Here is a 72,089-nt window from a genome sequence, read left to right as displayed (position 1 = left end):
AATATGTGGCGGGTACTTTGAATTTGGATTTTTGGTACACTAAAGAAACCAACTCAAATTTGGTAGGGTTTAGTGATGCTGACTGGGCTGGGGATATAGATGAGAGAAAGAGCACTTCGGGAGGATGTTTTTACTTGGGGAATAACTTAGTGTCATGGTATAGTAAGAAACAAAATTGTGTCTCACTTTCTACTGCCGAGTCTAAGTATGTTAATGTAGGTAGTAGTTGCTCACAACTCCTATGGATGAATAAAATGCTGACTGATTATGGAATTAAGAGTGATACTTCTATTGTATATTGTGATAATTCTAGTGCCATTGATATATCCAAAAATCCAGTACAACACTCTCGAACCAAACACATTGACATTAGACATCACTTTATTCAATTTTTGGTCGAGAAAGTCATGATCTTAATTGAGTTTGTTGGAACTAATAACCAATTAGCTGACATATTCACAAAAGCTTTGTATTTTGAGAGATTCTCCAACCTAAGGAAGTCTCTCAGCATGTGTGCATTATATACAGAACATAGATGTTTTCTGGAGTGTTGCCAACACCTTGCGACAATAGTTTTTCATGCATGTGCATCATTAGGATCGTTAGGCATGTTGCATTCATGCATTCATTCTGTTTTATGAAGTGTTTGATACTTTGTAACCATTTACTAGTTTTCACTCATGATTCCTTGCAAAAATATTTTACAGTTTAATGAGGATTAATTGATGAAGAGTTTTGACTAAATCACAAAGTAGTGGAGGGATGCTCGTATATTCCATGATCTTGTCCCAAGTGAAAAGTAATTTCGAATATTCAGAAACTCAAATTAACAAAAAGGTTAACAATAATCAATTCAATCATCAAATTTGATGGAAAATCAGAAGCAAATGAAAAAAGCTACCTACAGGGGTCCTTAGAAGATCGTTCCTTTAGTGTGCAGGCTACCACTTCTGTAATGATAAATTGGATTACAAAATTTTTTGAATCCTGAGATGTTGCTGGAAGATGTTGCCAACATCGTGGAAAACACCTCACTTGTCAACATATATTATGCATGTGATCGCATTTTATTTTTATGTCACACTCTATTTTAGACATATTTAGGACATGCATATTTATTTTTTCGTGAATATATTTGGCTGAGAAGTTTGAAGTTTAAATTAAACAAAATTTTTGAATTTTTGCCCTATCCTCTGAAACCTTGATTTTGATTGTGATTAATTTTGTTTCAGTGGAGTTATACATCGATGAAGAGTTTTAAATTTGGAAATATTTGATGAAATATTTGGGCCTAGATTATTGCTGAAAATCGAAAGATTTGTTTCCTAATTAAAATGGGATTTTGTTGCCTTAATTAGATTTTGAATTTTTACCGTTAGGAACTTTGTTGCCGTTGGAGGCTACGGTCATTCCGAGTGAGAGTAGGAGAGATTGAGTGTTTTGTTATATATTAAGTGTTTACCTATTCTCAGAATATATCAATATCTTTTGGCTTCATGTTTCCTCTACTCACTCATCGACTTTGCATTCTTTTGCCCTAATTATTCCTCTCTTCTCACTCTCGCAAATTTAAATGGCAGGAAAGGGTTATGATTCTCATTATATTCGCTCAGAGATGGGGTATAAGGATGTTGCGGAGGATGTGCCAACACCCCCATCATCACACCCTCTGATCGAGCAATCCATTGTTCCTGTTGTTGAGGAACCTGTGCCTCTGTATGTTATAGCACCAGGAGAGCCTGGAAATGCTCTTGATGTGGAGAACTTTCTATACATGTCCGTGCTGAACAAGGTGTTTCCCGCAAAACCCTTGACTCGTCGTTCTAAACGCCAAGTCGGATACAATCCTTACTACACTGCCTCGAAGAAATTCCACGAGAAGGGTCAACCATCAAGACCTTCTTTGGTGGACATTCACATCAGGGGATGAAAGTAGTGATGAGGATTTTAAGCTTGTACGTCATAAGAGGGGGGAAATCAAGCTTACAGAAACCTGCTGGAGATGCCATTCCGTTTCCATTTGCTGTTGAAGGTGGATCAGAGGATAAGTTCACCTCTGATACTGAATCTACAGAGTCAGAGACTCATGTTGCACCAGTGGTTGAAAAAGATGTTTTCTCTTATGTTTTTGTCCAAGAACCATTGGCTTCTACTGCTCCTCTAGTATTTTCTGATGATGATGAAGCATCCATTGCCAAGTTCATGGCTGGGATGAAGAAATCAAAGAGTGTGAAGCCTGCTTACACTGCTCCTGCCTTAGAGGATGAACCGATGAGGAGATGATGCAGGAATACGCTGACAATCGTCCACATATCTCTGATAGTTCCAATTCTGAATTGAGTGAAGATTCAGATGCTGAGAAGGAGTTGGAATATAAGAGATTTGATGATGGCAGTAAGGAAGAAGAAGATGTTTCAGAGGGTACTGCCAACACCTCTGGAAATACCTTGGATGCTGCCCTGGATGAAGACTACAATATAATCAAATCCTACTCTTCTTCTTTCTATTCTAAGAAAGCTTCTAACAATTGGCAACACTATGCCAACCGTGACTTTTGTGCAGACCACAACATTGACCTGGCAGCTTATGAAGAACAAAAAATGGTAAACTTTTTAAAGCTTTGAAACATGCTTTCTGCTGTTATGTATGCTGTTCTTTATTGTAGACCATTGATTTTGGAGTTTTACTGCAATTTGAATGAAGCTGTCAAGGACCCAAGGTACGTTAAGTAAAAAAAGTGTATGTGAGAGGAAAAATTTTTTATTTTAGTCCTGTAACAATTAATGGGTTCTTCATTGCCTCAATGCTGATGATGTTGCTCTACCCACTTTGGACGTGATGTCATCTGTCATTACTGGTGGACTTATTACAAAATTCCCAGCTCATCCACTGAAGTTATCTGCCGCTAAGCTCACGTCTCTTTATTCTGTTCTGCACAAGACCGCAGTCAATACATAGACTCCATCTGGAAATTATACGATTTTTGCTAAGCACCAGGCTCCAGTCTTGTATGCAATTGGCACAGGTTCAGCGTTTAACTTTGGCCGTCTAGTATTCAACACTGTTCTGGATTTTGCTGACTGTGTCCAAGTAACTTTAAAGCTCCCCTATCCATCTTTGATCTATGATATATTGTTGAGCCAAGGCATTGAAAAGGATGATGATGAAGATCTAATTGAAGCGGGTGAAGTGTTGAAGATTGCACCGGCACTCCTTAGAGGAAACAGAAAGATAGACCTACCTTGGTCTGAATCAGGTGCTGCTGCAGATGTTGTGGCAGATGTTGCCAACACCTCATCTGCCACTGCCATATTTGTTCCACCCTCTGCGTCTCAGGAAATGGATACCACCTTCATCACAGCTCAACTACTGCATGCTGAACAGATGATCACACAAGCTAAGGCTGATCTAGCCTATTATGAAGGGTTGAAAGCTCATTGCGAGACTATGCTTGGTAGAGCTACCTCTTTTGGACAAAAAAGGAGAGATGGTCGTGAAGCTGATCGTGAAGCTGCTGATGAGAATGATGGCTTGTCTAAGAGCAATCAATTCTATATTGTTTAGTTGGTTTAGTTTTGTTTATTTGTTTCTGTTTTGGGTTTTAGTATTAGTTGATCCGTTGGTTTGCTCTGCTCCTAATCAAAACTGTTTTTTCTTATTTGTGCTTTAATGTGTTATTTGTTTTTTTGGCATATGATTGATGATTTGAAGTGTTGTAGCTAGATGTTGTCAACATCTTGTGACAACACCTCTACTTATACTTAGGGGGAGAATCTTTTCTCATATTCAGGGGAGTTTTGATATAGGGGGAGTTGAATTGTTTTGAATTATATGTGTTATTTTGATTATATGTGTTTTGTCTAGAAATGCAAAAATGAAAAGAATGAAAGCAATATTTATTCCTACGAAATTTCTTAAAGTTTTAAAAGATTTATTTAAGTCTTTTGTCTTTCTTGAACTTGAAGTTTCTTGGAGATAAAGTGTAATATTATTTATTTCTTTATTGAGTTTATCATAATATTTATTATCTCATATCTAATTGATTTATTTCTCAATCTTTGTAAATTTGATATGATCAAATCTAGAGAAATCTTACGTTTACAAAGAAACCATATGAAGAAGGATTCTTTGGACTTATTTATAAAATAGGCGTGAAGAGTTACAAAGAGAGAGGACCAAGAGAGACGACCGATAAGAGAGTTCTTGTGAGAGCTTATGAACATATAACTTTGAGAGAAATCTGAAGATTTTCTGAAGCTCGATTTATGGTTGTGTTCACCTATTTGCCTTGAAGGTTTGAGAGCATGTTGAAGACCAATTGAATATTGTAGCTCTCGTGTTTTGGCATCTAAGGCCAACTCCTTGCTTTTTTTTTTTTTATTCTATCTTGCATAGAATTTTAGGAGTTGTTTTTATTATTTATTTTCTCACATGTTTTTGAGAAAATTGATTTTACAATAATTCACTAGTTTAGGGTTTTGTAAACTCTTTGATTATTTTCTAGTGAAAGTTTTACCATGAGGCATCGCAAGAGTATTGGATATTCTTGCTTAAATATCTGAGTCTATTTAACTGGTTGCTAGTTTATTTTATTCACGCTTTTATTAATTTTCGTTGCATATCACTCAATGTGTTATTGAAGGTGTTGTCAATACCTGGTGACAACACCAAAATCTGTTTATGTGCAACCAACTTTCCCTTACATTTTAGAATTGATAAAAATTTGGATCGGGGCGATTAGAGGCGGAGTCGCACCCTACGCGGACGTCGCGACGACGCGGCCGCGCCACCAGTTTGAATTCCCACGCCAATGTTTTTTATGTTTTTGAGTCTTAAAAATCATGTTTATGATATCCTAAGGTATTTTAATTATTTTTAAGAATGTTTATGAAAAAGTTTTGAGTTTTCGATGTCCGGGACAAACGAAATGTCTCGCGTGGATCGGTTAATGAAAGTTAATTTTTCATGAAATGTTTTGAAGTATTTTGTACATGTTAACATCACGAGAAGTTTTATGAACATGATTTTATGATTTTACGAGATATATGGTAATGGCATGATACGATATATTATGATATGATGAAGGAAATGATACATGAAAAATATTTTGACGATTTATGCGTCTTGTGGTGATTATAAGAGGTATGCACTTCAGGATGAGCTCCGGAGTGGCTATCCAAACATGACTCACAGGATGGTTATACGGGGTATGCACTTTGGGATGATCTTCGGAGCAGCTATCCAAAAAAATAAAAGTTACTGGCATAATGCCATATGCTTGTTGTACAACAGAAAACTATGAGTGACTCATTATGATGGTTACCACAATACACATACTTCATCACCCCAAAATTTTTTATGTCATTCATGTTAAGTTTTGCATGAAAGTCTATGTTAATGCTCTTCTCACTTAAAGTTTTAGAAAAATATTTTTTTTTGCATTATTCTTGTTTAGTATTTAGATTCACTATACTTTAATGGTGCAAGTAACGAAGATATCGATACCTTCATCGACGATTATGTTGATGGATATGAAGAGGATGCAGGGGTCGGTCCAGCGGGCGATGCATAAGTGCGAGGCTTATGAATGAGAGTTGATCAAACAAACTTTTATGTTGATGAAGGGGAAACAAGTTTTGATTTTAAGTTGATGGCCATGTTTGGCAAAGTCTTTTTTATTATTTATTTCATTATTTTATGCACTTTAATGCTCTTATTTAATAAAAAAGACAATGCTTCAACAAAATTTTTAAATTTTCCAAATTCTTAAGTATGAATGTTTTGAGTAACGTTTCGATACAGATATTGGGACTTTACAGCTTGGTATCAGAGCAGTTCGCTCTAGGATTTATCGCATGCATGCATACTTGCCACGACTCTATGCTTTGTCTTAATGTCTGTAAGTTTTTATGTTATGGATTGTTTAAGATTCATGATAGTATATACAATTTATTAGTTACGCATGTTTCAAATATGATGTTTATGTTTAAAACATAATTGAGTATGTGGACTATGTTGGACATCAGAAACATGACAACCTGTAGGAACCCAAATAATGAGAGCGATCAGAACAACTAGTTTCTGACCGGGTTGACAAATCTGTTGCAAGAACGGAGTAGAGACCAAGGGGCACAATTTCAACAGCTAATCCTGGCGCAAGCAGGTGGCAGGAATAACAATAAACCTGGAATAACCAATCCGATCTTTAAACATTTTAAGGATCTAAGGCCACCGGAGTTCAAAGGAGGGGTTGATCTCATTGTAGCCGAGGAGTGGGTGCAGTCATTGGAGACCATTTTTTATTACATGCAGCTCAGCGATGCAGATCGTGTGAGGTGCGCTATCTTTATGTTCCGAGATGATGTCCAGGTTTGGTGATAGGGAGCTCGTTCTGCAATGGATATGGCTACTTTTACTTGGAACAAATTTATAGATGTGTTCTATGGTCAGTACTTTACTGTCAGCACCAGAACCGGACTTTCCAGGGAGTTTCTGGAGCTTCGCCAAGAAAGCATGTCCATTGTTGAGTATGTGAAAAAGTTTGAAAGGGGGCGATACTTTGTGCCCATGATATCTGGAAATACCGCAAAAGAGTTGAAGCATTTCATGGAGGGTTTGAACGCTTCCATTCACCGTGATGTCAGATTAAATGCATCAACCACTTACCGAGCAGCAGTTGACTAGGCTATGATATCTAAGAAAGACAGGAATGACATTATTAAATAATCACAAACGAAGAGAGTTTGCTATCAAGGGAGGGATCAACAGACCTAATAAGAAGAGGCCATACCAAGCTCCAGATCAGAGGATACCGCAACAACAGCAATGCCAGAACCCTAATCAGGCACAACCTCATGGGAAAAATCAGTTGACCGCCAATGCTCCAAAGCCGAAGAATGTACCTATCTATCAAAAATGTGGGAAGCCACACTAAAGCCAGTGAATGATGGGGACTAATCATTGTTTTAACTGCAAGAAGCCAGGACATTTTGCCAAGGATTGCCCGCAATCAAAGGAGCCTATTAAGGGAAGAGTTTTTGCTATGACTCATGATCAAGTCGATAAAAACTCTACTATTGTTACATGTATGATTGGTATTGCCACTTTACCTGCTAATGCGTTGTTAGATACTGGAGCCATACATTCCTTTATGTCTGTTAAATTCATGATGAAATTGGGAGTAGTACCGAATGAGTTCTTTTCGGGGTTCAAAGTTTCACTGCCTTCGAGGGAAGAGTTGAGTAGTGACAGGGTTGTAAGAAATTGCAGAATTTAGATGTAGGGTCATGAGTTATATTCTAACTTTATTGTTTTAGATATGGTTGATTTTGGTGTGATATTTAGGATGGATTAGTTTTCTCAGCATGAGACTACCATAGACTATAAACAGATAACAGAGTCCCTGAAAGTTCAGAATGGGGAACCGTTTTTGTTCTATGTTGCGTCTAAGAGAAGCATGTCGGGTGTGATTTTGGAATGTAAGGCATAGTAGTTATTGAATAAGGGTTGTATAGATTTTCTAGCAAGCATAACAGGTGATCAAGAGATGCAGTGACCGAAACTTGAAGAGGTGGAAGTGGTGAAGGATTTTTTGGAAGTTTTTCCTAAGGATGTTGTCGGATTGCCTCCAGTCCGAGAAGTTGAGTTTGAGATAAAGTTGTTACCTGGAACTAAGCCAGCTTCAAAAGCACAGTACAGGTTAGCAACGACTAAGATGAAAGAACTGAAAGATCAGTTGCAAGAGTTGTTGGATAAAGGGTTTGTCATACCGAGTGTATCGCCATGGGGTGCACCGGTGTTGTTTGTTAAGAAAAAGGATGGGGTTGTGCATTGACTACAGAGAGTTGAATCGAGTTACAGTGAAGAAAATACATCCCTTGCCACTGATAGATGATTTGTTTGACCAATTTCTGGGAGCGGTGGTGTTCTCTAAAATCAATCTACGATCAAGCTACCACCAACTAAAGGTAAAGGATGACGATGTGCAGAAGACATCATTCAAGACCTGATATGGCTACTACAAGTTCTTGGTAATGCCGTTTGGGTTGAACAATGCACCAGCAGTGTCATGGATTTGATGAACAGGGTGATTCAACCTTTCTTGGATCACTTTGTCATAGTCTTCATAGACGACATACTTATCTACTCCCGTAGTCTGAAGGAGCATCATCAGCACTTGTATACAGTGTTGCGAAGGAGAAGCAGTTGTATGTTAAGTTCAGTAAGTGTGAATTTTGGTTGAGCAAATTGCATTTTTGGGCCATATAGTTTCAACTAAGGGGATTGAGGTGGATCCGTCTAAGGTGGAAGCAGTTCGAAATTGGGTCCGAAGAATGCTATAGGGATACGAAGTTTTTTGGGTTTAGCAGGATACTACAGGCGGTTTATTCAGGATTTCTCCAAGATTGCTCTACTATTGACATCTCAAACCCGAAAAGGAGTGAAGTTCGTGTGGTCAGATCAGTGTGAGAAAAGTTTTGCAGAGTTGAAGGATAGATTAATGTCAGCACCAGTGTTAGCTATTCCAAAAGACACGGGTCGTTTTGTAGTTTACACTGATGATTCTAATAGTGTATTAGGGGTTGTTTTGATGCAGGATGATAAAGTGATAGCTTATGCATCATGACAGCTGAAGATTCATGAGGAGAATTATCCAACTCATGATCTTGAGTTAGCTGCAGTTGTATTTGATTTGAAGCTGTGGAGACACTATTTGTATGGTGAGAAGTGCCATATTTTTACCAACCATAAGAACCTAAAGTACTTCTTCACTCAGAAGGAGTTGAATATGAGGCAGAGGCGATGGCTGGAATTGGTGAAGGACTACGACTGTGACATTAGCTACCATCCAGGTAAGGCTAATGCAGTAGCAGATGCATTGATTTGAAAATCTGCAACATTGAACCAGTTGACAGTTCAACAGGAGTTAATTGCAAATTTTGAGAGAATGAAATTAAAGGTATCTAAACCAATGGTGGTAGGCACTCTATCAGCCTTAATAGTAGTTCCAAATTTGCTTGATAGAATTCGAGCAGGCCAAACTTCTGATGAACAGCTGATAGCGTGGAGGAATAAAGATGAGGATAAGGGTGGTACATTGTATACTGTTAAAGATGGAATTGTTGATCACAAAGGTAGAATGTGGGTTCCAGCAGTAGACTCACTGAGAGTAGAAGTGATGACTGAAGCCCATACTGTTCCGTATTCCCTTCATCCAAGGAGTACGAAGATGTATAAGGACCTGCAATCCTTATATTGGTGGTCAGGTATGAAGAAGGATATTGTAAGATTTGTGAATGATTGTTTGACATGTCAGCAGGTGAAGATTGAGCACTAGAGGCCAGCAGGACTTCTGAAACCATTGCCTATACCCACATGGAAGTGGGAAGACGTCACTATGGATTTCGTGGTAGGATTTACAGTTACACCGTGAAGTATGAACTCGATTGGGGTGATAGTTGACAGGTTAACGAAGTTAACTCATTTTCTTCCAGTCAGGAATAGTTTCTCGATGAATCAGTATGCAGAGCTGTACATCCGGAAAAAATGTAATTTTTTCTATCAAAATATTCAATTCTTTTAAACATTATTTGCTATATTGATAACCACTATAATAAATTGCCGACTCATTTGTGTGAAGAGTTAAATCCTGTTTGCTTTCAAATTTTTTTTAAAAAAATAAGTGCTTTTTAAAGTTGGTTTTTAGAAGCATTTTTTTAAGTAAAACTGTAATAATTTTGTATTTGGATAAATAGATTGAAAGAAATTTTTCTATGTTGAGTAATAAAAAAACCTTTGGAAATATAAACTTTTAAAAAGCACTTATTTTGGCTTAAATAAGTGTTTTTAAAAACACTGAAATTTAGCCAAAGACATTTAAAACAATAAAAGCACTTTTTTTTATATAAAAAAACATATTTTCTCTTTTGGCTTCTTAAACCAAACGCATTCACAGAGAGTATGATGAACTTTTTTTGGTGGGGAAGGTCAGGACAGATAGGGAATTGCATTCGATGGAAATAATGGACTAAATTGTGTAGGCGTAAAAATGAAGGGGGGTTGGGCTATCGGAAATTACATGAATTTTAATATCTCTCTCCTAGCGAAACAAAGTTGGAAGCTTGTAGCTGACCCAAATGCTTTAGTATCTCGAGTATTCAAAAATCGATACCAACCTCAGAGTAGTTTCTTTGATTCCAAGATTGGGAATAATCCAAGTTATGTTTGGAGGATCCTACTGTCCACCCAAGCATTGATTTGTAGTGGAACAAGGATACAGATTGGTTAGGGTCAAAAAACAAATATTTGGTATGATCCTTGGCTGCCAGACAAGTTAAATCCTTTTATCGAGACAAGGGATCATCCAGATTTGGCAATGACAATAGTAGATACTTTGGTACCGTTTGGTACATGAGAACAAAGTGGAATGAGACAGAAATTTTTACTCATCTCATGTTTCTTTTATTTTTTTGTTAACCCAATGATATCTCATGGTCCTGTATGACATTAGATGTAGGCTTGATGACAAATACCTCTCAACCCATGGTATTAGTGGAGGATGTGTGTCATATAAGTGAAATTGTGTGAAATTGACAATGATAATTAAGAGAATGAGCACAATAATCCTACAAAATCAAAAACATACAAAACAACATATTATTCATATCTATGTCTTTCTTATCCACATCTCATCATGTTTTTATTCATCTATCGTACATCTCATTCATGATATCAAACAATATCTTTGCATAATATCGAGGATGGAGGTTGGGATGTGGATATTTTAAAAGACTTATTCTCGTAGAGAGATCAACGATTAATTCTATCAATTCCATTGAGCAATATAATCATGAGTGTGCTGATAAATGGATGTGGCTGGGAGATGACCAGAAATGAGTTCATTATGTCAAGAGTGGATATCGATCAACTTTGATGCAGACTCAAAACTTGGATAGTGTTCCAGAACATATCAATTGGAAGCTTATTGGGAACTTGAAAGTGACGACAAAGGTTAGAAATTTTTTATGGAGACATTTATCCTCATGTTTGCAAACTATAAAAGCATTACCATCTCGGAGGATTGATGTATCTAACTCTGAGTGGTGCCTGATTTGTTGAAATGCGCCATAAAATGACTTTCATGCATTGGTTGCTTATCTTTTGAAAGGATAATTATTCCTTGATATCTTTCCATGTTTTGAAAAACTGTATTAATGTGTTTTGTCTTTCTAGGATTGATAGTTAAAATTGTGTTTCTTATCTATATGCTTGATATATTTTAAACTAGGAATAGTTTTGATTTGAATTGAGATAATATAATATTTCTAGATTTAAAATATGGTTTCTTGGACTTGAAGTTTAGATCATTTTAAATATCTTATTGTTTGAAATATTTTAAATTAGGAATTGTTTTGAATTGATATAATATAATTTTCCTATATTTAAGATAAGATTGATTTGTTTAATTATGATAGGAATTATCTTATATTAAATAACTAGATTTAGTCATTTGATATTTTTGGTAGGAGATATATTTGGACTTATCATAATATATATCTATATCCTAACTTATCTTTATTTCCTTATCATTGTAGATTCAAGTTTGAATTAAGGAAACAAGATCAAGACTCTTTTTGGAGATAAAATTTGTACACGCTTAAATAGAAGAAGAGGACGTAGAGATCTGTGGCTTGGTGAGAAACGATAGAGAGCGCAGAAAAGAGAGATCAAGCCATAGATGAGGATTTGAGCATACAAAATAAAAGACACGACCAAGTGAGATTTTCTAGAGAGCTTCTGAGCATACATCACGAGAATTCAGAATACATATTTGAAGATCGTTTCTACAACCATTGGTCGTTGTCTACTTGATTGCCGTTGAAGATTTGAGAGCATTGAAGATTAAAGAGTGTTGCTCTCGTGTGTTCGGCATCAAGGATTCATCTCCGTGTTTCTGTTTATTTATTCTATTTCGTATAGAATTTTAGGAGATGCTTTTATTTTTTTATTTTCTCACTCGTTCTTGAGAAAATTGAGTTTTGAAATAATTCACTAGTTTTAAGGTTTGTAAAACTCTTTGATTATTTTCTAGTGAAAGTTTTGCCCTGAGGCGCTGCAAGAGTATTCTATACTCTTGCTTAAATATTTGAGTCTGATTTATTTGGTTTCTTATCTATTTTATTCATGCTTTCTTAAATTCTGATGCATGTTAATCAAGGTGTTATTGAAGATGTTGTCAACACCTTGTGACAACATCTGAATCTGTTTGTATGTGAGACCTTTTATTACTTTAGTACTTGTGCATATTTACTCTTGAGTAGTTTTACTGTTGGTTTGCTGTTACTATTCACATTTTAATATTTCCGCTGCATGTTGTGTAGGATGTTGTCAACATCTAGTGACAACATCTGATTCTGATAATTTTTATGAGTCATGATATCCCTTACAAGTGGTATCAGAGCCTACTCTTGATACACTAAGAGCTGATTCTGGATTATTTTTTCAGGAATATTATGGATTCAACAACAGCAAACTCATTCTTCAAACCTCAAGAAGTCTTTGAATCGGATTTGGGAGATGACTCGTTGTCACTCATCATAAAGAAGTTTGGTGATTATCTGAAGAAGATGAGGGAGACATAGAAGATCGATCAGAAACTCAAAGCTCCACTTTTTCCGGCTGCTAACAAAACTTTGAAAATAGGCGGGCCTGATCAATCATCAAGGAAGTTTCCTGATCCTCAAAAGCCTCGACTTATGCTGGAAGGAAATAAAAAGCCTACTGCAAAGAAGATTGACACGGTGCAATGTCATGAATGTCAAGGCTATGGTTATTATGCCAATGAATGTGCAAATATGGTTCGGAAAGGGATGAATGCATCTTTGTGTGATGAAGAATCTGAAAAGGATGAAAAACAGAATGAAGAAGAAAGCCACACATCCCTGACATCTTTGATGGAAAGAAAGAAGCTGATGCAAGTCAATCCTTTAGGTGTTGCCGCAGGTGTTGCCACACCTGGCCGCAACATCTCCCAAAGGTCAGTATGTTTAAATTCTTTTACTACTGATAATGTGTGTAATACTGATGCAGATGATGAGACAATGTCTATAGAAGAATCTCGGATGATGTTTGAAGAGCTACATGCTGACTGGACTGAAAGAAACAAAATGAACACTATTCTTTCAAAGGAAAATACTGACTTGAAGGCTGCTGTGTCAAGACTTGAAGTTGTGCTAAGTAAAAAGGACCTGGAATTGTGTCAGGTAAAGGAAGAACTCGAGAAAGCTAAAGCTACATTGGCCAAGTTTAATTCAAACACAACCAAGCTTGATTATTTGCTCATGATGGGAAGAGATGGTAAGGCTGAACTAGGTTTTGAGAACAGTAAATTTGAGGTTGGTGAATGCACAAAAGGGCCTGTGTTTGTCAAGAAAAGTAACTGTTTAGAAAGCTCAACCAAAAAGGTCACATCAACCGATCCTCAAAAACCAGAGCCACAGCCTGCTGCACCTTTAAAGCCCAGAAGGAAAGGTAAGTATGTTTGTCATTACTGTCATAGACCTGGTCATATCAAACCATATTGTTTTAAGTTGCAGGAAGACTACAGACATAGATCTGCACCGAAGGTGTTGCCAAAACCTTTCCACAACATCTCCAGAAACAGATCTACTGCAAGACAGGTTTGGGTAGCAAAAGCTGATATTCACTGCTATATGATTTATACTGCTTCGAAAACTAATGTTTCAGGTGCTTGGTACTTTGATAGCAGTAGCTTACATCATATGACAGGTTCTAGAAAGTTTCTCACAGATTATGTTGAACAAAAGAGTGGGAAAGTGACTTATGAAGGAGGTTCAAAGGGAAATATTGCAGGAAAAGGCACACTGAAATTTGCTGGACTTCCTAAGCTTCGCAACGTGCTACATGTTGAAGAACTAACTGCAAATTTAATAAGCATTAGCCAACTTTGTGATGATAACTTTCATGTGCAGTTTGATAAGAAACTATGCAAAGTTTTTGATAGTTCTAACATGTATGTTATGACAGGTACGAGATCATCTGATAATCGCTACCAACTTGAAGAAGAGATGACTTGTACGCATACAAAGATGGATGAATATAACCTTTGGCATCGAAAGTTGGGACATGAAAACTTCAAGACTTTGAAGAACTTAAGTAAGTTTGATGATGTTAAAGGTATGTCTAATTCAAAATCTGGAATTTCATTTGTTTGTGAGGCATGTCAAAAAGAAGCAGACTAGGGTGTCACACCAGATGTTGCCAACATCTGAGACAACACTCTGTCTTCAGCTTGTATATATGGACTCAATGAGTTCAATGGATGTGAAAAGCTGTGGAGGTAAGAAATATTCTGTTGTTTGTGTAGATGATTTTTCACTATATATTTGGGTAAGCTTTGTGAGAGAAAAATCAGATATATTTGATGTTTTTAAAAATTTGCTCACAAGGATTGTGAATCTTCAGAACTTGAAGGTGACCAGAATTCTAATTGATTATGGTAAGGAGTTCGAAAATTCTTTTTTTGAGAATTTATGTGGTAAGAAAGGTATTTATCATGATTTTTTTTCTCTCAAAACCTCACAACAGAATGAATTTGTTGAAAAGAAGAATATAACTTTGCAAGAGATGGCTAGATTGATGTTAAGTTCTGAAAATATCTCAAAATATTTTTGGGCAGAAGCCTTAATCACATCACGTTACATTTCAAATAGAGTATATTTGAGGAATGGTTCTACTATGACTTCTTATGAAACTCTCATGGGAAAGAGGCCGAACCTTAAGTACTTTTATGTTTTTGGCTGTGTATGTTACGTTTTGAATGATATTGATCATTTTGCAAAGTTTGATGCTAAAAGTGACAAGTGTTTGTTCTTAGGTTATTCATCGGATATTCAAGCTTAAATGATGTTTAACTTAAGAACTCGAACAATGTTTGAGTCTATTAATCCTATTTTTGATGACTTTGCAGATCTGAAGAAGAAAACTGTCAAAGATGAAGTTTATGATCTGTTTGAAAATTCTAAAAATTTAGATGTTGTCTAAGGTGTTACAATACCTGTGACAACACCTCCTATAGAATCTCCAGAAACAAAAATTTGAACAATCCACTACTGAAAATGAGGATGAATACAGTGAGGTCATTGGATATGTGCATGGAGATATGCAAACTCGAAGGAAATAAAAGGTGGATTATCGAAAGATGGTTGTACTAATTTGCATGAGCTCCACGTTTTCACAGGTAAGATTTTCGTGTTTTGTGTCAAACAGTGAACCCAAAAAGGTTGGCATTGTATGGATTGTAGCAAGCACCACGTGCATGGTATGAAAGATTAACCAAATACTTGCTCAATCTTGGATTCAAAAAAAAGGTGAGATTGATAAGACATAGTTTGTGCAAAAGTATCAAGGTAATATTCTTATTTGCCAAGTTTATATAGATGGCATAATCTTTTGTGCTTCTTGTGAAAAACTTGTTGATGAATTAGTGAAGTGCATGTCGTCTACTTTTGAGATGAGTATGGTGAAAGAGTGGGTGCCCGATGAGCCAACTTGTGGCTAAGGGCTTTGATGACTCTTTGTATAAACAATCTTTTGTTTAATATAATTTACACTTTTATTAATGGCAATGACTTTATCTTTCTTCATATTGTTATATTATGATATACTATTGTTGTTTTGATAAAGACCTTGAATATACTATAGTGTATGTAAGATGTGGTAGTACATGGGGATGTCTATCATGAAACACATCTTATAGTCACTGTATATTCTAAACTGTTCCTAGTCAATTGAGCCGTCCGATAATAAGGATAAGGATCGCTCGAATTTGAGACTAGCATTTGCGATGCAGAGTACCACGTTTCATTGGTAAGGAACATAGAGATGTTCGAAGCATGCAAATGGATATTCATATGATGAATGATCGAACTACCCTATCCGAACTTTCCAAGTGGTTATCACTTATCGAGTGGATAAAGTCCGCGGTTTTGGTTGTACACCATTAGTCCTTACTACTTGAAACATCATTGAGACTCTATATGCTAGTACTGTGTTTTGACTCATTTACCGACTCTATTGGGGTCATCAGGTGTCGGGATTGGGTACAGTTACAACACATATAGGAGTCGATGCTTTGTTGTCAAGGATTCACCACATACTTGCGAGTGTGGATATCCTATGCGATCTGAGGAGATATTAGTGTGACGAATCTCTGGCCAGAGTACATGATGTGGTTTAAGAAATGGTTTCTTAGTAGCACATGCGATGTCACTATTTGATCTTCAAGATGTATTGCATAGTTATCGAATCTCGAACGACTCTCGATATACCAATGGTTGTTGATTCGATCGGGATATATGGATGAAGGGACCGTACTGTACGCTAACCAAAATCTATTGGTTCTTGCAGGCACTATCAGTGATACCTAGGGAATCATGGGGCGATGTTGCTAGGCGTTCTTACCATGATTCGATGGGCAAGTCGGAAATTGTTGTTCCGAGTCACAAGGAGTTGTGAGCCCACGGCTAGCTGTATCCCTGAACCATTGAGGGTCACACAGAGTAATGGATTTTTAATCCCCGTTGAGATAGTTAAATTTAAAGAGTTAAATTTAATGAACAAAGAAGTTGGACTTCTTATTTAAGAGTAGAGGAGTAAGATTTCCTAAAATGACATAGGGATGGGCATTTTTGGAAATCACTGAATTCGGATTCAGAAAAATTTATCTTGACTTTAAAAGGTGCAGAAATGGTTTCTGTGCACATTGGTGAAATCGGTTTATAAATCGGAGTCATGATGAATTTTATATTAATTTCTGAACATGCGGGCTTTGCTTGTCGGGCTTGAACTTATGACTAATGGGCCCTAAGCTGTTAGCGGCCTACATTATAAATAAGTTATTGCAGTACAGAAATTAGACACAACAGGTCACAATTTTCGAAAACCTAGTTATTTTCTCTCAAAAGTGGCCGCCCCCTCCCTCTCTCTGTCGAAAAATCCAGCCTGTGAATTTTGAATTACAGTCTGGTTTAACGGATCAAATTCGTTAATTCTCTTCGTAGAAACTTCTGATAGATTTTCTAGTGCAATCTATCAGAGGGATTAAATATCCGTTCGTGGACCTGATTGAAGAACAGTTCGTCCATCAGTTCCAGGGATATACAACAAGAGCAGAGCAATCTGTTGGTGTCCAAAATCTCGATTCGAGATTGGAGGTAAAAATTTATAATTGTTATTTAATTTTTACACACACAATTTAATCGTAAAAGTTTTGATACCCATTATGGAATCGTTCCATATAAAATTTTTAAACTTCCGCTGCACCGGGTATCAATTCTGATTGATCTGATCGCCGTTCTCCAACAGTGGTATCAAAGCCAGGTTGCTCAGATCAAGCGATTAAATTAATCGATTGTACAAAAATTTTTAAGCCTCGGTTTTTGAAACAAAATAAATATTTTAAAAATTAAAAAAAAATTCGGGCAAAACCCGGGCAGCGATTGGATCGCTGCCCGGGGGGGTGGGCAGCGATGGTCGCTGCCCAGCGCAGCGCACGGCGCTGCGCAGGGCGGCGCACGGCGCTGCCAGGCCCGAGCCCTTTGGGGCGCGGGCAGCCCGGGAATGTCCCGGGCGGCCCGCGGAAAAATTAATTTTTTAATTTTAAATTAAATTTTAATATGTTAAAATTCTATTTTTGGTCCGATCGAAAATTGTTTTTGATTGGTCCACGAGGCGTCGGATCGAATTGTTCGAGTCCGAAAATTTTAAAATTGATTTTTGGATAAATTTGAATTTTTGGAAAATTTAAATATTTTATCCGTTAAATTGAATTTTGAAATTAATTATTTTTGGTACAATTGATGATAAGATATGATCTTATGGATATATTGAGTAAAATATGATTTTATGTATAAAATTGGATTTTATAGATAAAATATGATTTTATTTGATAAAAAGATAAAATATGATTTTGTATGTAAAATAAGATTTTATATATGAAATATGATTTTATCCTTTTAAATTTAAATTTTCATTGCATGTTATCCAATAAATTAATTTTGAATTAAATGTTATTGGATAAGGATGATCGATTGCCATGACCAATTTTGTAGGTGTATGTTAGGAATTTACATTTTTTTTATTGTTGTTGGATTTATTAATGGGCCTGGTTTATGACCCAATATGAATTGTCATATGTAATAAAAGTGGGCTTGGTTTATGGCCCGTTCCCACCCCTTAAAAATGTATCCCCTACTTGTCATTGTTATTTATTGTAAATACATTAGATTTAGTGGGAGATGAAGATTTGAAGATGGAGGTGGGCCCAGCAGACAATAAAGACAGAAGAAATGTAAATTGGAAGCAAAATGTAATAGGATTGCATTGCATACTGCATATTACCTAGGATTGGACTAAGACTCGTGATTGGCAACCACGGGTCGATTAGAAATGGAATCGATCATCCTATATAATATGTGATATTATTGTTGTATGCATGTTTTAGACAAAATTGTGTAAATCCGGCAAGCATACAAAATTTTAAAAATGATGAGACAAATTTTCAAAATTAAAATCCCTCATTTTAAATATGATTTAAAATTGATATCAAGATAAATAAAGGAAATTTAAATTTATTTAAATGTTCCTACCTTCCATCAACGATCAATGTATGAGATGCTACCCGCGGATACGGTCCGGCTCATATTATTGGGGGGGCCCGTTCATCGGAAAGCTGTACATTGGATCGACACATGTTGTAAGTTGGGTGAAACTCCCATGGGATCGGCTCATATTATTGGGGGATCCACATGGCGACCGTCCATCACAACTTAATATTGATGGGTCATCTTGACATGTCACAATAAACGGCGTCATATTATTGGGCCCTTATTGGACATGAGGTAAAAACGTGGAGGTTGCTTTGGAAGCAATTGGGCTCTACCTTTTGAAAATTATGGTTGGCTGATATTATTCGGGACCATAGTTTGTCAATTGGACTCCATGTTCTCACTAAGGAAAACAGTTTCCCGTTTTCACTAGAGGGTAGTGAAATCGTTAAAATAGTGGGAGTGAGATTCATAAAATAAATTTTGCCTATTTTATGTCTTAGTAAATTACTTAAACAATCACTGATATTTGTCTGTTTCTTTTCAGTATTTCATAAAGATGAATTCGCGTAATCCACTTTTCTCGATCCTCGAACAAAATGAATTGACTGGCGCAAACTATACGGAATGGTTCCGTAAGTTGAAGATTTTCTTGACTTCGGAGAAGATGCTCTACGTGTTAGAAAAATCTCCTCCGAAGGAAGCACCAGCTGACATAAGTCCGGAAGAGTTAGCCAAACTTGATACATGGTGGGACCATGATATCAAGGCCAAATGCTATATGCAAGCCTCGATGTCTGATGAACTCCAGAGGCGATTTGAGGACACCGTGAATGCTGCTGACATTCACGTACAACTCAAGGAACTTTTTGGGGCTCAATCGAGGGCTGAAAGGTTCGCTACTGTAAAGGAGCTAATGACGTGTCGCATGCGTGAAGGGACTTCGGTCCGTGATCATGGGGTACGAGTGATTTGGCTCATACAGAAGTTGGTAACCCTTGATTTGGTGTTGGAGCATGAACTCAACGTGGACTTACTACTTCTATCTCTTCCTTCTTCGTTTGACGGATTTGTGGTAAATTTCAATATGAACAAGATAGAGGCCTCCCTTGAAGAGATGGTCAATATGCTTGTGACATATGAATCCACATTAAAGAAGGATAAACCGGCTTTCTTGGTGGGCTCCTCTTCTTCTGCTAAGAAGGGGCCAAGTACAAAGGGTAAGAAACGTTCTGCCCCACCCAAGAAAATCGAACCCGAGAAGAAGTACAAGACAAAGGCTTCAAACATGGAAAAATCCAAGGATGTTTGCCATTACTGCAAGAAGCCCGGTCATTGGAAGCGTAACTGCAAGGAATATCTAGAGCAGTTGCGAACTGCGAAGGGTATGTTCTATATTAAAATAAATGTTTCACTTAATACTACTTCTTGGGTATTAGATACCGGATGTGGATCTCACATTTGCAATGATTTGCAGGTGATGACAAGAAGTCGCAGGCTTAGAATGGGTGAGACCCAGCTGAGGCTCGGAAATGGTTCCAGAGTTGAAGCTAAAGCTGTGAGAGATATTTATTTAATTTTGCAGAACGGTTTTAAGTTACTTTTGTGAGATGTTTTATTTGTTCCGGATTTGATTAAAAACATTATTTCTGTTTCTATGCTTGATAGAGATGGTTATTCTTGCAATTTTGTGAATGGGATTTGCAATATTTACAAGAATGAATGTTTGATTGGAAATTGACAACTTGAAAATGATCTATATAACTTAAAACTAAAAGACGTTCCAATAAATTATGTTGATAAACCGGCAACAACAAACAAAAGGAAAATCGATAGCCAAAACCCGGCAAACCTTTGGCATGCTAGGCTAGGTCATATTTCCTCAAGGAGGATGAACAAGCTAGTGGGAGAGGGCATGTTTGATATGTCTGATATTAACTCTCTACCTACTTGTGAATCCTGCCTGAAAGGAAAAATGACTAAATCTCCTTTTAAGGGGAAACCTGAGCGTAGTCAAAATCTGTTGGATTTGATCCATACAGATGTTTGTGGTCCATTTAGAGTTGGTACTCAATATGGCCACACCTACTTCATTATCTTTACTGATGATTATTCTAGGTATGGGTATTTATATTTAATGAAATATAAGTCTGAAGCATTTGAAAAGTTCAAAGAATTCAAGGCTGAAGTAGAAAACAAGCTAGGTAAAAGTATTAAAGCACTTCGATCGGATCGAGGTGGAGAATACTTAAGTACCGAGTTTTTGGACTATCTGAAAGAGAATGGGATTCTCTCTCAGTGGACTCCTCCTATGACACCACAGCTTAATGGTGTATCGGAGCGTCGTAATCGAACTTTGTTGGACATGGTTCGGTCCATGATGAGCTTCACTGAGCTTCCACCTTCGTTTTGGGGCTATGCGCTTGAAACGGCGGTATTGTTGTTGAACAACGTCCACACTAAAGCAGTGGACAAAACACCATACGAGTTATGGAATGGAAAAGCTCCTAAGTATTCGTACTTGAGGATTTGGGGATGTCCTGCTTACGTGAAGCGGACAGTGGGAGATAAGTTGGATAGTCGATCCACCTTATGTTATTTTGTAGGGTATCCGAAGAATTCAATCGGATATTATTTCTATTATCCTGCTGAAACAAAGGTGTTTGTTTCAAGGAATGCCACCTTCTTGGAGAAGGAGTTCTTATTGGATAAGAAAGGCAAGATGATGGAACTCGAAGAAATTCGAGAAGAACCCGAAATACAAAATAACGATCCTACACCTCAGGAACCATTGATAGACACGCCTGTACCTAGAAGATCCGAGAGGACTTCTAGACCTCCTATTCGATATGGTTTTCTTCTTGAAGGGGGTCAAGATGAACCCGATGTTGGATGTGATCCAAGAAACTTCAAGGAAGCAATTTCTGATGCGGATTCAAATTTATGGCTTGAAGCTATGCAGTCGGAAATAGATTCGATGCATACAAACCAAGTTTGGTCTTTAGTAGATCCTCCCGATGGAATTGTTCCAATAGGGTGTAAATGGATCTACAAGAGAAAGCTTGGGCCTGATGGTAAGGTATTGACCTACAAGGCGCGATTGGTGGCGAAAGGTTATACTCAAAGACAAGGAGTTGACTATGATGAAACCTTTTCACCAGTTGCAATGTTCAAGTCCATAAGAATCCTTATTGCCATAGCTGCTTGGTATGACTCTGAGATATGGCAAATGGATGTGAAGACTGCTTTTCTTAATGGAGACATTAAGGAAGAAATCTATATGAAGCAGCCTGAGGGGTACACATCCATGGGAAGCGAGCATAAGGTATGCAAGCTTCAGAGATCAATTTATGGTCTAAAACAAGCATCAAGAAGTTGGAACCAGAAATTTGATGAAACAATAAAAGATTTTGGTTTCATCAAGAACCCGGAGGAACCATGCGTGTACAAGAAAGTAGTTAAGGATGTTGTGACATTCTTAGTACTTTATGTTGATGACATCCTACTCATTGGGAATGACGTAGGGATGTTGCAGTCAACAAAGATATGGTTATCAGGTAGATTCTCGATGAAGGATTTGGGTGAGGCATCCTATATTCTAGGGATACAGATCTATAGAGATAGATCTAAGAGAATGATAGGACTCACTCAATCAACCTACATCGACACCATATTGAAATGGTTTTCAATGGATGGGTCCAAGAGAGGACATCTACCCATGTGTCATGGAGTTTCTCTATCCAAGTCTATGTGTCCCAAGACGGATGAAGAGATAGAGAAAATGAAAGATGTACCATATGCGTCAGCCATAGGTAGTATCATGTATGGGATGATATCTACCAGACCGGATGTAGCATTTGCTCTGAGTGTCACGAGCAGATATCAAGCTAATCCCGGTCAAATGCATTGGAAAGCCGTGAAGGACATTCTTAAGTACTTACGAAGGACTAAGAATATGTTCATGGTATATGGAGGAAGAGAACTAAAATTGGAAGGCTATACCGACTCTAGCTTCCAAAGTGACGTGGATGACTCGAAGTCAACCTCTGGATTTGTGTTCATGCTCAATGGCGGTGCTGTATCTTGGAAGAGTTCCAAGCAGGACACCACAGCGGATTCCACCACTGAGGCAGAATACATTGCAGCATCAGCTGCTGCTAAAGAGGCCGTTTGGATGAGGAATTTCGTCCAAGAGTTGGGCATCATTCCTGAAGTTGTTGGTCCAGTCCCGGTGTACTGTGACAACACGGGTGCCATTGCTCAGGAAAAGGAACCAAGGTCTCATCAAAGATCCAAACACGTACTGAGGAAATACCACATCATCCGGGAGATTGTGGAAAGAGGAGACATCACTGTCGAAAGAGTGGCCTCTGCAGACAATATCGCTGATCCACTTACTAAGCCCTTGTCAGGACCATTATTTGACAAACATCGCGAAGCAATGGGTCTACGTAGTATGACTAGTTGGCTTTAGGGCAAGTGGGAGATTGAAAGAGTGGGTGCCCGGTGAGCCAACTTGTGGCTAAGGGCTTTGATGACTCTTTGTATAAACAATCTTTTGTTTAATATAATTTACACTTTTATTAATGGCAATGACTTTATTTTTCTTCATATTGTTATATTGTGATATACTATTGTTGTTTTGATAAAGACCTTGAATATACTATAGTGTATGTAAGATGTGGTAGTACATGGGGATGTCTATCATGAAACACATCTTATAGTCACTGTATATTCTAAACTGTTCCTAGTCAATTGAGCCGTCCGATAATAAGGATAAGGATCGCTCGAGTTTGAGACTAGCATTTGCGATGCAGAGTACCACGTTTCATTGGTAAGGAACATAGAGATGTTCGAAGCATGCAAATGGATATTCATATGATGAATGATCGAACTACCCTATCCGAACTTTCCAAGTGGTTATCACTTATCGAGTGGATAAAGTCCGCGGTTTTGGTTGTACACCATTAGTCCTTACTACTTGAAACATCATTGAGACTCTATATGCTAGTACTGTGCTTTGACTCGTTTACCGACTCTATTGGGGTCATCAGGTGTTGGGATTGGGTACAGTTACAACACATATAGGAGTCGATGCTTTGTTGTCAAGGATTCACCACATACTTGCGAGTGTGGATATCCTATGCGATCTGAGGAGATATTAGTGTGACGAATCTCTGGCCAGAGTACATGATGTGGTTTAAGAAATGGTTTCTTAGTAGCACATGCGATGTCACTATTTGATCTTCAAGATGTATTGCATAGTTATCGAATCTCGAACGACTCTCGATATACCAATGGTTGTTGATTCGATCGGGATATATGGATGAAGGGACCGTACTGTACGCTAACCAAAATCTATTGGTTCTTGCAGGCACTATCAGTGATACCTAGGGAATCATGGGGCGATGTTGCTAGGCGCTCTTACCATGATTCGATGGGCAAGTCGGAAATTGTTTTTCCGAGTCACAAGGAGTTGTGAGCCCACGGCTAGCTGTATCCCTGAACCATTGAGGGTCACACAGAGTAATGGATTTTTAATCCCCGTTGAGATAGTTAAATTTAAATAGTTAAATTTAATGAACAAAGAAGTTGGACTTCTTATTTAAGAGTAGAGGAGTAAGATTTCCTAAAATGACATAGGGATGGGCATTTTTGGAAATCACTGAATTCGGATTCAGAAAAATTTATCTTGACTTTAAAAGGTGCAGAAATGGTTTCTGTGCACATTGGTGAAATCGGTTTATCAATCGGAGTCATGATGAATTTTATATTAATTTCTGAACATGCGGGATTTGCTTGTCGGGCTTGTACTTATGACTAATGGGCCCTAAGCTGTTAGCGGTCTACATTATAAATAAGTTATTGCAGTACAGAAATTAGACACAACAGGTCACAATTTTCGAAAACCTAGTTATTTTCTCTCAAAAGTGGCCGCCCCCTCCCTCTCTCTGTCGAAAAATCCAGCCTGTGAATTTTGAATTACAGTCTGGTTTAACGGATCAAATTCGTTAATTCTCTTCGTAGAAACTTCTGATAAATTTTCTAGTGCAATCTATCAGAGGGATTAAATATCCGTTCGTGGACCTGATTGAAGAACAGTTCGTCCATCAGTTCCAGGGATATACAACAAGAGCAGAGCAATCTGTTGGTGTCCAAAATCTCGATTCGAGATTGGAGGTAAAAATTTATAATTGTTATTTAATTTTTACACACACAATTTAATCGTAAAAGTTTTGATACCCATTATGAAATCGTTCCATATAAAATTTTTAAACTTCCGCTGCACCGGGTATCAATTCTGATTGATCTGATCGCCGTTCTCCAACATATGGTTGGTGAATTGGGTTATTTCTTGGATTTGCAAGTGAAACAAATGCATGGTGGAATCTTTGTTTGTCAAATACAGTATGCTAGAAATCTTGTGAAAAAGTATTTGAATGAAAATTGTAAACACATGAGTACACCGATGAGGTCAAGTGAAGTCGAGGGAAGATGTTGCCGAAGGTGTTGACAACACCCTGTACAGAAGCATAATTGGAAGTATCTTGTTTTTTTTGTGCTACTGGGCTAGATATCATGTTTTGTTGTATGTTTTTGTACTGTGATAATTCAAGCGTTATTGATATTTGCAAAAATCCAGTACAATACTCTCGAACCAAACACATAACATTTGACATCACTTCATTAGAGATTTGGTCGAGAAAGGCATGATCTGTATTGAGTTTATTAGAACGGATAACCAATTAGCTGATATTTTTACCAAAGCATTGTATTTTGAGAGATTTTTCAATCTAAAAAAGTATCTCAGTTTTTGTGCATTATAGACAGAACTGAGATGTTGTCTGGAGTGTTGCCAACACCCTACAATAACACCTTTTCATGCATGTGCATCTTTAGGATCATTAGGCATGTTGCATTCATGCATTTATTCTGTTTTGTGATGTGTTTGACACTTTGTAACCATTTACTAGTTTTCACTCAGGATTCCTTGCAAAAGTGTTTTACAGTTTAATGAGGATTAATTGATCAATAGTTCTTTCTAAATCACAAAGTAGTGGAGGGATGTTCGTGTATTCCATGATCCTGTTCCAAGTGAAAAGTGATTTCGCAAATTCAAAAACTCAAATTAACAAAAAGGTTAACAATAATCAATTCAATCATCAAATTTGATTGAAAATCAGAATCAAATGAAAAAAGCTACCTAAAGGGGTCCGAAGATCGTTTCTTTAGTGTGCAGGCTACCACTTCTGTAATAATGAATTTAATGGCTATCTGAAAATAAATTTTTTTCTGAGAATCCTGAAGTGTTGCTGGAAGATGTTGCCAACATCGTGGATAACACCTCATTTGTCAACATAATTTTTTTGCATGTGATTGCATTTTATTGCATTGTTACACTCTGTTTTTAGACATAATTAAGATGTGCATATTTATTTTATGGTGAATATATCTTGCTGAGAAGTTTGAAGCTCGAAATAAGCAAAATTTAGTGATTTGCCCAATCCACTAATATTTTAAATTGTTTTGTGATTGAAAGTGTTTTTAGTGGAGTTTATTTCGATGTGGAGTTTCTTTATGAAAATTTTGTGAAAATAAATTGGCTTGATTCATTGCCTTAATTCGGAAATTTGTTGTCATAATGATTTCAAACTCCATTTTACCGTTGGCAATTGTTACTGTTAGGAAACATTAATTGCGACCGAGTGATTAAGAGGTGAAGGTTTTGTTGTTTAGATTTTGATCTTATCAACAGAATATTTTGTGGTCTGTTTTCTCTTTGCTCACCCTCACCACATTATCACTTCTACATACTTTCGTCGGTCCTTGCATTATTGCCTAATTCTTCTCTTCTTATTCAAATTATTCAAAATTTCATGGCAGGGAAGATTTTTGATTCACTGATATCTGAACAGAGATGAACTACAAAGAAGATGTTGAGCCAGATGTTGACAACACCTGTGACAACATCTTAGAGGATGCTTTTTTAAAATTGAGATATTTGATGGTCATTGTTACTACTGCTGATCCATCTTTGATGGTCATTTTTACTGTTGCTGATTCATCCCTTGCATTTTCTGATGAAGGCTCTGAGGAATCTGCCTCAAAAGCAAATGTTGCATCAAATACTGTTGACATTCCTGCTGACATCTTAGATGAGGAGTATTTGAATATGGTAGAATTTTTCAAAATTTGGAATTTACTGGCTACTGTTACTGTTGCTGCACCCTTTCTGTAGGAAGTCTGTGTTGCTGTTTCTGCGGAAGATGTTTTTGCAGGTATTGCTGACACCCTGGACAACACCTTAGATGAAAAATACCGAGTAATCCAATCCTATTCCTTTGTTTTTTTTACTAAGAATGTTGCAAACCATTGGCAACACTTTGCCAATTGTGACTTTTTTGAGGACCAAAACATTGATTTGAAAGCATATGACGCACAAAATCCGGTAAGAATTTTCCAACTCAGGAATATGCTCTCTACTGTGACATATGCTACTCTTTACTGTATACCTATGGTCTTGGAATTATACTGCAATTTGATTGAAGCTGTGCCGAACCCTATTTCGCAAAATTTGGGAAAATTCATTGAGGGTTCAGATTTTTGAGTTTATTCCTACTGTGATTAATGAATTTTTTAACTCACCCGAGGTGGAAGAAGATGTGCAGCCTGCTCTGATAAGATAGTTTATGTTCTTTACAAGAATGCAATCAATACTTGGACTCCGTCCAAAAATTTCACCTTTGTCAACAAGCTGGTGTGATATTTTCTATAGGAACTGGAGCAGCTTTGAACTTTGGAAAGCTTGACAGTTATGCAATATGCAAACTGTGGGTTGGTATCTTGCATTCTCCTGTTTCCTTCTTTGATATTTGCTGTGCTAGTATCTTAATATTTTGAAAAACATGATGATGAGCCTTATCTGCTGTTGTTGAGGTACTGAATCTTGCTCCTGCATTAATTAGAGGTAACATGAAGTTGGACCTACCTTGGTCAGAAACAGGTGTTGTGGCAGATATTGTCAACACCTCCCCTGCCACTGCCATATTTGTTCCTCCTACTTCAACAGCTGGATTCTATCTTTATTCAATCCCAGATGCTGCATGTTAAACAGAAGATTTTACAAGCCAAAGGATCATTGCTCACTATAAAGCTCGTCTATCTTAATATCAAATTTTTCTTGGTGTAGGTACCTCTTCTGGACAAAAAAGGGGAGAAGATGTTGAATCTGGTGGCTCTAGCTCTGATGGAGAAGAAACTAGTTCTGGCAAAGCAAATGATGGATTGTCACAGAGCAATAAGTTTTAGTTTTTTTGTGGTTTAAGTTTATTTTGCTCTGCTCTGATTTGTCTTATGTTTTTGCTCTGATCTGGTTCTAATCAATTTTAGCTTGTTTGATTATAAATCTCTGGTTTGTTCTTATAAGTTTTTTTTCTCTGCTCTGACTTAAGTGTTGTGAGGAGATGTTGGGAACATCCTCGACAACATCCGTGCTTAGGCTAAGGGGGAGAATGTATTTCTGAATTCAGGGAGAGAATTGATATTCAGGGGAGTTGTGATGTGTGCTGAATTGATTAAATATGTTTTGTGATTAACTTCTGAACATGTATTAAGTATTTTCTGATCTTGCCAAGTGTTGTGTGCAGGTGTTGCCAACATTCTTGACAACACTCAGAATTGAAAAATCAAATTCAGGGAAGAACTAATTTGAGAAGTTTGAACTCGCAGGGAGTTCTGAGAATTAATATTCAGTGGGAGTTGATGAATTGGTTTTAGGTGTTTTATCCAGAAAGGCAAAAAGGGGAAGATTGAAAGGATAATTATTTCTTGATATCTTTTCATGTTTTGAAAGATTGTATTAATGTGTTTTGCCTTTCTAGGATTGATAGTTAAAATTGTGCTTCTTATCTATATGCTTGATATATTTTAAACTAGGAATAGTTTTGATTTGAATTGAGATAATATAATATTTCTAGATTTAAAATATGGTTTCTTGGACTTGAAGTTTAGATCTTTTTAAATATCTTATTGTTTGAAATATTTTAAATTAGGAATTGTTTTGAATTGATATAATATAATTTTCCTATATTTAAGTTAAGATTGATTTGTTTAATTATGATAGGAATTATCTTATATTAAATAACTAGATTTAGTCGTTTGATATTTTTGATAGGAGATATTTTTGGACTTATCATAATATATATCTATCTCCTAACTTATCTTTATTTCCTTATCATTGTAGATTCAAGTTTGAATTAAGAAAACAAGATCATGACTCTTTTTGGAGATAAAATTTGTACACGCTTAAATAGAAGAAGATGACGTAGAGATCTGTGGCTTGGTGAGAAACGATAGAGAGCGCAGAAAAGAGAGATCAAGCCATAGATAAGGATTTGAGCGTATAAAATAAAAGACATGACCAAGTGAGATTTTCTAGAGGGCTTCTGAGCGTACATCACTAGAATTCAGAATACATATTTGAAGATCGTTTCTACAACCATTGGTCGTTGTCTACTTGATTGTCGTTGAAGATTTGAGAGCATTGAAGATTAAAGAGTGTTGCTCTCGTGTGTTCGGCATTAAGGATTCATCTCCGTGTTTCTGTTTATTTATTCTATTTCGTATAGAATTTTAGGAGATGCTTTTATTTGTTTATTTTCTCACTCGTTCTTGAGAAAATTGAGTTTTGAAATAATTCACTAGTTTTAGGGTTTGTAAAACTCTTTGATTATTTTTTAGTGAAAGTTTTGCCCTGAGGCGCTGCAAGAGTATTTTATACTCTTGCTTAAATATTTGAGTCTGATTTATTTGGTTGCTTATCTATTTTATTTATGCTTTCTTAAATTCTGATGCATGTTAATCAAGGTGTTATTGAAGATGTTGTCAACAGCGTGTGACAATATCTGAATCTGTTTGTATGTGCGACCTTTTATTACTTTAGTACTTGTGCATATTTACTCTTGATTAGTTTTACTGTTGGTTTGCTGTTACTATTCACGTTTTAATATTTCCGCTGCATGTTGTGTAGGATGTTGTCAACACCTAGTGACAACATCTGATTCTGATAATTTTTATGAGCCATAATATCCCTTACATCTTTTTTCTGCGAAATATCTGGTGTCTATTCTCTATTGGAAGCAACCTTACATTTATGAGTTCTCTAACAGCGTGGTGGAACAATATCATTCATCAAAGAGAACTTGAAGAGTTTGAGTTGGCAGCAACTCTCTTGTGGTGTATTTGACAATATATAGAAACGAAGTGGTTTGGAAAAGTAAGTGTAAGAAAGTTCTTGAGATTTACAGATAAGTTATTCTTCTTCATTCTCAATGGCTATTGGAAAAATCAGTGCTAGCCGGTGCCTATCAACAATGTTCTTTACATGTTGATAATAAAACTTGTTAAAAACCTTCAGACAATGTTTTGAAGTATAATGTTGATGCGACAGTTTTTGAAAGCTCATATCATTTTGGTTATGGTTGCATTCTTCGTAATTCTCATGGCACAGTGGTTGCAGTAATTTATAGAATCTTGTCTGGACAATTCAATCCAACGCTTGGTGAAGCTTTGACTATCAGAGAAGATCAAAGTTGGCTAAAAAATTTGGACTTGTCACATGCCATTGTTGAATCCGATGTCCTCTTAGTAATCCAATCGTTGAACAATTCCGAATCAGATTTATCATGTTTAAGTTTAATTGTTGAAAATTGTAAAATCCTTGAAAGGGATATATCATCTTGTAAGTTAGTTTTTGTGTATAGATCAGCAAATTAAGTTGTCCATGTTACTGTCTCTATGTCTGGTATGGTAGGACTAGTTACACCTTCTCCTACATTTATTTCCAGTGTAATTAACCGGATATGGTTTAATAATATTGCTTTGTTATTAAAAAAAGAAAAAAAAGTATACACAATTTTTTTATTTAAAAATTATTTACTATATGAAAACATATTGATAATCTCCTTCAAAAAAAAAAAAATCTTGATAATCTAAACTTTTATTAATTTCAAATTTTAAAATTTTATTCTACTTATTTTTGGTATAATGAGCCATGCAAGAATGAGCCCAATAGAAAGCCCATTAGTGAAGCCTTTTCCATCGTTAGATCAGCCATTTTATTCCCCCATAGTCACTGTGAAGTTTCCTTTGAAGCTATGAGCAACGATCGAGCTACAGTCCTATGGCGAAGAATTCCGGGTCTTGACCCGAATGACTATACCAAACCCGACCAATGCGATTCCAAATGGTTGGATGCAGCCTGCAATGGCGGTGGCCGTGGCGGCGGGCGTGATTTTGCCTGTGTTTCGGTCTCGGAGAAGAGGGAGGGGAAGGACTTCTGGCCGACGTCCGCGCAGCTTATCAAGCATCCATTGGCTTTGGCTGCGTTGGTTCCTAAAGACGCCGCGCTATTCGCCGCCGGAGCAGTTGCCGGAGCTGCCGCCAAAACAGTCACCGCGCCACTAGATCGTATTAAACTGCTTATGCAGGTTTTTCTTTCTGTCAAAATTGTGTGGTTTTTTTATTCCACCTGGATTTCGTGTGTATTTTTACGATTCCAATTTTACTACTGAAATTTTGCTTGTCATTTAATTTTGTCGGTTATTTTAAGTATTTGAATGCGGCTTATTAAAATATTAATTCTGCATGTTTTGCTTTCCACTTAATTTTGTGTAAAATTAGGGTGTTCCAGTGTGTATTCAATGAGATTTTTGCTAAAGCTAGATTAGAAAGTGGTAATGCTTTATCCTCAACAACGGATTATTTCGTGTAATTTTCTTCTGTTGAATATGTAAGAATTTGTAAAATGTCGAGTTAAAATTAGAGCATGTGTCTGTGTAGTAGTTGAATCGTGCGGCAGGCAGCTGTCTTATTGATGTATCCAAGCGAATTAGTTTCTTGCTGATACTTGCATTCTTATATGATGAAATGTTCAGTTGTACTTCATTATTTGTAGATTAAAATTAAGCAATGAATCTGGAGATCTTTCCTTATTGTGATTTGTCTTTGTTTTATGTACTAAAAGATGACATCTTGAGTTTCGAAAGACCAGGGTGAATTTTTGTTGTGATACTATCTGCTTTTTCTCTAATTTTACGCAGACTCATGGACTCAGAGCTGGACAAGAAGGTGTGAAGACTGGAATAGGATTTATTGAGGTATCTTTGTTGAATACATGCTCCCAGAGCTGTTTGCCTAACAAGATTCCACATTTTACGTTGTTTATATGGGGACCAGAACAAATACATACTTTTGCCTTTTTCACTATAAAGTGGATGATTGAACCTAGTTAAAATGGATGTTTAGACTTTAGAGTAATATTAATTTGTCTGAGAGTAGCATGAAAGACAATGAACTTGTTCCATAGGCTGAATTCAAATAAATGTGTCAAAAACAACCTCATTAAGGGCCTTAGATGTTCTGATTTCATAACATCACCCGTCTTACTATTTTTATTTGAAGTGATGAGTCCACGTGCAGTTTCGTCTATATAGTTTCTTCTGATGCAGCACAACATCTTCGCATGACTTTTGAATTTGAATATAGGCTTTGACTTTGATTGGGAAGGAAGAAGGAATAAAAGGTTACTGGAAAGGAAACCTACCCCAGGTTTGATGTTCGTGCCCTTCATAAAACTTAAAAAAGGAGCTCCATATGTTCATACAAAGACTTTATTTAGGATGGAAGCTTTATATAGTTTTTAAACCTCATTTAATATCGTTCTCATATGCTCTAGGTGATACGGATAATACCTTATAGCGCTGTACAGCTATTTGCCTATGAAACATACAAGGTAAGCCAAAACTATATCCTACAGGAAGCATATTATCAGATCATCCATGCATTAGAATGATGCAGTTTTTTTTTCTTTTCAGAAACTTTTTCAAGGAAAGGATGGGGAACTCTCCGTGCTTGGAAGATTAGCAGCAGGTGCTTGTGCTGGCATGACTTCAACTTTCGTAAGTAAAATTAAAACAGATCTGAGAAAAGGTTTACTCTGTGCTTTCCATAGTAATGTGTAGACTGTAGAGTGAATTTAGCTAGTGGATTTTTGGAAGTGTTTAGATAAAGTCACCGGTCAGTACAATTTGTATTTGGTCGTGTGCTTGTTCATGGGACCAAATCAAATATTTGGAAGGTCACAATGTTGGTCAAAATCTCGTTCTAAGTGTCACCACACATCCTTTCATGCACTAAAAACCAACTGTTAATCTATATTTGCTTTCAAATTGCTCAGGTTACTTATCCGCTAGATGTCCTTAGGTTGCGGTTAGCTGTTGAACCTGGATACAAAACTATGACACAGGTAATGGCAGTTTAATCCCTTGTTTTCTTTTTACATGAGAGGGCGCTTTGCATGTGCTGACAAATTATTGCATCTGTACTCCCTTTTCTTGCAGGTTGCCTTAAACATGATAAAAGAGGAAGGTTTTGCATCTTTTTATAACGGTCTAGGACCTTCTCTTATTGGAATTGCGCCCTATATTGCAGTGAATTTTTGCGTTTTTGACTTGTGAGAATAAATTATTCTAGACGTTGTTCAGATATATTGCTGTCCAGGCAGAATAAGCTTGAGGTATGTGGACTTAAATTGAACCTGTTCTGAATGCCAGGGTGAAAAAGGCTCTCCCCGAAAAATATCAAAAAAGGACTGAAGCATCCCTGGTGACAGCACTGGTGTCGGCCACTGTAGCCACATCCTTGTGCTATCCTCTGGACACAATTAGACGACAAATGCAAATGAAGGGTACTCCTTATGTGACAGTTTTGGATGCTTTTCCAGGTACAATGGCACACTACTTACTCTTCATCAAGTTTTGGAATGCATTTAGAATAAGTTCAATATGTTACCTTTTTCTGGTAGTTTTGGATGTCGTAAGCATAAACAATGCATAAGATGAGTGATGCATACTCTGGATTTATATCACTGTATATGAAAAATGTATGTATTCATATATAAAAGCTAGCATAATGAGATTAGAGATTATAATTGACTTCCTTTCCTTGTATTGTTTGCTTGGGTACTCAAGTTTCTTCCCGCTAGAAGTTGCTAATTGTCTGGTTGAACATTTTGATTCAGGCATTGTGGCGCGTGATGGTGTTGTGGGACTCTACAGGGGTTTTGTGGCAAATGCATTGAAGTCCTTACCCAACAGCAGGTTTGCATCTCTTTCTTTCTGACAAACATATGCACGCAACAATTTAGTCACTGTGGGGTCGGATTTCAGTGGATTATATACCGCTATTAGAATCTGAGGCAATGTTTGATTTCGTTTTTTTTAAAAAAAATCCGAAACTGAGTTCTCTAATATTGATATATGGCTTCCTACAAGCTAACAATTTTGCTAATTGTTCCGTTTTTTTCTTTTCCAACCCCATCTACAGCATAAGGCTTACGACCTTTGATGCTGTCAAGAGTCTCATTGCGGCTGCGGAGAAGGAACTTCTAAAAATAAAAAACGAGAATCAGAAGAAACAAGAGGAAGTTGGTAGCACTAGTCTTGTCTAAACCAATTCATGGAAGGCCTGTTTTCGAGAACATCCATTTTTTTATGAGTTAATTCTATTTCTTAGTGAGTTATTGAATGTATGCAGCTATTATTCATATTCCTTCATGTGTATTTCTAGGATATAATATATATCCCTCATTTTAACTTTTAAGAGCACATGATTCAAGGAATGTACGGTCTAGACTTGCGATGGTACATGGGGTGAAAGTGAAATTGAAAAACACTCGATGTAGCAAAGACAATGTCAAAAAACATAGACCTATGGACCACCAACATAATATATATGCTCTTAAAAGTTAAAATGAGGGCTCTTAAAATATAGATTTTGCATGCTTTGTTGTGCAGAGAAATTTGGTTTTGTTAAAGCAGGGTTTTATGGTGTGTATTAATTTAAAATTTGCATGCTTTGTTTTCTAAGTATTGTTCGTAATATTTTGATAAATGAAGAGATAAACTGTTGATAAATGTCAAATTGGTACATCAAATAATGAAAATGATTTAATTGGTATATGATCAAATTCAAAAGTTAATTTTGCTATTTATTTAAATTGGTTTTAAGTTGAATATTGTTATTAAATTGAACTAGATATATATTTTGTCTTTTAAATATTTATTGGTTTTATGTTGAATATTGTTATTAAATGGGCAAAATCTCGGTTCAGTCCTAAATATTTGAACATATTCCCGGTTCAGTCCTAAATGTTTGGACGTTCCCGGTTTGATCCTAAATATTTCCTAAAAGTTTTCGGTTCAGTCCTAAATGTTTATACGTTCCCGGTTTGTTCCTAAATGTTTCCTAAAAGTTCCCGGTTCAGTCCTAAAAATTTTTACATTGCCGATTTTGTGCCAAATATTTTTCAAAATTTACCGGTTTGATTTTTTCATCTACTCGTGTGTTAAAACTAACACCGCGTAGTATTATATCATTTATGAGAGTTTTGCTATGCTGCTCATCTCTCGTGCCCACCTCCATGCCCACCTATGAGGTGACACTTATCCATTGGATTAACCATTTGTATATGATTCATCTCATCCATTGGATGATTGCCACCTCATAGGTGGGCATAAAGGTGGGCACGTGAGGTGGGTAGCATTAGCAAAACTATCATTTATGATTGATTTTTATATTATTTATTATATATTTAACATTAAACAAGTTGTAAATAAAACACAAATTTATTAGATTTTTTATCCAAATTTAAATCAATTTTACACAATGTTCAAAATGAAAATATTAAATTCATGATGCTACAAAATAAAAACTTAAATAAAATAAACGAAACTTGAGAAATTAAAATTTAATGATGTTATTTCACATTTTTATTAATTTTGTTATATTCTCATTCATTATGCTTGCAAATTTAAGAAAAAATTTGAAGGTTGGAAAAAGATATATATCTTTTTAAAACACTTTTTATAATTTAAATCATTAGTATTTGAGAAAAATTTATTATTAAATAAAACTTAATTTCAAATCACTACTTTAACGGTGGTCAAATAATTCATTATATTTTTTCAATTGTTAACCATAAGTATTCTTCTCTTGAAAAATTTATTGAAAATTTCAAATATTTTGTGAAATAAGTAATACTAGTTATTTGCTAAAACATTTGTTTATTTGTTTGTGATTGATAATATTTTTAACTATAAGATTGCACCGTTCAATTATTTTTTTATTCTATAATTTTATTTTGCATAATTTATATTATATTTTCATTTGGAAGAAATTATTATTATTATTATTATTATTATTATTATTATTATTATTATTATTATTACCTTCTATTTTATTTAACTTTTTCTTTTGTTTGTAAGTTTTTTTTTATCACGCTTTGTTTGTAGATGGAAGGACCAAAGCGAAAAAATTTGAAAAATACTTAGGACGAAATCTGGAACGTAAAACATTTAGTACTGAACTGGAAACTTTTTAAAATATTTGGGACCAAACCGGAAACATAAAAACATTTATGACTGAACCGGGAATTTTTGGAAAACATTTGGGACCAAACCAGGAACGTTCAAACATTTAGAACTGAACCGGAAATGTGTTCTAACATTTATGATTGAACCGAGATTTTTCCCGTTATTAAATTGAACTAGATATTATTTTGTCTTTTAAATATTTTATTGATTGCAATTGTAAAAAAAAATTCATATTACTAATTATTATATTATAAAAAATTTATATCATGCATATGAAATAATATTCAAAGTGAAATTTGTGTATCATAAATGAATAATATTCAAAGTGAAATTTGTGTATCATAAATGAAAAGACAAAAACACACATATGTATATATATATATGTATCAATTTTAAATTTGATTATTATAAATAATAATATTATAACATAGATAAATAGAAAAATATCATTTATTATATATTTTTAATATATATCATTTTTGAATATATAATTTATTAATTGTTATATACATGTGTATATGTACATGTTTTTATTAATTAATATTTATAATATTCTTGTACAATGAGTACGATATCCTTTGATAATATAAAATTTTAAATAAATATAAATTCTTTATAATTGTATCAATAATTATTTTGGAAAGTAAAATGTGAATCTATTTTAATTTAACAAAAATATTATACTTTAAAATAATTTATGTAAAAAGTAAAATTGACTTATAACTTGATCATATATCAATTAAGCCCCCATTTGATATCAAAAGCCAAGCTAGAAAGCATTTTTTTTTTTTTAAAAAAATTGCTTTTATAGTTTATAAGGTGTTTGGATGATCATTTAAGCGCTTAAAAAATACTTTTTAAAACCAAATTTAGAGCTTTTTCAAAAGCACAAAATTAAAACTTAAAAAAACACTTTTTTTTAGAAATTTTTTTGAAATCCAAACGGACTCTAAGTCATTTTCAATATTTATTGTACCAATTTGACATTTTACCAATTGTGTACCAAAATGAATTTACTCAAATAAAATATAACTATGTTTCTAAGCTAGCAAAAACATCAATATGTAAGATGCGAGAATAAAACTAAATTTTGATATTATGAAAAACCAAAAGATAAAAAGATAAACATGTAAGAATAAAAATATAAATTTCTCTAAAATACGAGCATTTAAACAAGTAGAAAAAAATAATACAGCAAAACCTCGATAATTTAATACTCGATAAATTAATAATCTCTATCAAATAATATTTTTTCTGGGTCCTGACTTGTGATAAATGTATTAAATTGATAAATTTGATCAATTAATAAGATAATAATTTTATTAGACCCTTGTATCAACCTATAGTCCCATCAATATTATAATTAATAATTCACTAAATTACAAAAATAACTAGTATAATTTAACAAAATATGATTTTCTTGTTGTTTTTTTTCTAGGAAATTTAATTTTATTATTGTTTTTGTTTATACGATGAATTTAATTGGATTAATAAGTAAAAAAATTATTATTTAATTATTAAAAATATGAGTATAATTTATTTTTTATATACATATATAATAATATATCTACATAATTAATTTTTTGTATATTTATTGAAATAATATGAGGCAAGTATTAGTGAAATACAATTTTAATGTAATTAAATTTATATTATATTTTAAAAAATTAATATTTATATTATTTTAATAAAAAAATTAATCTTTACAATAATAAATTATTAATTTATTGCTGAATCAATATTTCTCTAAATTAATAAAATTTTACGATATCAATATTGTTGATTGATAGACGTTTTATTGTATCGGATAAGTGGGCCGAATATTTCCCCATCCTTCTATTTGGATTATATATCGTTTCGGCTTCCATTTGTCAATGCGATTATAACCGAGTCCTTTTTTTTTTTAAAAAAAATAAAAATTACAAATTTTACTTTGGTTACGATTTCGATTTGACTTGATTGCACAAACGTGGTACAATTTGTAAGATAACTAAATTAATTGAATTTGCACAAAACTTTCTTTCGATCAATTTTTTGATCGAAATCTATTATTTTTTATCCAAATCATAATTTGTTTTTAAAGATATAGATCGCGTTGACTTGTTTTATAAAAAACTTACATGACACTTTTAATATTTTGAATTCATTCAATTGAAGTGAAGTAATTATTCAAAAATTATTATTTAATATTTTTAAATGATAATAATTTAGAGTCGATTACGATTTCAAAGTGTGTGACGCGAGTTCGTACTTGCATTTGCATCCCTCTCATCCATTGTCTTCTTGAAAATGGCTTCCCCATTGCGCCTCTCTCACCAGAACATCTTCATTGATTGCGGCAGAAAGCCAACTCAGGCGAGATTTGAGCGGCTCCGGGTGTCCTGTCATCCGGTTCCATCCGCCGGAGCAGAGGGCCCCCAGTTTTCCAAGTAAGAATCGATTTTCGTTTCACTTCCGATTCAGCTGTATACAAAGTCGGCTTCTTTTGAATTTTTCTGATTGGTCACAGTGAGGAAAGCCAACCACGTTTGATTCTACTGGAAAAATACGGAAATGGGACTTCGAAAAGGTGCTCACAGCCTGAAAGCCTGATAAAGTTTAGCTTGCAGCGAGTTTTTTTTACAAGTTATGTAATTCCATGCTTATGTAGCAATCTGTTTGTTTCTATATTCAGATATAATTTTTAATGTGTGTATGGCAGTAGTATTTATAAATGCCCCTTGATGCTTAAAGCCTAGTATGTTTAGCTTCCATTGGTTTTTCATAGTATATATATAACCACGTGTTGATTTAGCGATTTGCCGTCTAATGGTTTTAATTTTAGTTTTGTTTTTGTAATGTGTGTCGTAGTAATACTTCCGAAGGGTTCTACCTCTTGAAAGTCTAGTAAGTTTAGCTGGCATGGTTTGATAATTGCAAGTTGATGTAGCAAGTTGTTATATGTGAATTTATAAACTATATATATATATATATATTCATTTTTTTGTAATGTGATCGGGTGATAGTACTACTTAATGGTACTAGCTTGGAATTCTAATAAGTTGCGCTTGTCGTTATTTTAGATTATTTTTGTAATCGTGTTTTGATGAGCAGTTTGTTTGTATAAATGTATACTTAATCAGATATATCATAGAGAGTGATTCAAGGATTAGAACAATCCTTGGGGAACGTTTACCTGAAACTAGTGTATCTCAAGGTTCCGACTTCGTGGAACATGACACAGAACTATGCTGGCTTCCCACAATTATCAAGGACTTCATTCTGCCTGCTGGCTTCCCTGGTGATATGCTATATCTTTACCTTTTAAGTGCCACTTAAATGTCATCGTTCAATCATGTCTCTGCATGGTTATAACTTATAAGAACTTTTTGGGCATTACTATTTGTTTGATTTCATATTTTGGGTGCCCTGCAGATTCTGTTTCAGATGATTACTTGGACTACATATTGCTTCAGTTCCCAACAAATGTGACGGGATGGATTTGTCATACACTGGTCACTTCCAGTCTTTTAAAGGCATGTGAATCTAATTCAGGCCGTAAATTCTGCTAGGGTATGTTACCTTGTAAAAAATCAGCAAACATTTCAAAACTTCTTTATTTCATCAGTGTATGGACTATGGAAGAACATTACCAACTCTGAAAAATTTTAGTTGGATTATAGTAGAGCTTAGAGGTTAAGTACATCTTGAAATCTGACAGAAACTTTGTTTCAATTTTCATATTCCTTTGAATGCATTCAAGGCTCTAAATTTGCAACTCTTCAACAAAAACAAAAGGGCAATTTTTCTTTGTTCGCATGGAGGATGCCATGGGTAAAGTCTTCACATATCTTTCCTAAAATCATGTAAATGTTATCATGCTTTTATATTATCTCTTAGGGAAAAATGCAATTTTGGTCCGATAATTTTGTTATTTTGTGATTTTGGTCTATTATGTTTTCAGTTTCAGTCGTCCTGTATATTGCGATTTTTGGCAATTTTAGTTTTTCTCATTGCAAATGTTGATGTGACACTACACACGCCAGCTCCACATCGGCGCTATCTTGATGCTATACCAGTGTCACGTCATAAAAAGGACTAAAATTTTTTAAAAAAAAACAAAGATTGCAGATTAAAACCGAAGTCTGACAACATATAAGACCGAAATCGCAAAGAAACAAACATACAGGAACAAAAAATCAATTTTTCCTATTATTTTATGGCATAAACAATTTTTTAAAATAACTTTGCTTTTCCATTCAAATCATTGATGTCAACTTTGTACCGTTGTTCCGCACTAGTGTACTTGATGTTCACCGTTCAAAATTTTGTGTTGTTAAATACAGGCTGTTGGAATAGGGTCATTTTCAGGATCCACTGCAGCCGCTGCCGCCGCCACAATCAGGTATAGTTTACGACTCTTAGTAATGAGCTGTTTTTTGCAGTCTTTCATTTTACTTTTGTGTGGTCTTAACATTAATTTATGATGTGTCCGGCATGGTAATCACCCTGCTCTATTGGTAAAGTTTTTTTTCGATGGTAAATATTTTTGAAAGATGTTAAAGAGACACTTTTATTCTCTTAAAATGCTGGAGTTCAGAGTATTAATGTAGGATTGTTCTTGTTTCTGCAGATGGGTGTCTAAGGATGGCATTGGTGCTCTTGGTCGATTATTCATTGGTCTGGATATCTACTGTCGCCATTAGAAAGGATACCACTGATATGAAATTTTGAGTGATTATGGCTTCTTTATTTTCAGGTGGAAGATTTGGTAATCTTTTCGACAATGATCCTAAACAATGGCGCTTGTATGCGGACTTCATTGGTAGTGCAGGAAGGTCTGAATTCTACTTCTTGAAGTGTGAAGAGCTGTTTCATCATTCTATGATGTAAATATGAACTCTTGTTGCAGCATCTTTGATCTCAGCACACAGTTATATCCTGCTTATTTCTTGCCATTGGCATCAGTTGGTAATCTTGCCAAGGTAAAGTTACTTCATTTTTTTTGTAGGTCACCCTAAGTGTCTATAATTTGTGCCCCTTTTGTGCTTTGAAAAATGTGGCCACATTTAGAAGAATGGTGATGCCTATACTATGTTTTCTGAAATTAGTCTGAAGACTCACTTTTGATGTTTATAGTAGTTAAACAATTGATATGGTATACAAAATTTCTGGAACTAGAAAATTTAACCATTCGTAACGAAGAACCACATTATAGATTACTGGTATTCAATACCTAGAAACCTGGAAAACGTGTGCTCAAATTATTATCACAAGAATATCCAAACTGGAAGTTGACAAATCATATGGTTTGTTGCTTTTTCCAATAATATTCCTGCCTTTGCAGGCTGTTGGGAGGGGCCTAAGAGATCCATCATTCCGGGTTATACAAAACCATTTTGCGATCTCAGGAAATCTGGGAGAGGTCTCTGCAAAGGTAGGCGGCTATGATCATTTTTGCTATCAGAAATGTGTTGCTCAGATGGTTGATTTAAGATTTGGCATAGGTCCTCTGATTGCATCCCTTTATCGTGGTTACATGCTTGCTGTATATTGTTAATTTAATGAGTGGGAGGGGTTGAATACCACTTCACCGATCTTTTAGATCTTTCATGATTCTGGAAACAACCTATGCTAGGATTTTAAGATACCTTTGTGGTGACATCCAATTAGCGAGAATTTGTTGTGCTATGTATTATAATTGTGCTTTTGCCAAACTATGGAAATAGAGGTAATGCTACTACTACAGAACTAATTCAATTACAGGTTAATTTCACAATATTTTTCTTTCTTGTTTTTCTTTTTTGCGCCAAAATCGGCAGGAAGAAGTTTGGGAAGTAGCTGCTGAGCTAGTTGGACTAGGTCTAGGCATACTTGCTTTGGTATGTAGATACCTGGCTATCAATTTCTCATGATATCAATCTCCACTCATTTCAAGGTTCATTCTTCATTCATTTCAATTAAGCTATATGTAGGATACTCGTGGTATTTCGTCATCATATCCTACGATGGCATTAACTTGGCTGGGCATGCGGCTGCTACACCTTTGGTTGCGCTATTTGTCCCTCTCTGTTCTGCGGTTCAATACAGTAAGCAATTTCTTGTACATGTTAAACCAGAGATGGTAACAATTCTACATGCTTGTGCAAATTTATAAAATGTATTTTTTATATCCGAACTCCTTAAACTAGATTGACGAAGGTTTTTATAGTATCTATGTCATAAACAAGAGAGACTAATAATAGGAAATATTCTTGCTTTACGTTGGTTAGCTGCATTTAAATCCTTTACTCATCATTTTCTGGCAGATAAATCTTAAGCGTGCTCGTATACTGGTAAATTCGCATGTGTTGTACCGGAGAGTTCCAGGTAAGCTTATTCTTGTGTCATCTACTTTAGCAATTTTATCTGGATGAATAAATAAACATCCTTCCGGCCAGGAATCAATGACTGTAACAAAATGGAAGATATATTATTATGGGAAAGGTTTATAAAACCAAGAATTATATTTGGTGTATCCTTGGAGGAGATGATTACAGGCAAGACACGTGGCTTCATGGTACGATATTATTTTCTCAGTTGTCAATTTCTCCTCATATGCATTTGGATTCAGGGATTTGCAATGAAAAGATTTCAATCATTCAAACAAATCCACAAATATTAATTTCTAAATTTATCGATTTGAAATCCTTCAAAGATTATTCTGAGTTATATTTTTATCATAGTGATCGATTTGAAATTCTTACTAGTTACTTCAATGGAGTCATTGACATTTTTTTATTTCAAATCATAATTTGAAATCTATCCGCCAATCCAGATGGAGCATTAATTTATTTTATTACAACATCAATTTATTTGCCCCATTGTGAACTTAAATTTGTAGAATTACAATCAAATTGATTAAAATGTTATGCTAGAGTTCAAATGGTTGATTTTCTCCATTTTCTTTTAACAGTTGAGGATGCTTCTCAAACTTTACGCAGAAGAGAAATACTTTCTTGTTCTGCACCAACATCAAACAGAATATGAGGTCTTTGTGTCCTTTAAGGTATACATGCAGCCATATGAATGCATACGAATTTTCTAACAATGTCGATAATTTATCAAGCTAGTTTATTCTACAGGAAGGAGCTACAAGCGTATCAGTGTTGCGAAGCGTGTGGCAATCATACTGGCTCCATCAAAACTGGAGTAAATCAAACGACACCTTCCATCAACTCGAGCAAAGCTTGGTGGAATTGAATACTAGGTTTGATGACTTCCTGCTACAACTTGAAGCATCTGGATGGGATGCAAGTCAAATAATTTTAAAGGTGCCGAAAGAAATTTCAGTACAGGAACACCATACTTTGTGATCGATCCTTTCACTTCCAATTCAGCAAGGGCGATCTGAAAACACTCCTGAAAACGGCAGGCAGAGTAGTGCCACCTTGAAACAAAAATCAACTTATGTGTCGTGTTTTAAAAATTCAAGTTTCACCCGCTGAATTTCATTGTTCATCCTATTCCCCCGACTCCTCTGAAGTTTCTGGGTCCATTCTTGCTCCTAATCTGCTTTTCTATCCTTTGAAGCTGAGTTCCAACTCCAAGGAGACCTTAGGCATTGTCGTTTTAACACCGTCTTGCTTTTCAATGAGTCGGCATCCTTTTCGCCAATGGTCCTTGAAAGTACGTTATCCATTGCATCAGCATCTTGCTAAAGTTCCTCTTCCATGGGGTGTGACTGAAGTATAAGGTTAACCTCCTGGGCTGCCATTTCTTGGGAAGCTGGATTTTGAAGTTTTTCCCTTCTCAACACAAATTTTATTGTAGATTTATGCTGGCTCTGTTGTTTACTTGTTGCCTCTACTTGTTCCCGCATGTGCGGAAACGAGTAGGAATTGAACTTATGTGGACTTTCGCCGAATATATGTTATTCAATGTAATCCCTTCTCGCATTTAAATTGATCCTAACATTATTATTTTGATGAATCAAGTAAATCCAATTTAAAATCAGATTCAACATATGATGATTCAAGAAAGACTAATGATTTATCTTATGTAGGTGTATTACAATGATTTCTAGCCTTTTCTTTTCTTTTCTTTTGAAAGGATGATTTCTAGCCTTTCACGGCAATATAGAATATAATATTTTTTATATTTTACAAAATGGGATTAAATTCACTATTATTTCTGATAAATTATTCTTTTTATTTCTGATAATTTTTAAACAAAGAATATAAAATTTATAATATGATATAATCTAGTATAAAGTAATTGTTCTTTTGAGTCTTATCTCCTCAGTGCAATGGCAGCTTTCCAAATCCATCATCAGAGCTTCCCTCACGCGCCGCTCCATGAACTCCTCCCTCCGACCACGCGCCGTCCTTCTTTTTCCTTCGTTTCGAAAGCTGCCACGGCGACCGGAGCGCCGCGAAATGGCGTATCAATCAATGGCTTGCCGCCTGTTCATTATACGGAGGAAGACCCGATTCCGCTTCCTCCGGGGCTCCGGGAGGAGTCAATGCCAAGCCATGTGGCGGTGATTATGGACGGGAACCGGAGGTGGGCCCGGATGAGGGGTTTGCCATCCGGGTCGGGTTACGAGGCCGGGGCTCGGGCTTTACGGAGACTCGTGGAATTGTGCTGCAAGTGGGGGATCAGGGTTCTTACGGTCTTTGCTTTCTCATCGGACAATTGGGTTCGTCCCAAAGTATAGTAAAATACTTCTTCACTTTTAGAAAAATGCTCTTGTTTGGTTTTACTTGATTTTGTGTTTTTTTTTTTCTACTAATAATTTGATTTTAGATGGAGACAAATTTCTTGATGGGGTTGTTGGAGAGAGGATTGAGAAATGAACTCCAACATTTGATAAGGTATTCCTTTGAATTTGCTTCTGGTTGGTTATTGATTTATGAGAAATGATTCATTATGTTATTCGTGGTTCAATGGGATTCTCATTTTGGTGATAAATCAGCATCTTGTTGTGTGTGTGCGTCATTCTTTAGATTGATCAAAATTCTATCTTTCGGTTGGTGAGATACTTTTGGACTATTACTTTGTTGTTGAGTTTGAATTATTGGTTAACTTTGATGCTACTGCTACCAAGATTTTCTTTTGTTTTAATTGTTTCTCTATGAAACTGTCATTCATTAGAGCTAGCGGGTTGCGGATGATGCTTATGTGAGTTGATTCCAATTTTGTGTATTCGATGGAGGAGAATTGATGACATTTAATTATTTTTGTGGATTTTAAAAGTTCGGAGGACTTTTATATACTCTATAGAAATATAGTGGTATTAAAAATAGATTTTTTTTGAATTTTAAAAGTCAAGAAATATTCAACCTTGATTTCTAAAAACTCTACAAAAGCCTAGTGTTATTCAAAATGTCAATGGATTTTTAATGACTACATGAAATTCATTGACATATAAACATTAATGCATAAGGTACAACTATAATTTGTAAAAAAATGTCTTTGGTCTATCACAAAGATTTGGATGAATTTCTAAAATTTATATGTCATTCTCTCCCATATTCAAAATGCATTTCTCTCTCTCTCTCACTATATATATGTAATTAACTATCTCTTTTCATCTTCATGTACTTTTTCATTGTTTTCGTAAATTTTTTGGGATAGTTTGAATTAAAAATAAAAAATATTTCATTCAAACATTTGAAATTTTGGAATTTATTTTGTGCTTTTTAATTTATGATTTATACCAATAATTGTAATATTTAATAATAATAATAATAATAATAATAATAATAATAATAATAATATATGATTCAAAATTCCGTGTTTTTGCATCTTGGAAAATTGTCTTTTATGTTTTTGCTTTCTTGTAGTGGTGATACGTGCATTACTATATCATATCTATTGGGATACAATGAAGTTTATCTTTTACATAATGGTTGTGGACAGAGAGAAGGTTCGCATTTCTCTTGTTGGAGACTGCACTAAACTTCCCAAACCACTTCAGGCCTTGCTAAGTGAAGCGGCTGAAACTACGAAGAACAACTCTCAGCTTCACCTCATTCTTGCAGTTAATTACAGTGGCCAAAACGATCTCGTGCAAGCTTGCCAAAATATCGCACAGAAAGTGAAAGACGGTCTCATTGAACCAGAAGACATCGATAAGTTTTTACTCGAAAGTGAACTGGAAACAAACTGTACTGACTTTCCGAACCCTGATCTGCTAATACGGACGAGTGGTGAGCTTAGGATCAGTAATTTCTTGTTGTGGCAACTGGCTTACACGGAACTGTATTTTGCAAATTCGCTCTGGCCTGATTTTGGAGAAGATGAATTTGTGAAGGCTTTGCTCTCCTTTCAGCAAAGGCAGAGACGATACGGTGGAAGAAGTTCTTGAATTGTAGTGAGTTGGATGGTAAATGGACTACACAAGAGATCGTCCAAAAGTCTCATTTACCCATTCGCCTCGCCCCCCTTGAAAAATTCTTGACATCAGAACTCAGAAGCCGAATCATATGAAACTTCTTCCAAGATAACATAAAGTATCTTGGATACTGGTAGCAGAGAGCAATTACTACAATGAACAATATTCTGACTAAGCAGATGATATCTGTATCGTCTTGCAACGGACTGAAGATTGCTCCTGAAAATCAACAAACATTTGCATCGAAGTGAAATTCACAAGTTTTAGCCACCCAACAAGTACATCCCCTTAGACGGCTCCTACGACTTTTCCAGCACTTGTATTTATGTTCTTGTTGGCTGAACATTGGATACCAGATTTTTTTTGGGTGTTGATTTTATCAGCACTTGTTAGGTTTACATTATTATTTATTATTGAGGAAATGTGGAGTATCATATATATATATATATTTATATATATATATATATATATATATATATATATATATAAGAAAGTAAAAGAAGTATTGAGTTATCGGGTTGTGAGCATTCATTAATTAGGTGTTTAGACACTTTTTATTTACTTACTTTATATCTTTATTATCTTACTATCTTATAAAACTTGAGCCACTTCTAAAAACCGTTTTGGTACGTTTTGATGACACTAAATTATATTTACCATTTAATCCTTGGTAGTTATTTAAAATTTAATATATTTATATTAAAAAAATGGTAAAAATAGGTGAAATACAAAAACAAAAAAATTGTCTTGCATTTTGAAAACTGCATTCTACACATTATTAATAACTATACCTACTTCTTCTATGTTGAAAGAAACTGAAATGAATTTGGTTTATATTATATTGATCACACACGCATAACGTGTGCACTTTTACTAGTTATTTTATTAAATGTGCGTATCCTATTCTAACTCTTTTTGGTGTCATGATCTGTTTTCTTCAATTTTTTTCCTTTGTACCCCTACAATCTCTCTGCAAACTTTTATCATATCACTTTCTATCAATTAAAACTGAATTTCATTCCTGACTAATTTTTTTTTTTATATTTGAAAAAAATAAAAAAAAATAAATAAGCACTTTAAAATTAACAAATTATTCAATATACAATGCATTATATTTGTATATAATAATTGCGTGTGTTATAATTGCGTGTGTTTCGTCGCTAGTATCTTATTAAATTTTACCAAATTATATTTATATACACACATAAATTTTAATTACTAAAAAAACCAATCGACAAACCTGCTCGTTGGTACGGTAATTCTGAAAAAAAACTACATCAGAAATGTTTTAGGTAGATATCTCGTATGTTGGGAGTAACATTCTTGGTGCATTTTTATACATTTTGAATTCAGATGTTCATATTATCATATAAATATCAATGATCCATCGAGAATAACATTCTCCGTGTAACATAGATAAAATTATTAGGGTGCGTTTACTTTGTGTGATAGGATAACAACTGGATTGATAAATTGGTTGATAATGATTGGATAATTTAAATATGTGATATGATATTTTAATGTTTGGTGTGAATGATTGATTAAAGAAGATTGTTTGTATGGTGTTTCTTTCAATTGATTATTATATGGATTGATAATTAATATTATATGGCTGTGTTTGGTGTATGGGATTACCCTGTGATTGATGGCCTATCCCTTGTTTCTCTCGTCGTTAAGGCTTTTCTCCATTTCCCGAAGCCCCGGGATATTTCACTGTGCAATAGGGAAAACAAATCCACTCCACACGCTGGGTTTAAGAATCCAAATGTGTACAGTAAATTGGATTGAGAGGACAACATTACCATATTGCCCCTTCATATTCCGATTTTAATGCCAAAAATTATGCTTCATTATCACTATTCTCAAATCTAGATCTGAGTTCTCTCACGCGATGTACAAGAACAATGGTGTCTGTGAATGCTGATTTTCGTTGAGCTAAGCGGGTGTAAAGGCTGATTACGTAATAAGCAAAAAGAGGTACAAACGATCTGGGCGCCATTTAAAAAAAATTTTGTGTTGTTTCTTTCAATGGGTGTCTTGATTTTCATCTTGCTGTGTAAAAGCTTCGTAACCAAAAGCAACCATATAATTTCTTCATTTACACATTATTGTTCGGGAACACTATTTTATTTATGCAATAACTAATTGGCTGTTCATTTATCATTGTTCATTGCTCATTTAATGATTTTTTATTTTTATTTCTATTACCCTTCCTTTATCCTAGAAAATAAGAGAAATACAAAGTAATTCTACACTGATGTATGAACATATATATTGATTTCTATTTGTTTTCATCCTTCTCGATGTAAAAAAATGTCAGTTTGATATTACATATCAAACTCGAAAATGAAGAAACTCAAACACGAAGCACACTTATGGTGTACCCCAATTTTGATATAGAGTCACCCATCTCTTTTTAAGTGGTATTGTATATGTTGACAATCTAATGTTTTCTCTGTTTTGTTAAGTACTTCTACCAATGGACACGCGACGTAGAAACATTATCCTTATCATATTGGTGCATCGTATGTTGTTGGGGAATCTGTTGATGGTATGTGTTTTAGCACGACACTACAAGAATGTAGTTGCGAAACGAAGACGTGTCACACATAGAAGAGAAGTGTCTTACAATATGACACAAAGAATAAATCAACAAATTAATCATTTACATAGGATCACTGATGTTGGCGATGCTTAGTGTGTTTTGAATTTACGAATGAATCGGAATGCCTTTGCACGATTGTGTTACTTACTAACTAATGTCGGAGGGCTGGTCGAATCTAGATATGTGAAGGTAGAGGAGAAGGTTGCTATGTTCTTATCCATTCTAGCACATCATAAAAAAAACAGGGTTACCGGACATGATTACATGCGTAGTGGTCATACAGTTAGCAATCATTTTCACGAAGTGTTGGCCTCCATATTGAAACTACACCCTATACTTCTGGTCAAGCCTATTCCTATTACCGAAGACTCTTCAAATGACACTTGGAAATGGTTCAAGGTAATTATGATATTTCATATTTTTTTGTAAAATAGGTTTATAATCTCATTTAATTCCAAACATCATCATCATGATATTAAATTTTGGTATTTACACCATCTGACAATTAATTTCAGGGTTGTCTCGGAGCATTGGATGGTACATATGTAAGTGTGCATGTTCCAAAAAATGAGCAGCCCAAATTTAGAACAAGAAAGGGTACTATTGCCATAAACGTACTGGGTGTTTGTGATCATAATATGAACTTCATTTACGCGCTTTGTGGTTGGGAGGGATCAGCAGCAGATGCAAGGGTGCTCCGTGATGCTGTGACATGATCTGAAGGTCTCAAAGTTCCGAGAGGTAATATTAACAAGTGTGTACAGTTAATGCCTCTATAAATATGTGTTAATTGGCGGTGAGATTCATAGTACTCTACGGTGCTTGAATCTCATAATTCTCATAAATTCAGATCTATAATTTCCAATGATTGTTTTGTGACAGGGTGCTATTATTTATGTGACAATGGATATGCTAACGTGGAAGGGTTCTTGACACCATATAGGAGAGTACGCTATCACATACATGCTTGGGCCAATTCATCTATTGGGCCTCAAAATTACAAGGAGTGTTTCAATGCCAAACACTGTCGTGCACGTAATGTCATAGAACGGGCATTCGGGTTGCTTAAAAAGAGATGGGCTGTGCTTCGATCACCTACATTTTATCCTTTGAAAATTCAGAATAGGATGATAATGGCTTGTATTTTATTGCATAACTTTATCCGAACTCAAATGCCCAATGATCCTGTTGAAGAAGTGGAAGATACAACATGTAGTCCTACACATGGCCCAAGTGATGATTTTATAGATAATTTGACATCTTCTCAAGCTTGGGACACTTGGAGAGACAATTTAGCAAATTCGATGTATCAAAGGGAGGCATGAAACAGTGTTTTTCATCTTGCTGAAATTTTCTATGTTCTTATAGTGATAGATTAGTTGATGTTGTTATTAGTGTTTGATCAATGTTTCGCTTGTTTGACTGATTATGTTTGGATTCTCATCATGTGTAATATAATCAAAGCTTTATTTGATTCAATGTTTGGTCATTTTTACTCATACCGTATGATATCCAAGTCAGTATGCGTGTTCCCACGTCCTTAGCTAAAATATATTTATATTTAAATTAATGAATTCCGATTATATGCAGGTCATCACACATTGGTTAAATACACAGCTATGGAATCTGGTCCAAGCATTTTCAATGCAAAGGGAAAAGGAAATAAAACTGAAAAAACACGTCGTACCTGGAGCGTGAGAGAGGAAGAAGCCCTTATCGAAGCTCTAAAAACAGCAGTCCATCGAGGGTTTAGGAGCGAAAATGGTTTTCGTTGTGGATACTTGTCTTTCTTGGAAACTGAGCTCGCAAAAGCGTTTCCAGGTTCAAATATCCGTGCTAATCCTCACATTGTTTCTAAAATTCATGTGTGGAAGAAAACACATGGCTCGTTGATGTCAATGTTAAGTCGAAGTGGTATAGGTTGGAATGACACCGACAAAGTTATTGAAGCTTCGAACGAGGCTTGGGAAGAGTTTGTGAAGGTACAAACCTGTTCTAGCTTTTAATTATTTCCATGTTATATAGGCTAATTTTTTGTACATTGGTGTTACAGTCAGATAATAATGCACGCCTCATGAGAAATAAGTCCTGGCCATTTTTCAATGATTGGTGCGAGATATTTGGTAACAATAGGGCAGCAGGGAGCTATGTTGAGCCATTTGCGGCTGCTGTACAAGATGTTCTGAACATCAACACTGATGTAAGTACTGATGTCGAATATGTGGCAACTGATTTTTTCAATGTGACAGAGGGTGCCGGTGAATCAATATCAGTGTCACAAAGTCCTTTGTCTAATGCAACTAGCAATCGAAAGGGAGACTCAAAGAAACGCAAGAAAAATGTTGAAAGTGATGATGGTATTGTCAATGCTATCAACAATTTAGCAGACATTACTAAGTCAACTATGTCGGATCTCGTAAAGCAACTTGGTACTGACGAGAAGATAGCTGCCCTTCTGGATAATGCATTTGACGCATTAGGACATATGACAGAGATCAACATGGATGATAAAGTATTTGTAGCGGAGTTGATGGTGGACAATCCAAGCAAGTTAGGACTGTTCTTGCGTTTGCCCCATGAGGGTAGGTTAAGTTTGATTCGACGGCTACTGCAAAAAGATTGATGATTGGATCAAGAACTTGTTTTGATATTTTGCATCTAGGGCACTACATATTTTGTGTTTTGGAAAACATTATGTAAGCCATGGGTTCTATTGTCGAGCCGCTGTAGTGTCTATGCTTATGACTATGGTGTACTTGCGTTTGTGGTTAAAAACCTTTTATCGAGCGCAAGATTATATTACTTGTTCGAGCGCTTTTGTTGTAAGTACACCAGTTGATTTTTTGGTGATTGTCATGTTATAATATTATATGGTTTTATTCGTACAGTTCAGTATTTTCATAGTCTCCCTTAATTAATTAGATTATATATAATATGTTGTATTGAACTAGACATTTGGTGCTTATCATTAATGGAAATGCAGTACGAAGACAATATGTCAAAGTTAAAATAATTTTCGGATGTTTTTATATACTTGTGAAAATTTTCAATTAATGATCCACCTATTTGGTTTAGGATTGAACGAAACTATTGGTTTTATGTATTTTGTAACACAATATTTCTTTGCTATCAACATTGTTGGAATTTATGGTTTCTCATTCTTCTCCTTCTGTTATGTTCCTTAGAAAATGTGTGTGAGATTAAGAGATCATCTTAAAGAAAACAAATTTACAACACTGATATGTGTGGGAGAATGAGAGATCCTCTTAAACAAAGTAGGGAGACATATATTATGCATCAACATACATTTACAATAGTGCTTCATGTTTGGTTGATTGACCGATGAGTAGCCATCTTAAACAAAACATATATACCACTACTAGAGTACTTATGCCCAATACGGTAAGCAACATCTACTTACAACGGAAATAACTTAAGAGGAGTCATAACCGTGATCCAAAACCAATCAAAATGTGAGGCATGAAATATGAGTCTCATTAACCAAACACTATTTACTAGTACGGGACACCATAGTTTATCAGTAAACATCATCTACTGAGTTGGAAGACTGAGAGCTTTGTATGTAGGTGGAGTCACCACTGCTGTCATCTAGGATGGAAGCAGGGGTTTCGGTGGTTGCCTCATCTGAGGGACATGATTCCGATTCTTCTCCACCACAGTCGGTTGCGATCGAAACATCTGCATCTTTACAGCTTATTGCATTCTTGCCATCAGCCCGATCCAACACAGTTTTGTCACCATTTCCAGCATTTGTTTCACTTCCTGAATTAGCATTCTCACCTTCAGAAGATAGTAGGACAACTTCGACATCTTCGTCCTCCGAATCACTGGACAGAATTATGATTTCAGGAGGGAATTTATCAGTGTTGTTATTTGATGGTGCATTAGAGTCCGAATTACTTGGGGAGTCATCCATATTTTGTGGACAACAGATGTAGCTTTCAAGGGCCGGAACTAAGTTGGACTCTATTATTGTATAGTGCTGCACATATATATAACAAAAAGTAAGTCAAATAAATGTGTTCTCAACCACCAAAGCAATGTACAAATAGGTGGTTGTGCATCAAGTCAACAATACATCAATTAGATTTTTTTACTGTATTGTCTTACCATTTTCTATTCACATCCATGCCATCAATCCTCAAGCCTGCAGATTCATGATGAAAAAACATCAATGCCAAATAGTAGTTGTAAAAAAAAAAATTGATCAGATCTTTCGTATTGAATTTATAATATGCAATAACATTACCAATAATTAATACTAACCAACTAAATTAAAATAAGCCAGAAATCATAATTACTAGATATTTGTACTATAATTAAGGAACATGGTCTATAGACCATGGAACTTGCATACAACAGAATCAGATTCGACATACATTCCCCCTTAAAAATGTTTGTGGATTCATCTTGACGTACAAGACTTTATACAAAAAAGTACCATAGGTAGAGTCAAGATTTGTCACTGAATTCACATTCAAAAGAGTACATATTTATCTCACAACATTAATTAGAAATGGAAGCACCATCTACTTGGCATCTTCCTTTAAATTCATCGAGCGCAACTTCCTTTCTATTGCAGCACATATCTCAGCAGACCTTAAAGAAAGTTGTCTTTGCTCATTTGCCAACTATAACTGGGCTTCTATAAGTTGGCTTAAGCTACGAGATTCAGTGGCATTAAATGAACTGGAAGTATTTGTTGATCTTGCCCTGTTTGTTGAAGTCGAACTCTCGCTTCTCTGTGTATTCTGTGATTCGGATCTATGCCTCTTCTCGATGTAATTAGTATAAGCTTTCAGCGCTTCATCCCGACTATGAAAAGACCGGTGAACAGGTGATTGAAATTCGCAAACTTCCAACTCCGCTTCCTCCCATGTACTATACATTCCAGGGTTTCGTCCTTTGAATACAACGTAGGTCTTGCCCTGTCACGGATAACAAAATAGACAATACACGTACATTACAAATATGTTTTGTAATGTGAAGCAAGAAAATGCTAAATTTGAGAAAATCACCATTTTAGTTCCACGGTTCAGTTTCTTAATCTTCTAAACTGCAAGAAAAAAGTGAGTCAACACAAAGGATCTATACTGAAAACCATCAAAACAAGGTGCATCAAATAGGATATACAACATCATTACCACAAGCTTCAGCCGCTTCAATTCTACTTCAAACTTAAATTATATTTCTTCGTTTCATTATTAACATGAAACTACAACAAAAAAAATATGTATGGGAATCTTAGTAAAAACATCGATAGCTGCCTATAATTAAAAACAACCCAAAACACAAAAAGTTCACAATAATCATATAATATACGGAAAAACATTAAGCTCGACGTTTCATTCTTACTTGTCAATAAATTAATCATATAATTTATCAGCTAACTTATTTCACTTTGGAAATGCACCTAAAATTTGGAATGGAAATTTGAAGAAAAATTATTTACCCGAAATTATGAGAAAGAAATATACATTCTATAATCAAAGATGAAAGAAAAATTATATTCATTACCTCCAACAATCGTCGATATCTGGGCTATTATTGTATGAAGATCTTCGTTGGAAAAGGTAAGGGAAAGGGTTTGAGATTTAACCTATGTTGGAGGAGTAGTATGGGGTGAGAACTAACCTGGGGTGAGAAATTGTGGTCGATCATTTTGTTAACCTTTGGGAACTTTAATACAAAAGATCAAAATAAGGGTAGTATAGGAAATTTTTAGTTTGGAGGACATATCAGGGAAACTTTTTGTTAAAATAGGGACGTAATTGGGGACGAAAAAAGTGTTAGTATATTTTTGGGAAAGTTAGGAAAATTTGAGGACATATTCATTAATTATGCCACAAAAATATAATTTAAATAGATTCACTTATTTATGAGATTTCATATAAATAAAATCCTTCTAGTTCAAACTTTCGTTTGAATCCATGGTTTGTTGAAAATCTCTTCCTCAAAAAAGAAAAGTATGATTTAATGAATAATATAAAGTCTGAATAAAATTACCAGGCTCTGATACCCTATGAAGAGATTAAGAAATATGATTTCTATTTCTCAATTTCTAGAGATTACACCAGATTCATCTAAACTCTATGGAGATCTTAGAGAAATTCAGAAGACGGTACAATATTACAACAATCAACTGTATGAAATACCTCGGCAGATTGAAGAAAATTCTTAAGAAACAAGAAGAAATTCTTGGAAGTCTAAAGGATCTTCAAACTAAAATTATAAATCTAGAACACACCTCTAGTTCTAGAAAATGTAGTACAGGAGGAAGGTTACCACTCTCGTTTGGTACCAAACCTTTGTTACATCAGAAAGGTAAAAACAAAATGGTACAAAAACCTTTAACTGATGAATAAATGATGATTAATCTCATAAAAGCAGTATCAGAGAAAAACACTATATGATGACTACTTTAGAGATATTAAATCTCTAGGATCTACAAGATCTTGCAGATTCATTTGCAAATCTTAAAGTAGTAGATCTGAAAATGAATTCTCCTGAGGGTGAATAACCTATAGGGAATCCTCCAAGATATGTGGTTAAAACAGAAGAACCACATAGTGAGTTTTACGTTGGAGAAAATTCACATCCAGCAGGAACTAGGTAAAAAAGGAGTAAGATACCACTACATCAAACTCCTTATGGAAAAAATGTTTTAGATCCGATACATCCTTATGGGGTTATGTTAAACCTTGATGTTCTGGACTTCAAAAATAGAGAAGATCTCATAGATGATTGGACGTCAGCTATGAGAATAGCGGCAGGTGCTTTAGATCTCAATAAAGAAGGATTTATCAAGCTTCTAGAAATGAGTCTAATGGGATCTGTTAAGATAGCTTGGGAAATGACTATGCCAAAGACTAAAGAATCAGTCTTAGCAGGAGAATCTCTAAGAGAAATCGGAGGAAAAATAACCACCCTATTTAAGGCACAATTTATAGGAGTGGATTATTTTAATAATCAAGATAAAGATAAGAAAAGAAGATATACTCAAGCTCTGTATAGTCTCGAATTACATGATATCTGTTTAGTTGATGAATACATTATGTTATTCACTAAATATAGATGGAATTCGGGAGTCGAGAAAAATATATCTATTCAGCTATTTTTTGCAAAGATGCCAAGTCCTTGGAGAGAAATGTTGATAAAAGAATATGTTCCAGGAAATCCAAACACATTGGCAGGACGAGCCTCTTTTCTTAAAGGAAAGTTGGCAGAATGGTGTCATATGGCAGCATTACAAAAAGATAAAGGGTATTAATAAGCATACTCCTCTATGTTGTAGAGAAAATGATCTCCCTACGATTATTGAAAATAGATCGCAGGGATTTAAGAGAAAGAAATTTAGAAATAATTCCTACAATAAAAAATGAAAAGTTCTTGGAAACCAAGAACATTTTGGTCCAAACAAAAGACCAGTTCTTATAGATCGGGTAGAAAAAGTGGACCTATAAGAATATCTCCAGCAACAAGCTCATCACAAAGCAGGGGAAGAACACCATCTAGAAGAACTTTCAGAAGAACTCATACAAGAGCAAGTGAAAGTTTCAAAGATTGCAACTGCTGGACATGTGGAGCTAGAGGACATATATCTACAAACTGTCCAGAGAACGAGAAAAAGAGAGTTAAATTCTTTGAAGCAACACCAGATATGGATGATGCGGTCTTCTTTCAAGATCTAGTCCAAGTATATCAATTTGAGGATATCCCCTCAGATAAAATTATATACGAAGAAGAGATAATGTTTAGCCAAGAAGAATCTAAAGATGAATCAGAATCAGAATAAAGAAGAAGTGTTTCGACACGAAACACATAGGAGTTTGGCTGCGTTTTTTTAGTCAAACCACGATATATCATAATATGGTCCAAATGATTATGAGAGAAAATCCAATATTACAGAAGTACCAAGGATTTTCGGCAGGACAAGTAGAAAGAGTCTTAGGAAACCTAGGGCTTAGACAAAGAAGACATCATTTGATTTACAAAGTATCCAGAAGGGAAATGACAATTCCTATGGAGTTAACAAGTAATCAAATAGAGATGCAGTTAATTCCTTTTGAAGAAGTAAGAGAGGAATTGCAAAAGCTGAAAAACGAGGTAGCTAGAACGATGTATTGGATTCATATTGGAGCAATCCAAATAATGATCAAGGAAACTTTTAAATAAGGAATAGATTCACCCATAGATATCGTAGTATGTGATAAAAGAATGGGGAATATCCAAGATGCTGTTTTTGGAACGATCTCAGGAAATTTTTGTGCAAGAAAAATTGTAGGAGTTATTTATACTTGAATAGCCTACAATTTAGCTGACAGACACTTTAGTCGAGCCTTGACGTTGCATCAAAACTTCAAGGAAAAAATATTAATGAAGGAAGGTAATACCATATTCTATTACTTATCAAATTTAATATGCTCTTTCTAATACTCACCATTCTGAATTATTTATTAGAAACGAGTTTATTTAAATTCCAGAAATCTTTGGGAAAGTTGCTCAAGCAATATACCCGGAAAGAATCGAGTTTCCTTTAATTCAAGAAACAGACATTCAAATACAAGATAAGTCGGTTCTATATAGAAATCTTAAAATAGAACCCCGAAGGTAATCTTTCCAAGGTGACCGAATGAAAAGTCGAAGATGGGAAAAATCTCCTATTCAGGAAATTCCACTAGAAGAAAAGGAGTTTTTCATAATAGGAAAACTTAGATCTCCAGAAGGATGGAAAGAAGTCAAAATAGTATTTGAAATTACAAGTCACAGGAACCAATTTCCTTGTAAATCGATTTACTATTTAGAGCAGCAAGTAAAAGGAACTTACCAAGGATTAATAAATGTCGGTGAATTGGAAGTTCAAATTTCGGGGATACCAGGAAAAGAAACAGATCAACTAATTCTTGGCTTAGAATTTCTGGAAAATCATAAACCATGGAAACGCCTTGAAAAAGGAATATAGTTCATGGCAAAAGAAAAAACTTGGAGAATTCAATAAGAATCTTGCGAGATGGAAAAACAAGAGAATTGGATAAGGGACAATCCCTTAATCAGATTCGAAAACTCTGTTCACAAACAGAGTAAGAAGAAACTTCTGAAATTAGTAAGTCATGAGCATGATTTACTAGAACGCATTGAAGAAGTAGAAAGGAGTAACCATACTCTACCTTCTGAGGCCTTAGGAAAACTAAAGGTGAATAGTTTTAATCGGATTATTGAGTTACAACATAGTTTGTTACAGATGGCAGGGCCATTTAGTAATCCCTTAAAAAAATGACAACAAGTCCTTTCTCCATATACATTCCCATAGGGATGTTGTACGAACAATATAAGGCTGAATACTTTGCAGCCTATATTGATTCAGGAGTAAGAATTTGTACAGCAAAAAGAGGAGTCTTCCCTACAGACTGTGAGGAAGAATTGCCAAAAATTGCTGGACGAGATTTCTCGAAAAGAATTTTTATTCTTTGCAGAGGAATAAAACAAGCAGAAATCCTTATGGGAGGCGCAGATCAGACTTCTTGGTACAAGGTAAAGACACCGCCAATATATTTCCATGATACAGGAGCCGATATCTTATTGAGAAATAACTTTTTACAAATTTTTAAAAAGTACACACAAGATAACGAGTTAAGACGACTTATGTTTATTACCATTTGTGAATATAAGATTATCGTTCAACAACTCAAGATGTCCTTTTATCAACAAATGCCGATAATGTTCCGCAGCCAGCGTGGTGATAAAGGACAACTTTTTCACCCAAAAATGAAAGATTCAAGAAGGTTTGGAGAAACCATGTTGAAAATAACAACAGGACAAGAACTCCAAATAGAGGATATGAAATTTCTTAAGGTAACTCTAAATCACAGAGATATAGAGTTAGAAAACAAGGTATCCCTTGAAGATGTCAAAAAGAGGCTAAAAGAAAGTTATAACGAGCATCCTTAGCCAGTCTTACTCTAAAGGAAGGCAAAAAGTATGAATTTGTTAGGTATAAACCTATCCCTATGAACATAACAGATCAAAGGGATATGAGAATGATTATCAAGGAACATTTGGACCTTGGTTTAATTAAAGAAGAAGTTTCACCATATAGCAGCCCAGGCTTTCTGGTCAGAAATCATGGTGAAATAAAAAGAGGAAAACCCAGGTTAGTTATTAACTACCAAGGTATTAATAAAATCCTATAGTTTGATGGGTACTTCATACCCAGTAGAGAACATCTAATTAGCTGTGTACGAAATTTTAGTGTAATCAAAATTTGATTGTAAGTCTGGATTTTACCAGATTCGGATGGAAGAAGGCAGTAAAAAATTCACGGCCTTCTCTACACCACAAGGACATTATATTTGGGAAGTTATGCCTATGGGATTGGCTAATGCACCCCAAATATTTCAAAGAAAGATGGATAATCTTTTTAAAGATTATTTAAACTTCATGTTTGTTTATATTGATGATATTCTTATAGCATCAAAAAACATAGATGAACATGTTAAACATTTAGTGATTTTATCTTAAATTTGTAAACAAGAAGGAATGGTTTTATCTGAAAAGAAATCAGTCATAGCAACAAGGAAAATTGAATTCCTTGGAATTGAGATTGATGAAACTGGAATAATTCTACAACCCCATATTGTGGAAAAGGTAAATAATTTTCCAGATAAACTGAAAGATGTAAAACAACTCCAAAGTTTTCTAGTAGTAGTTAATTTTGCAAGAATGTTCATAAACAATCTGGCAATGTACAGAAAAGTGTTCAGTCCTTTGTTAAAAAAAGATGCAAGGTTTATATGGACCGATGACCATACCAAAAGGGTAAACCAATTAAAGGAGATATGTAAGAATCTTCCAAAAATGGCTATACCCGTGGATGAAGATGATCTGGTGTTATTTACGGATGTCAGTGACGAATGTTGGGCAGCAGTCCTTACTAAGATCACTCCGGATGGAGAAATATCATGCAGATACTGTAGCGGTCTTTTTTGAGAATCTAAGGCTATCAGATGTCATATCAACGAGAAGGAATTTTATGCAGTTAAAAGGACTTTCGAAAAATGACCATTATTTTTAATTGCTAAAAACTTTACTTTGATGGTTGATAACACTCAGGTAAAAGCTTTCCTAAGAAATAAGATTGAATCTAAATCTGAGAAAGCTAGGTAATGAAGATGGCAAGCTTTATGTCAAAATTATATTTTTGATATTGTTATTATTAAATCTCATGAAAATATTCTTGCAGATTTCTTAACAAGAGATGGAAGGTAGTGACGTGGATTCTATCATGAAAATGCAGATGCATCTCAGGGAACACCTTGGGTTACTTCAAATCGAGTTCAACCAGCTTATCATAAGTGCCAATATGGCGGGCATGTTACAACAAGCTGATCGGATCAAAGTATCCAATCGAATCACAGGATGTATGCAAGCTCAGTCTCAACTATGGGCTGCTATTCAAAGGCCAATTATGCGTGCCATAGAAAAACCACTGGTTTCTCAGAAACAAGAAATGTTAAAACCATTGGTTTTACAAGAACAAGAAATACAGCCACCGTTTGTAAAACAATATGTTGAGGATTTTAATACTCAAGAAACAAGCGCTAATCTATTATCAGCTTTTGATGATGTAGATAAAGCAACAATTGATGAGGATAACTCATCAAGTCAACCCTCCGCCTTTGGGTAAAAGAGGAAGAGATCAATATTAGCCCCAACACTGACAAGGAAAAATCTAAGATTGATACTAACCCAGCTGTCATTTCTCCATTTCAGGTTTATCAACAAAGATGGGAGAAATTAAGTACAAGAAGTGAAATCAACCTGATCACTTCCAGGGTTGATGTTGCAGGAATATATCCAAGGGTTTGACTAAAAAACAATGTAAATCCTAAGGATGTAAAGCTATGGTATGAATTCGGGGCTTTAGCCTCAGTTTATACAATTTCACCAGGCTTCTAGGAAATATCACAGCTACCAAAATGGATTCAGGAAGCATTCCAAGAAACATGGGCAAATAATGATCATTTTTCAAGAGGAGATGTGCTCGAGTTATACTTCTTTAGTGCAGTTCCAGAACCAACAGGGAAAAAATCACACGAGCCCTTTCATTTCATCAAGCTAAGGAGACCTGACATGAATAATCAAATATTTATCAAGGATCCTATATCTGAAAAAATACCATTGGTGTCCACTTTTGGAGAAAATGAAATCTCAACCAGAAGGGCATGGGGTATTTGGGTCTGTCTCACCGAGATGGACAAGGTCAAGTTTTCGTTCAAATTTTATCAGAATTCTGTGAATGGATCATTCCTGTTAAACACAATGACAGGAAAAACTATGGCTTTTGCGGAAGAACTCTTCGAAAAGAAGATGAACTTTTTGTGGAACAACAAGCTGCCAGGAGTAAAGAAACTCTCCAAAAATTTTGTAACATGACTCATATCGGAAGATGGCCAGAGAATATCTGCCCAGAATGTCCAAACCAAAAGGAGCCAGAATTTGGAAAAACCTTCAAACCCCGAACGGATCGAAAAGATTTTTACGAGACAAGCAAAGGTGGACAAAGACCACCAAAACTGCGTTTTCCCAGGGGCCCACTACAAAAGCAAAAGATGCCCCGACAACAATAAAGAATGCATGTGAGGAAAATAAATCCAAAAGAAAAAGTCAAGCATGTGACTCCTCCACCAGTAAAAGATGCCATCAGGCAAGTGACTCTCCCACTAGCAAAAGATGCCATCAATAATGACATAAATAATTCAAGACAGCTGTAAGATTCCCTGAAGTTTCTCGATGAAACGAGTGGAACTTCAGCTATAAATACAGGCTTTTGAGGAAGCTGAAGACATCGATCATTTCCTTCAGTTTTCTTACAAATAAAATCATTCTAATATTTCTCTTTCTACGTTTGTATTAATTTTCTGTAATTTCATGTATTTCAAGAACAAGGATACTATGAGTAGCTAAACTAGTTATCTCCTGCTCTTCAAAGGAGGTTGATTTATGTATTAATATGTTGTCTGAATAAATTTCCGAAGCTCTTCCATATCATGTTATTTTCATTTAAAAATTAAGATTTTACCATACACCTTAAGGTAGGAAATGAAATAAGGCTGTGCTAGCTGCTGCTGAAGGAGTCTGTGTCAGGAACCATCGGTTGCGATCGCGTGGTTCGGTTGTGAGGAACAACCTGTAAAACCCGTTGGACATAACCCGACAACAGTGTGGTCAAAGAGGTAATTTGCTTTAATTTACTTACGGAAGCATGATGGGCTAAAACTTATTATTAATAAATTTGGGAAATAAAGGGCAGAATAGGTATTATTTAGTTTCAAGGACATGTCCGAGATACTTTTTAATTAATAAGGGATATTTTCAGGATTCGAAAAACAAAAGGGATATAATTGGCTTGTTAACAAAACTATAGGGATATTTTTATGAATTATCCCGATTTATGTAGTTAGAATTTTGGGTAAAAGAAGTTTATGTTTGAAGTTTGAAATGTTGAAGATATGTTCGGTGGCACCGGATTGGCAGCACTTGTTACCATTTTGATGATTAAAGACTAGTGTACTAATCCAAATGATACGAGACTAATTTTATTTGTAAGCTATCTCATTTATCAACAACTTTCATGTTTTGAGTTTTGTCAAAATCATTCTGGAAGATTGGCCAAAATCGCCCCGAAGTGTGTCGAGTGTTTTGAATTTTTGGCAGTGACACATCTTGGTGGAATCAGCACAACGTTTTACTGAAAACTCCAATTAAGGTTAGGTTTTCGGCATTGGAAATCCAAGATCAAGGGATACAACTTTAATTTTTACCACTTTTCCAAATTCCGAAGGTAAAATAGAGTTTGAGAGCGAGCAAGCATACACATCTGCGCAGGGCATGCGCGGCTGCGCCGGAGAAGTGGCGCGGCCGCGCATGGCTTTCGAAATTCACAATTTTTTATATGTTATTTTAGGGTCCTAAATTCATGGTTATGATCTTTTAAGACTTCTAAAATATATTTAAGAGTTTATATGCAAAAAGTTTCATGTTTTAAGTCAAGAACAAAAAGAACGACTTATGTGGATCGATTACGTTATGTGATGTATGTACATGACTAAGTTTCATTCATGAAACTTATGTTCAATATGAAAATATGATTTTTTTATCATCTATGACATGCATGAAGTTATTGAGTAAAGTTTTATGTTCATGAAATGAAAGTTATGACGGAAGTTACGATGAAACAATGATGCTTCATAATGAATGAAATGATATATGATGAATGATGAAATTTATTAAGATTCCAAGAAAGGAGAGACATGGAATAAAACTAGATTGAATGAACAATGAATGGGAAACCAATCTAAGTTCAAGCAGTCGAGGTTTGAACCAAGTCAACCCAAGTACAGGAATCATCAGGTGACACAGAACCGGCACTTCAATTGCATGCCCGTTCAAAAATGATACAGGCTGGATAACAAAGATCAAAAGTTCAACCAGAACACTGTTAGATCCAGATCATACACAAGTACATATCGCACACCTCGACCGACTCACTTTATAGATGTACACACTGGTAAAACTATTAGATTAATTTAGGTGTTGGTCCCGAAAGGTCTAATACAGTTTGGACCCAAATAGATAAGGGTACCATGGTTATATATTTTTATTGCAGGTGCTATCAGTAAAATCAGTCGAGAAGAATAGTCCAATGGAAAAGACAACGTGGTATCGAGACAGCGGATGCTCTAAACACATGACTGGAAATAAAGATCTATTGTCCAAAATCATACGATACAAAGGGCCTAAAATCATTTTTGGTGATAATTCAAAGGGTAAGACTGTGGGTAAGGGTAAAATTACTCACGGTAACATTATTATTAATGACATATTGCTTGTTGATAACCTATGTTATAATCTGATCAACATCAATCAACTATGTGATAATGGTTACATTGTTAAATTTCACAAGCACACATGCATGATCAAATCTAGTAATGGTGATGTTATGTTAACCGAACTAAGAGAACAAAACACTTATTGGCTAAATTGGCAGAGTGAACAACCGTTAGTTCCTACTTGTTTTGTTGCTCAAAATGATAAGAAGTGGTTATGGCATAAACGACTCAACCATTTAAAATTTAAGTCCATTAAACATCCGAGTAAACATGATTTGGTTTTTGGCCTGCCCAAAGGTGATTTTAAAAAGAATAGAGTTTGTTCGGCTTGTCAGCAGGGCAAACAAGTGAGAGCTACTTTCAAAACCAAAGGGTGTATATCTTCTTCTAAATTCTTAGACCTATTACACATGGATCTATTTGTTCCTATACCGGCCAGGAGCTTAGGGAGAATGAGATATACCTTAATGATTGTGGATGATTACTCTCATTTCACTTGGGTAATTTTCTTATCGTCCAAAGATCAAACAGCTACTCACCTGATAAAGATTTTTAAACGTTTGAAAAATGAGAAGCGTACTGGGATAGACCGGATCAGGAGTGATAAAGGCACTGAATTTTTAAACAATACCCTTGAATCCTATCTAGATGACCAGAGAATCAAGCATGAGTTATCTGCTGCTCGAACCCCACAGCAAAATGGTATTGCTGAGAGAAGAAATCGAACACTCAAAGAAGCAGCTAGAACCATGATTGTTGATTCTAACGTATCTCAAAGACTCTGGGCAGAGGCAATTAACACATCATGTTACACTCAAAACAGATTTATGATTAACAAGAAGCACAATAAAACACCATATGAGATCTGGAATGACACAAAACCTGATATTTCTTATTTTAAAGTATTTAGTTGCACTTGTTTCATTCATGATAATGGAAAACACCGCTTAACAGCATTTGATGCTAAAGCAGAAGAATGCATATTCGTTGGATATTCCTCTGTCAGTAGAGCTTATCGTGTATTCAACAAAAGGTCACTGACAGTACAGGAATACATTCATGTTATTTTTAATGAAACTACTATATGTGCAGATAAGCCCCTAATCGATATCAAAGATCTAGCAAAAAGGCTGGAATCAACTGTTCTAGATAATGATAGTGACAGTGATAAATCTCATGTCACAAGAGATGAACCAGTAGAAGAGATCGTTCAACCCAATGAAGGATGAATAGATCAAGATCATGACGAACAGAGAATCGGAGAAAAAGTTATTGAACCTGATAACCTAGTCAGGAATGCGGACGACACTCCCACAGGAACAAATCCCCTTGGACCAAATATTCGGTGGAGTAAAAATCATCCACCTGAGCTGGACATCGGTAACCCTATTGCCCCTCTCCGTACACGTAATCAAATGATTAATGAACTATTGCATGCAACATTCATTTTGTAGATAGAGCCTAAACACATAGATGAAGCATTATAAGATGCTAGCTGGATTGAAGCAATGCAAGAGGAGCTAAATCAGTTCACAAGAAACAAAGTTTGGAATCTAGTTCCTCGACCGGAAAGTCAAAATATCATAGGCACCAGATGGGTATTTCGCAACAAATTAAATGAGGATGCATGGAACGGTGATTAAAAGTAAAGCCAGATTGGTTGCTCAAGGATTTAGAAAAGAGGAGGGTATTGACTTTGACGAATCATTCGCTCCAGTAGCAAGGCTTGAAGCCATCAAGATATTTCTCGCCTATGCTGCTTAAAAAAACTTTAAATTCTATCAAATGGATGTTAAGTCAGCTTTCCTCAATGGGCTACTTCAAGAAGAAGTATATGTTGAGCAACCACCAGGTTTTATCAGTTCCTCAATGCCTAATCATGTTTTTAAACTTGATAAGGCTCTTTATGGCCTAAAACAAGCACCACAAGCTTGGTATGACACATTATCACAGTTTCTGTTAGATCACAACTTTGTCATAGGAACAGTAGATAAAACTCTCTTTAAATTTGTCAAATGAGATCTATCTTACTTGTTCAAATCTATGTAGATGATATCATATTTGGATCAACTAATCCTCGTTTATGCGAGAAATTCTCTAAGTTGATGCAGGAACAATTTGAGATGAGCATGATGGGAGAATTAAATTTCTTCCTCGGATTACAAGTAAAGCAGCTGGACAATGGCTTCTTCATAAATCAGGCTAAGTATACCAAAGAACTTATCAAAAAGTTTGGCATGGAGAACTGCTCTGCCATCTCCACTCCTATGAGCGCTTCCATCAAGCTTGATAAGGACGAGGCAGGAGCACCAGTTGAGGTAACAATGTATCGAGGTCTCATAGGCTCATTACTCTATCTCACTGCTAGTAGGCCTGATATTATGTTCGCTGTTTGCCTATGTGCAAGATTTCAAGTAGAACCTAAACAATCTCATTACATTGCTGCCAAAAGAATTATTAAATACCTTAAGGGTACTACAAATGTGGGTCTTTGGTACTTTAAAGACTCAGAATTTAATATTTTTGGCTATTCAGATGCAGATTATGCAGGTAAAATTGACAGAAAAAGTACTAGTGGATCTTGTCAAGTTCTGGGAGACAGACTTATTTTATGGTTCAGTAAGAAGCAAACATCAATTGCCACCTCTACAGCTGAAGCAGAATACCTAGCAGCTGACAGTTGTTGTGCTCAAATACTTTGGATACAACAACATCTTCGAGACTATGGAATACAGTCAAGTGAAGCCCCTATATTTTGCGACAACACTAGTGCCATTGCAATCACTCAGAATCCAGTGATGCACTCAAGGACAAAACACATTGATGTGCGACATGTAGCGACCCGACCCGACCCGAATCCACTATCTAATCAGAGTTAAGAACATAATTAAGCATGCATTAAATCAAATTGTTGTGTAAGACTAAATACAAGTAGACCGGCAGAATACAACCGGCTAATCAAACTCGATTTATACAACCCAATCAAATTACTTTATATAAAACCTACAGCTAATCCTGCTGTCTTCAAGGTCACTGGCTACTCCAGTCTCCTGGTGCTCAATCCTGCACCTATACCTGCCCCATCGAATAGGGTATCCAGATACACAGAAAATACTGGACGTGAGCTCTAAGCTCAATACGAAAGCACGGATAAACATAAAAATATGATGCATGCAAATGATCGGGTATCCATATCTGGGATAATTGTATACAAACTGCTCAAACTGGCGCCTGGGATATAAGCTCATCACATCGGGGTAGCTAACCACTGTTGCGACCACTCATTCCCGAATCCCGGATGCGGACCGCGGAGTCCTCGAGGTATCAGATATCAAACGTCCTAACAGGGCTGAGCAACCCTAACTGGCTCATCTCGAAAGATATACAGATGTACAGGCACAAGATGATATGCACATGCCGCATAACAATAATAACATGCAAACACATAAATGCAACATATAAGCATGCATATCCGCTGGCAATCTCAGTCAGTACTTACGTACCTTTCTAAGGCAGTCCTAGTAGTTCCACTCTAGGTTCCAAGCCTATCATCACGTCTACAATGCAAATACCCATGCATCATTCAATAAGCGCTAAAAGTCTTAACTAAGCTATTGCATACTCCTAGATAATTAAAGGAGACCATAGCTATACCTGCGTCCGTTGTCAGCCCACTGATGGCAACTATCCTGCAACTAGGGCACTCCCCTGCTGCAAATCCACAGCCTCGAACACGACTCTACAACACGAGCGCTGCTCCGCTACTATGTCAGACACTGTCTGACTATACTAAAATATTTTCCCTACTCCAACTCTAAAATAAGAGTACCCAAATCCCTAAAATAGAGCCACGAGGGCGAAGGAAAGGAACTCGGAATTGGCAAGAAATGAATGCCTCGGTCCTTATGTTTATAGGCATCGATCGAAACCTCCGATCCTCGATCGGAACTTCCGATCCTTGATCGGAACGTCCGATCCTGCCATCGGAGCTTCCGAACATCCTTATCTGCCACATGTCAAAATCTCACTGGTTGACTTCGGATAGGGCGATCGGAGCTTCCGATCCCGATCGGAGTTTCCGATCCTGCCACACATCATGCATGACGTAATATCGATCAGAGCTTCCGATCCTGATCGGAGCTTCCGATCTCACCTTCGGAGTTTCCGATCCTTCAGATACCAAATTGGTTTAATTAACATAATTAATCTCTTAATTACCAATTTTGGTTACGGGGTACTACATTCTCCCCCACTTAAGATATTTCGTCCTCGAAAATAGATCTTAAGTACCGAATGCAATACAAGGTACAGAAACATTCCTTATTCCAATCAAACGTTACAACCGAATACAGCTCAAAACTGAAATCAAAACAACTCAGGATGGTCTTCACGCATCCTTTCTTCAAGCTCCCAAGTAGCTTCCTCAGTGCCTCGGCGATGCCACTGAACTAAAACCAAAGAAATGACTTTTGTTCCGTAAAACCTTATCCTTATAATCTAGGATACGAATAGGTTTCTCAGCATAGGTCAAATCCTTGCTCACTTGAACCTCAGACTGCTGTAGAATATGAGACTCATCCGCCACATACCATCGCAACAGTGATACATGGAACACGTCATGAATACTGGAAAGATGCGGTGGCAAAGCTAGTCGATAAGCGAAATCGCCAATGTTCTCCAAGATCTCAAATGGACCGATAAACCTGGAAGACAACTTGCCTTTAAGACTAAATCTGAGAATCTTACGAAAAAGTGACATTCTCAGAAATACTGTCTCCCCCACTTCTTTCTAGAAGAATGGAGTATGACAAGTCGCCCGTACAATGCCTCAACAGGTGTCCTCCCAATGCTACGATGGTACCTATGTACGCGAACTTAATCAATGACAACTGATCTGGCTAAACTAAACAAAAATCCATAGTACACGCCTAAAACATGTCCTCCAAGGTATGGATAGCGCTCTCCATCTGACCATCTATCTCTGGATGATATTCAGTATTTAAACTGAAAGCAGTGATCGTAGCACGCTGGACACTCCCCCAGAATATGGAAGTAAACCTGGGTCTCGATCGCTGACAATGCCCACCGGCATCCATGAAGTAGAACGATCTTTTGGATGTATAACCGAGCCTTACGATCAATAGAGTGCTCTCGACTGCTCTTCGAATACCCACTGTTCCTACGAACCTTAGCAGTGATAGTTCCTCGTCAAGTATACCACTTGATACCGACTATCCCTCTTACTAGAATCAGTTCGTACTAACGAGAAGACCAGATACAACCAACCTGTATCTCCACTGGTCTAACACTGACATCAAATCCCAAAGGTAATCGCAAGTGTTAACCAATCGATTCCCACTTGACGTCCTGCCACAGATAACAACCAATCCCGAAAGTTCCTAGCATCGTCAGACTTACATTCCGTACTTATTTTCTTCGATGCTGACTAATATTCTCAAAGAATGTCATCGCTATAATGCTGAACACATAGATGAGACCCTAACATCTACAACATTAGTAGTCTAGATTAAAGATCACCACTATCTCGTCACTCGAGATATCAATTCAATTCGCAACACTGGTTATCCAACCATAGATAACAATCCCAAGTCACACTTGACTTGCTACCAAGATGAACAAAACTAGTTCACCTCAACCCTTCGCGCAATCCATGACACATGCGGTAAACCAACGAATTTACCCGATAGATCTCGGTCGATCCCAACACCTCAATGGCATAGAACATCAGAACGTACTGGGAAATCACCGACAACAATCTCGCTAGACTCTGAACACAGTCTTAGCTGTCGTATCATCCCATGAACAAACAACTGATATTGGCCTGCTAATGCTCATTGAATTCCGCAACACTCGTCGAATCACAATTAACGAAAATCCTCCGAGAAAACTGCTGGAAATGCCTAAACAATTATTCGGCTATCAGTTCCCAAAACTGTAATCCAATAGCATGGAACAATTTTATTTCCAAAACTGGGTCAACCATTGCTAATACCAAGCAATGTTCAGATCAATTATGTCTTCTCTTACCGAGAAGATACTCTTCCTGAAATGTCACTAAGTCCAAATGTCTCTGCTTACCACTGATAGCTTTTACCCGAGTTATCGAACTAGCCATGACTTACCAAAGTCAAAACATGCAATCACCTCCCGTGATCTATCGAACTTGAAAGTCCAAACGACTGCACTCTGAAAATCTCAACCACCCGAGAATCCTGAATGCAAATAATTCTCTTACTGTTCCGAGACATTTACTTAGAGGATCCAAACTCATAAGCATGACGGCTTATAGTATCGTCCCAAGTATCTCTCGGTTCATGATATATTAATTACTGATCTGCTCAACCAATCGACCTCGTCGATAAGTGGTGACTATCACACAACTTGTCAGTACCAACCAAATTATGGCAACCATCCGCCAGGTCTTGGTCATTTGAAATCTCACATGGCTCGATCAATAATCATGATCTCACGGCCATACGTCCGCATATCCCAAATATTTGGAATCAAAAGAATCACAGCTGATTCAACTCACCTATTTCTGACAAAGTCAGACAATAGCTATTAGTAGTCACCAGTACCAATCTCGTATTGATACTGACTCACTACCAACTGTCGCTAAACTTGCTCCTGATAACTATATCTCTTGCTAAGACTGCAACAAATCAAGACTGAGGTTACTTGCCGCGGTGTCCCACCTGAAATCACCACCAAGTGTACACTGGCATAAATCACGGTATCCTCACGCCTCAAATAGTCATGTACAATCCTTAGCATCGGATATAATCTATCACTGAAGGAAACCATTAATGCGGAAAACTACTCATCTCCGAGTCAAATGTTTCAGGAAGTTCACAAACCATCTCCTGGATAGCCCCTATCACAAGAGCATCCAAGTACCGACTAGATCCACTAGTCTAGCAGTATTCAATAGACTAAAACTGTCTGCTCAGAGTACGCACTCGTCAAGGAATATCCTTCCAAGACTGGTCCTTATGATAAAACTGCAAACCAATATCTCTGACGACAGTCAGACGATATCTAAACCACTGACATCTAACCAGGCATCCAATCCAATGTTATACCCCGTCGTGACTGTTAACAAAATTCTAGACTAAGTAGCCTTCCCACCGCCAAATCCTGAAGCACGAAGGCTTCCAGGCATTCTCTGAAGTACGAAATACTCCCAAAGTAACACTGGCATAGGGTCGCGCTCCATCATGTCTAGTCATGGTTCTAGTCCACAACTCTCGGCATATACCTGTCTTGGTATCCCGATGAAATCCCATCATCACGAAGTCTCAACCTATGCAGGTCAATCAGACTACTGTCCTAAGGAAACAACTTAGAACAAAAACTCAAAATTCCAAACAAGATCGATATTTCCATGCTCCCAGATGAATTACCTCATCAATGGCACTAACTCAGTCAAACGACTAATTAGGTTAGCCCTAGGAAGAAACCTAGACTAAACCCATGTCAATCCGTTACCGTTGGCTTACTCAAAATCCATGAGCTATCCTAGTTGATTAGTCAACTAATCCCAAGCCATACTTTATAAAATTACTTGCAATCAATCACGAATTGCTGAATAAGTAACACATGTATCATTACTTCAAGTTATGTACAATTTCCTTTATTACAATCCCATGTAATACATACAGTATTCAAAATACAACAAAATGTACATCCAATAACTTGAACTGATACAACCAAATTCTGATGATTCATTACAACTGAAATACTGTTTACAAATACATCAATACAGTATTTAAAATCGTCGAACTTGTCTTCATTCCTTGAGCATGAAGCTTCCAATCGACACACGCATATCGATACAAGCATACTTTCGTCCAAGTCTGTCTACATGTCCTTCAGCAAAAAACTCCGGAGAAATGGCACGTGATAGCTAACCAGCTATGCTCTGCATCACTGCATGTCAGTCGACTTCTTCTGCTTACGATCTACCATCAGCGTTCTTCTTGTATCTAAATCATGCTTTTGAACATGAAGTTTTCCGTATGCCTACCAAAAGCATCGATACAAGCATACCGGCAAAACCATGTTCTGCACGAGGTTAAAGACCTCACTCTCGAAACCTGTCATGTTTTAGGCACTCGAGGCATTCTCTGGTGAAGGTCT

The 72,089-nt window shown here is 35.9% G+C and overlaps 5 protein-coding genes across 5 annotated transcripts; all 5 read left to right on the top strand.

Annotated features, from left to right (window-relative positions):
• Window positions 1–30,752: 30,752 nt before the first annotated feature.
• Window positions 30,753–34,500, top strand: LOC140891974 (thylakoid ADP,ATP carrier protein, chloroplastic-like). The gene is made up of 10 exons (XM_073300691.1): window positions 30,753–31,114; window positions 31,727–31,783; window positions 32,172–32,234; window positions 32,362–32,418; window positions 32,501–32,584; window positions 32,863–32,931; window positions 33,026–33,138; window positions 33,239–33,408; window positions 33,706–33,784; window positions 34,011–34,500. The coding sequence occupies exons 1-10, from the start codon at window positions 30,782–30,784 to the stop codon at window positions 34,132–34,134; spliced, it is 1,149 nt and encodes a 382-aa protein (XP_073156792.1). The 5' UTR covers window positions 30,753–30,781; the 3' UTR covers window positions 34,135–34,500.
• A 3,821-nt stretch (window positions 34,501–38,321) lies between these two features.
• Window positions 38,322–43,957, top strand: LOC140891059 (protein root UVB sensitive 5-like). The gene is made up of 15 exons (XM_073299306.1): window positions 38,322–38,487; window positions 38,568–38,627; window positions 39,181–39,338; window positions 39,473–39,573; window positions 40,384–40,442; window positions 40,671–40,717; window positions 40,797–40,875; window positions 40,950–41,022; window positions 41,385–41,474; window positions 41,860–41,919; window positions 42,013–42,126; window positions 42,346–42,406; window positions 42,478–42,596; window positions 42,993–43,085; window positions 43,162–43,957. The coding sequence occupies exons 1-15, from the start codon at window positions 38,348–38,350 to the stop codon at window positions 43,390–43,392; spliced, it is 1,485 nt and encodes a 494-aa protein (XP_073155407.1). The 5' UTR covers window positions 38,322–38,347; the 3' UTR covers window positions 43,393–43,957.
• Window positions 43,958–44,301: 344 nt separating this feature from the next.
• On the top strand, window positions 44,302–46,835 carry LOC140892371 (cis-prenyltransferase 4, chloroplastic-like). The gene is made up of 3 exons (XM_073301229.1): window positions 44,302–44,729; window positions 44,825–44,892; window positions 45,941–46,835. Exons 1-3 carry the CDS (start codon window positions 44,325–44,327, stop codon window positions 46,386–46,388), a joined length of 921 nt encoding a protein of 306 aa, XP_073157330.1. The 5' UTR covers window positions 44,302–44,324; the 3' UTR covers window positions 46,389–46,835.
• Window positions 46,836–49,131: 2,296 nt separating this feature from the next.
• On the top strand, window positions 49,132–50,345 carry LOC140889552 (uncharacterized). Its single transcript, XM_073297266.1, has 3 exons — window positions 49,132–49,419; window positions 49,536–49,719; window positions 49,903–50,345. Exons 1-3 carry the CDS (start codon window positions 49,132–49,134, stop codon window positions 50,343–50,345), a joined length of 915 nt encoding a protein of 304 aa, XP_073153367.1.
• A 294-nt stretch (window positions 50,346–50,639) lies between these two features.
• On the top strand, window positions 50,640–52,205 carry LOC140889551 (uncharacterized). The gene is made up of 3 exons (XM_073297265.1): window positions 50,640–51,002; window positions 51,074–51,602; window positions 52,096–52,205. Exons 1-3 carry the CDS (start codon window positions 50,640–50,642, stop codon window positions 52,203–52,205), a joined length of 1,002 nt encoding a protein of 333 aa, XP_073153366.1.
• Window positions 52,206–72,089: the final 19,884 nt, after the last annotated feature.

The sequence above is a fragment of the Henckelia pumila genome, chromosome 3, assembly GCF_033568475.1.
Source record: "Henckelia pumila isolate YLH828 chromosome 3, ASM3356847v2, whole genome shotgun sequence".
NCBI classification, from domain to species: domain Eukaryota; kingdom Viridiplantae; phylum Streptophyta; class Magnoliopsida; order Lamiales; family Gesneriaceae; genus Henckelia; species Henckelia pumila.
Note: the sequence above shows the minus strand (reverse complement) of the source record. Positions and strands in the feature narration are given on the sequence as shown.

Bases quoted from the DNA above. Each gene is read 5' to 3' on its own strand.
- LOC140891974 (XM_073300691.1), top strand. From the start codon at position 30,782: ATGAGCAACGATCGAGCTACAGTCCTATGGCGAAGAATTCCGGGTCTT. The intron at 31,784-32,171 runs GTATCTTTGTTG...ATTTGAATATAG, and splicing joins CTGGAATAGGATTTATTGAG to GCTTTGACTTTGATTGGGAA. The intron at 33,409-33,705 runs GTACAATGGCAC...ATTTTGATTCAG, and splicing joins AGTTTTGGATGCTTTTCCAG to GCATTGTGGCGCGTGATGGT.
- LOC140891059 (XM_073299306.1), top strand. From the start codon at position 38,348: ATGGCTTCCCCATTGCGCCTCTCTCACCAGAACATCTTCATTGATTGC. The intron at 41,023-41,384 runs GTAAAGTTACTT...CTGCCTTTGCAG, and splicing joins CAGTTGGTAATCTTGCCAAG to GCTGTTGGGAGGGGCCTAAG. The intron at 42,597-42,992 runs GTACGATATTAT...TTCTTTTAACAG, and splicing joins GCAAGACACGTGGCTTCATG to TTGAGGATGCTTCTCAAACT.
- LOC140892371 (XM_073301229.1), top strand. From the start codon at position 44,325: ATGGCAGCTTTCCAAATCCATCATCAGAGCTTCCCTCACGCGCCGCTC. The intron at 44,730-44,824 runs GTATAGTAAAAT...ATTTGATTTTAG, and splicing joins ACAATTGGGTTCGTCCCAAA to ATGGAGACAAATTTCTTGAT. The intron at 44,893-45,940 runs GTATTCCTTTGA...GGTTGTGGACAG, and splicing joins GAACTCCAACATTTGATAAG to AGAGAAGGTTCGCATTTCTC.
- LOC140889552 (XM_073297266.1), top strand. From the start codon at position 49,132: ATGAATCGGAATGCCTTTGCACGATTGTGTTACTTACTAACTAATGTC. The intron at 49,420-49,535 runs GTAATTATGATA...AATTAATTTCAG, and splicing joins ACACTTGGAAATGGTTCAAG to GGTTGTCTCGGAGCATTGGA. The intron at 49,720-49,902 runs GTGATGCTGTGA...GTTTTGTGACAG, and splicing joins AGCAGATGCAAGGGTGCTCC to GGTGCTATTATTTATGTGAC.
- LOC140889551 (XM_073297265.1), top strand. From the start codon at position 50,640: ATGGAATCTGGTCCAAGCATTTTCAATGCAAAGGGAAAAGGAAATAAA. The intron at 51,003-51,073 runs GTACAAACCTGT...TTGGTGTTACAG, and splicing joins CTTGGGAAGAGTTTGTGAAG to TCAGATAATAATGCACGCCT. The intron at 51,603-52,095 runs GTAGGTTAAGTT...TATTTGGTTTAG, and splicing joins CTTGCGTTTGCCCCATGAGG to GATTGAACGAAACTATTGGT.